Here is a 72,089-nt window from a genome sequence, read left to right as displayed (position 1 = left end):
TAGTCTTGATGCTCTATGCTTACTCCTCACTGTGTCCTCTTCTTGACACTTCACACTAGCCTTCTCTTGGCTTCTTCACATGACCACACTTTTGACCAACTCACTCACTCTCTTGATCTCTGACCTGCAACTCCTTATAAATAAGTTTTATTCTTCATTTTCAGCTCAAGTCTTCCCACTTATCAATTTGAATTGATTTTTGAAATTGTTTTCCCTCCAAACCGTTTCTTCTAAAAAATTCATCAGTATTCGCCTTGAATTGGTCTGCATGGTTTACATAAAATTTTGTGACATCTACTCATCATCCTTATCATCCAATTGATTCACAAAATTCAATGTAACAAACTTATCATTACTGATCTGGCAATTCGTTTGACTTAACAAATAATGCAACAACTTGGCATCATTGGTTTACTAATGCTCAGCATTAACTAGGTCTAGATTGCTCGGCATCCTCTGTAGTTTATGCTTTACTCAGCACCTAAAGCTTTCCTGTATTTCTCAGCTTCTACTATTTTCTTGAATCACTTAGCTTCTATTTACTCCATAGTGCTCGGCTCCTGTTGGATCCTGAGTTACTCGACACATGTTGAATTTTGTATAGCTCGGCATATGAACATCTCTGTTATTCGACATATACAATTTTTTGGATCACTCGGTACCTTAATGATTCTTGATTTTCTCAGCATCCACTACCTTTTTTTGATGCTTGGCACCTAAAGGATTGCTTGACACCTGAAGAAATTTTCTCAACATCCACTACCTTTTTCTAATGCTCGACACCTGAAGGATTGCTTGACACTCACAGATGAACTTAGTCAGACTTTGTAAATGGTTTAGTCAAACCTTGCATTTTGTAGTGTCCATTCCCTATATCTTAAAGTATGTCATTAATACATGATTTCATCATTGTCTTAGCTGATCCTTATACTTCATTACAACATCATAACTTCAACCTTTCTCTAGGTGTTCTAGTTGCATCTTGTTGATTAACTCCTCCTTGTCAATCAACTAAGTGATAGTATTTGGACCACTTAAGCAATTGTCATTCCTTTAGTTAGCAAGTTTGACATCAATGAAAAAACAATGATTGAAAGCATTCTTTACCAATTCCATAATTCTTCATTCAAAGATCTTTTCAATCATTTCCACCACATTATTAATAGGATGTGTTCTCAAAAGGAACAAATTTTACCTCTTAACCGGGCAACCTTTTATTTGTAATAAAAGGCTAGTGGATATATTATCCCCACCATGGTTTTCATCCTCTCATTGAGGGTTTCCATGTATAAATATTTGTGTCCATCAATGAATTCTTTTGTGTGTAATTTTATATGTTTTTTTTTTTTTTACTACATTTATAGTTATATTGGTGTTTGAGTGGTTGTTGTTCAGTGTGTTTGAAATTATTAAGAGAATAACTAGTTCTAGGATTGGTACTAATTCACTCCCCCTCTCAGTACTGGTTGGGACTGAAATTAATGATATAAAAAATTTGTACACATTATTTATAAGTACTTTGAATAAGGGTGTGAAAATATTTGCAATACGAAAGGTCGAGTTTCATGACTATCATGACTAGAAAAGTGTATTGATATGAAAAACACAATAAAGGGACCCAAATTATTCTAAAGAAGCATTAATCACATTGCTTTCAACAAGTATCAAGGAAAAAATAGTTTCATGGAGATGATTGATCAAAATCAAAAGGTAGATACTCAGTCAAATTGGGTGCCAGTGACTATTGAAATCAATGAACATAGTGACAAAGCATGAGACAATTTGAGTCAATATCAACGAGAAGACAAAAGTAAAGGAATGAAAATTAATACTAGTAATAAGAAATAGTCAACATACTGGCATTTAAAGATGAATGAAGTAGATCATTCAATAAACATAGATAAGAAAGCCACTACCAAGAGTAAAGATCAATAAAACTAGTGCATAGTCCCTTCAAAGGCATCCATGAACAACATTGTGTTTATGCTTGAATTAGACTAAAAGGATATGGTACAAGTCACAAAAATTCTTAACAAAATATGTTCTTAGAAGGAACAAGTTGTAGCTCTTAATTGGACAACCTTTTATCTATAGTAAAAGGCTAGTGGGTATATTATCCCCACCATGGTTTTCATCCTTCCATTAAGGGTTTCCACATATAAATCTATGTGCCCATTAATGAATTCTTTTATGTGTGATTTTTCATACTTTTCCTTTATTGTATTTATAGTTGTATTGGTGTTTAAGTGGTTTTTTTTTTCAGTGTGTTTGACATTGTTAAGAGATTAACTAGATTTGCAGTCGGTATTGATTCACCCTCTCCCCCCTCTTAGTACTAGTTGGGACCAATTTTGTTTTTTTCTTAAGTAAAATAGGTTTTTTATAGGGTTTCCTAAAACCCAACAATTAACAAAAAAACCTACTAAAAGGAAAAATCGAACAACAAAGCAACATAAAAACTCATACCTGGCCACAAAAACTAAACAAAATTAAAAATAACCAATAGCCAAGGTACAAATAAAAAAACTAGGAGCACCAATTAGGGTACCATTTCTTTGACCAAATCTGTATTCTTAAGCTCTAGCTCTCCCATGGTCTCTACCTCATCATTCTTCATATGACTATCACCCAAAGAAACCTCCTCTTCCCTCTTCCTCTTTTCTGTTCTCCTTCTTTTACTCGAGCTTTCAACCTACAAGAAGTCATTTTCATCAATAGCCCTAGTTTCCTCTTTGTCCTTTTCCTCCTTCCCCTTTTTGCTTTCCTCCATCATCAAGTACAGCTGGATGACATTGTCATTTAGTCCTTTGATTATGTTAAGGATCTAGTTAGCCAAGCTATGGAGAGAGCCATCCATCCTTTCCACTTTTTTTTTAATCTCAGTGACCCTCACATCTAGCTTGATAATTTTGACATCCCCATTCACCCCTTCTATCCTTTCCTACCCCTACATCATGAACTTAATCTCTTTTCAATTTCATGGAAATTCCATTTAATGGATTAGAAATTATCCACCATACTATTACGGGCATTGTTTAGGAGGTTCATCCCCATTTCCCTCGCATTATCACTTAGAATCACCAAAGTCAAGTCAATGAGTTCCTCCAACTAAATTTTTCCATCCCTTCCCTCCATAACCTCCGAGTGGATCTACTCTCTAACCAAACCCATTTTCATAGTGCTAGAATGAAAATTCCTCCATGAGGTTTTCCTTCCCTTAGTGCCTAGAGTAATAGTGATTTTTGTCCATCCAACTTTCTCTTTACTCTCTTCCTAAGCTTTGAGATTGATCTCCTTACCCTTACCATGTGCCTTCTCTACTTCTTTCTCTCCATCCCTCCTCCTTTTGGCCTAGTTGTCATCCTTCCTACTTTCTTGAGCCTTACTAGTGCCCATCTCATTTACATTGCCCTCCTCCTTCATTTCCATCCCCTCTTCCTCATCATTATAATCTTCCTCTAAGTTGAACTCTTGCTTAATCCTTCTCTCTATTCCTTTCCTAGATTTCTTTTTCTTCTTCCTGCCCATGTCCTTCATAATTTTTTCCACCTCATCTTCATCTTCCAAATGTAGACCTACACTATACTTTGTATTTGAAGGGAGGTAAGAGCTCTCTATTTCCTCTGAGGATTCTTCCTTATGGGAAACAACCCTTCTGTGGGCTCGAGCTTTAAAATACTCATATAAAAGTACTAATAGACCCTCATAGAAGGCAGGGTTAGTGTACACTTTCTTCTTAAAACCCATGATACTATTATTTGTAGAGAAGAAAAGGTAAAAGGGGATGGAAATTTTGTTCCATATTGGAAGTGGTTTAGGATAACGAAATGGTGGGTATGGATCCTATCAAACCTAGTGTCCAGCGTTATGTAGGAGATAATCACCCTTAGGACCAACATTATTGAGATACAAAATTTGTAGAAATTATTTATAAGTAATGTGAATGAGGGTGTGACAATATTTGTAATGAGAAAGGCCAAATTTCATGATTTTTATGACTTGAAAAGTATATTGATAGACAAAACACAATAAAGGGACACAAATTATAGTGAATAAACATTAACCACATTGCTATTAAATAATATCAAGGAAACAATAGTTGCATGGATATGATTGGTCAAAATCAAATGGTAGATAGTCATAGTCAAATTAGGAGCATAGTGACAAAGCATGAGATAATTTGTGTCAATATCAGTGAGAAGGCAATAATCAAGGAATGAAAATTAAAACTAGTAATAAGAAATCATCAACACAATGGAATTTATAGATGAATGGTGGTAGTTCAATCAATGAACATAGATGACAAAGTGACTACCAAGAATGAAGATCAATAAAACTAGTACATAGTCCCTTCAAAGGAATTGTTGCAATGTTAAGATCTTGTGAACAACATTGTGTTTATGCTCAGATTAGACCAAAAGGGTTGTCCCCATTATATAGAAATTGAATGCACTTCGTACAAATATTTCATTGCATTGTTTTGGTCAATTAAAGTGAGTTGTATCTATATTTTAGGCCATATAACAAGGTTTTTCATGATATTTTTTAGTTTGTAAAGGATGATATTAGAAGACCCCTAAGTATGCCAATATAAATGGTTTAAGGAAGAGTAAATAGGCTACACCTATTTTGGGATTATTGAAAACTTCTATAAGATTTGAGTACTTTTTGTGTTAAAGGTCCTCCCTCTATATCATATATGTGGATACACAATGCATAAAGATGAAGCAAATAGTTGAATTCACTTAATAAGTTTATATGAGAATACATCACATGTGAAGAATATGTATGAATTTACTTAACAAATATATATGTCCATATAACACAATGTAAGGCATGTGGCATGCACATGAATATGAGATGGACACATATACATTTACTTATGTTGCAAATAAAGCATGTATGGTATGAGTGATACTCATACCATAATTATAGCCAAGGAATGAAACATACATGTCATAAAACATGAATCATACTATAACAATATACATAGATACATGAAAGGCATAAGTAATCTATAGATCATAAGACATCTACACAAGCATGAAGTAGTATACAAAAATGCATGTGAGATATGAATAATATACATAAAATAGGAACTATATATACTCATAGGTCATGTAGCCACATACATATATCCAATACTTTCATACATGGAAACTATTCAATAAAAAAAGTTAGGTTGCTTGAAAGTCAAATAGTTGTAGATCGTCACGTGTTTTATACAATATACCAAAAAAAAAAGTGTCATATAGCCATACACAATGTCTCTGATGTTTATTTCCTGCCAAGGAAACGAAAAAAAAAATCATAAGTTACCTTTGAATATCAAGTGGATGGAGATGTAGAGGATGTTGGAGTCCTCAAGTGTGCTTACTCATCTACCTCTTTAAACTCTTTTGTACTTTCATTTAATAAAATCAAAATTATAAACATCAATAAATAATATGCATTGAAATTGAATTATAGGATGATATACAATAGAATATTCATTTTCCACTAACAAATAGTTGTTGAGCTCATCTATTGGAGGGGCATAGTAATAGTCTAGAGTTACAAGACCCTACAACAACATTTGAAATAATAATTAAAATAAATGCATGAATATCATTTAAAACTTATTATAAACCATTAAAATAACAACTAACTTTTCTATTATCTTGCATACCTTGGTCAATGCTTCAGAACTTGCTATAGCTACAACAATCCCACAATCCAATGAGTCACAAGTAGCAAGAGGAGTCTCTAGTGTCAATAGTTATCAATTAGACAAAAAGAGTAATATGTAGTTATCAATAATACTTTTTTATACAACACCAATAATGAATAAATGATACCTTTGTTAAAGTGTCACGACATCCTTGATTGTATAGTGTCAACGGTAAGTCCACTAGTAAACTAATGCACATGCACAGTGAGTTATGTGACAACCATTCATATAATTAAATAATACTCAAGTGTAATAATGATAATGCTTTATTAGATATATATGCATGTGGGCTTAGCAATGTCATGAAAAAGAGTGAGGTAGGAACACTATGATCACCATGAACACTTTGACCTTGGATTTTGATCATAATCATTCTACTATTCTAGTTAGTCATTCATTTATAAATAAAAATTTAATGAATAAATTAAATTAACTTTTAAATAATTCTATATATATCTTTATTACATATATGCATATGGACCTGACCATGTCATGAAAAGGGGAGCTACAACAACAATATCACTATCCCAAACACTTTGATCATAAATTTTGATCATAATCATTCTACTAATTTTTCCATTCATTTATTTATATATTAAAAATAATCAAATTAATTAAATTAATTATAAATAATTACCTTTGTATCAATGTCGAATGTTGCATTGAGTAATTGATCAATCGTCAACCCATCATCTCTAGCTACTTTTCCACCATCATTGTCACCATATCATGTGCATAGGACTCCACATGATTGACAAAAATAGGGTTATACTTGAGCCCTCAAAGACTCATTCCTCTTAATCTATACTAAAGGATTGACACACAATATGATGGTCTATGTGAGTACACTAATGATGCCTAGTGCATCCACCAACAATGTCTTTCACAATGGAAGGAATAGTAACAAGCTCTACATGACATCTGACAATGGGTCTCCAAACTATGTTACAGTCAAGTTGCCCCCTAGTCTATCATGTGAGGACCCCCCACCTCTACCCTAAAATTCTAAATAATTTGAGACCTCATTAAAGAAAAAGTCACAGTAAAAATTCCTCAAAAAGTATAATAAAACATCATGATTATTACAAGGAGGGTATCAAAAACCATCCACCATCAATCCCAAAAGATAATTTTAATTCCTTTATGGTCTCACGAATGGGTGAGAAACCTCCTCCAATTAGGACTAAGAGATGCATTCATTCTAAGATCTATAATTAGGGCACAAATGTCATTTTTATTTTTATTTTACATCATCATATCTACAAACTATTATTTTTTCTCATCTCTTTTGTTTGACCATAAATTTAGTTTCCCACTAACTATACATGTGTGAGTTAAGATAAATCATAGTGAATTTGTAAGTGATGCCCTATGAGCATTTCTTTCAATAGATTATTTTGTTTTGTGAATCAAAACCTCTAATCAATTTTTATTATTATCTATTTTATTTTTAAATGAATTGGTGTACTCCTAGATTATGTCTCTCAATTGATGGAGAAGGTTGAGGTTGTTGGAAATGAAGAGAGTAACTTAGAGGGGAGGGGTGAATCAGTAACCACAAGATAATTCCAACCCCTAGATGTCAAAATAAACCTTTCACTAATAATACAATATTGTCCAACTCGGTTATAACTAAGTTAAAGATGTAACTCGATTAACAAAGAAGTCTTATGAATATTAATCTATTTTAACCTTTTGTAACTTAGTTGAAGAAACATAAAACATAAAGAAAATAACATGAACACAGATGACACCAAGATTTGACATGGAAACCCAATTTGGAAAAACCACCATGTATCTAGTAACAATATTTTTCACTCTTTTGAAGTGAAACCTATTAGGAGTTAACCCTATTAAAGGTTACAATACAAACTATTAAGTATGACCTTGTTAAAGGATTTAGATCACCTTGTTAGGAGTGGTCCGGTTAGAGGTCTTAAAAACACTTCAATCTTGAAATATCACTTTTTTGAAAAAGCTACACTTCTTCAAATTTATCAACAATTTCATTTCTCTCAACCTTTCAAGAACACTACAAATGTGTAACAAATGTTCATCCAAAGACTTACTGAAAATTCAAAATATTATCCAAATAGACAATAGTAATTTTTCTCAAAAATTTCTTTCGTACCTCATTCATAAGTTGTATGAAGGTGCTCGACACATTGGTTAGTCAAAAGGGCATGACTAACCACTCATATAGACCCTCCTTGGTTTTGAATGCAGTCTTCCACTCATCTCTCTCTCTTATCTATATTTGGTGATAACCACTCTTAAGATCTATCTTTGTGAAGTATTGAGCTCCACTCAAGTAGCCCATAAGATCATCCATCCTTGGCAAAGGAAACTGATAGTTGATGGTTATCTTGTTTATATCCCAAGCGTATGTACACATCCTCCTCTCTCCATCCTTCTTTGATGCCAATACTGTAGGCACTGCATTAGTGAGTTGTAAATATTCTTGTTAATTTAAATAATAATTGTGCCTTTAAAAGTTCTTTACACAAATAAATAAAGTGAAAAGAGAAAAGAAAATAATATTTAATTAATAAAGGGTTTTAAGTGTGCATGAAAGAATTAATAAATTAACTATTTCATATTAAATTAAGTTGAGATATTTTTTATAGAAATTACAATTAGTAACCTTAGGTAGGGTTAAGTCTCTTTATTAGAAATTTTTGGGTCATTTGAGTAAAGATATGTTTTGGGAGAGTAATTGGGTGGTTTAGGTGTAGTTTTGAATGCATGAATGATCCTTTTTTGTTTCAAAATTCAAAGGGTGAACCTAAAGTAGGGATTTGAGAAGCCTTGTGAAATTTTCTCTTCTAAAAGACTATTTTCCTCATGTCCATCAGGTTGTTTGGATTGGTTGTGAATCATGAATCACTTTTGTCTATGAGTTTAATAGAGAAATTTGGTTTTGGTTTTTATTGCATTTGAGGGGTTGAGAAAAGATGAATTATTCAATGATTAGATGGAAACTTTTGCGAAGTCATTAGATCTAGTAATCTTTACTTGAAAGAGAGACCATGTCTCATTGATTGTAATTAAAATCCTATGTTGATTAGATGGGATTGTACAATAGAAAATTTATCAAATAGAAAGCAAGAAAAACTAGGGTTGGGTCAAATGTTCTATCATTTAAAGAAGAAAACTATCTTTTATTCTCTAAATGAAAATAATAAAATTTACTTTTATTTCAAATAAGCTTAAGAGTCAAAAGGAATCTAGTTTTAAATGATATATATATTATATATATGGAGGCGGTGCAAATTCCCAAGTACCACCCCCTAGAAACTAAGCTACTATCATAGTTGCTATTGTGGGCAGCAAGTTGTCACGATAATTGTTGCCATAGCAGCAGACTACCGTAGGAAGCCTTAAGTTGTTTCAGTGACCAAGGCATGCATGTATAAGCTAATGATGAAAAATGATGATACCTAGTGAGAGGTATTGTTGACAATTTAACTTAGCTAATCATTTGATGTTGTCATTTATGGCAACATATCAATTATGTAAAAAAGGTAGATCATGGAGATCTAGTTATGGAAGTTATACTTAGAGATTTGTCTAAGTATCACTCAATTTATCTAGCATAAAAAATAAAGTTTTGGTTAGTGAGGTTTACTAAAGTACATTGGATATGTGCAGAGTTAGGTATAGCTATCTAACATCATGGTGATGATGTATCCGAGTCCGCGGGTCAATACTGACAATACTAAATAAGCTATGGATAAAATACCAATTACAGTGGTATATAAGCATAACATAGCATAACAAGAAATTGAATATTATGGGTTAAGAAATTATTTTATTTTCCAAAATAAGTACTTAACTAATTAGGGATGGCATCCTAAATGTTAACCTTAAGACGACAAGAGTTAAGTATATATTTTGTGAAGTGTGTAAGAGGTTGAAAGCCAACTGAAAAGGGATATTATAATTGTAAAAGTATATAAGAAGACTAAAATATGTGAAGTTTAGTGTGAGACATTGTGAAGTTGTGTGAATTCTAATGTATGATCAGAGGCATGCAAGTTTTGTGAAGAGCAATTAGAGCTACATCAGATATTGAAGATATCAGCAGCAAGTAAAGAGGTTTCTATATCTATCTCTCTGTATCAAGAAACTATATTGTATATTGCATGTTTGGGCAGTGGACTCATCTTGCATACATTTTGCATTTGTATTTGTATATATCAACTCCTAACAAAGTTCAAACAACTCCTAACAAGGTTTAAGCTTCTAACAAGGCTTAGGTCCTCCAACAAGGACTGAGACACTATATGAATGTAATAGACTCCTAACAAAGTCAATACCTTTAACCTGATACTTTTGTTTAGTGGATAATTTTGTGGGTACCATTCCCATCAGGTTTTCCCTTGGTTGGGATCTCCCTAGTTAAAAAAATATGGTGTTATGAGTTTTATTATTGCATGGTTATGTTTATTGTTCAACATAATTAGTTTACTTTCATATGCAAATATACAATCAACTTCATCAATAATTTTTATTTTATTTTTTATATGATTATTAATAGAAATATTCTCAAACATTTAAAAATAAATTTTAAATTTTAAAAATGAAAAAAAAATTAACTTTTAAAAGAATAAATAACTAGTTTATTGAAATTGATAACAACCTCCAATAAAATTTTAAATAAAAATTTAATTTAATTTAATATATTAATGATTTAAGGTGACTTATTTAGAAAAACATTTGAAATATTTAATTGCTTAAGTCTATGTTTGGAAAAATATAAAACAATGTTATTATAAAAGTTCATAATAAATACTATTAACCAACATAAAAGTTCACTCTTCTTACTTTATAAGAAAGAATAAATATTATATAATAAAAATGTTTTTGAGAATTGGAAAATTAATTTTAACTTAAAAATTTATAAACAGAAAAAGATAAAAGGAATTGAATAATATAGTTATATTCATAATGATCAAATAAATAAATATGTGTCATTTAAAACATGTTCTATTGAAAAAATATTGAACAATATAGTTACAAGAATTACCAAACTCAATGGCGGTTCTAACTTTCTAGTTGGTTGAGGGTAAGGTAGGATCCCTTGTAAGTTTTTTGGTGTTGCCCCATCATGTGCCTATCTCAACATGCCAACAAGATCAATTGAAGGCCTCTGAGGTCATAGAGACAAACATTATGCAAGTTATTAGCACACCATTTACTTATTTATCTTCTGTTATTTTTATTATAATCAATGATTTGGAATCACACTTGGTAATTCATCATATGATGAAACATTTTTAAAAGTAACCCCAAACTTTGAATGTTTTCACACTAAAGATGAATCATGAAATATATTTCCAAATATTGCTAATAAAATTATTTTATACAATCATATTCGTATAACTTAATCAATATTATTAAAATGGAAAATATTACTAATAAATTCATTTTACACAATCAAATTCATAACTTAATCAAGAAAGTTATAATGGGCTTTACACCACTTCAAAAACATGTCAAAAACTCACCTAAAATGCAATAGTTAATCAAATCAACAATACATGGTTTGTGAAAATGATAACATGGGAAGTTGAAAATATAAGTGTTGTGAAAATCTCATAAGTAGAGATAAGTTGAGGAGTTAAAAAATACCTTTTTTGTGAAGCACTTTCAGACATTCATGCCCATCATTGTTTCATGACCAAAAATCTCATAAATCATAAGAAAAATATGTTCAACCCTTTCATGATTTGTGCAATTTCAGACAATGGTAATATTCATAAAATATTCTACCAACTTATCCCTTGAACCTACAAGTGCTAGTAATTAGTTAAAGTGAGCTATTGAAAAGATGATCGGATGGAACATTAGGAGTAAATATGATTTGTCTAAGATTGTTGAGGATAATAGTATAGGATAGTCTATGGCCTATTGAATCACCTGTTAATTGATGTTTCCTATTACTGTATGGTTAATCTAACTCAATAATTTTTATCTATTTTTTAAACCAAGTGCTAGGCCTATAGGTAGCAACACTAAGCCAAGTGGCATGCCAAATTCTTAACTAGATACACTTGTAACATTGAATAGGTTGATTGAGTAAGTTTGTAAACCATGTTTGCAGATTATTTTAACTATTGCAAATGCTTCAAGAAAACATCGTCTTGGGGAACACAATGCGGAAGGGATTTGTTGAGGAATACACCCAAATTGGATTTGTTGATTTTTCTTTAGAAACTTTCAATCCATTACAATTGGCCAATTTAAGTTTGAAAGTCGAAGAAGCAAGGCTTATAAGTGTTAACAAAATTCCTCAATAATGCTATCTCACATTTTTCCATTGTTCTAGCAAATCTTGAAAATTAATTTGTTGAAAGATTTTAATCTTTCAAGTAGACGTGTATGACAGGTCTAAAGCTAGATTCAACAAGATTTCCTAATGTGTAACCTATGTATGTCTATATGGGGGTTGTTTTGGAAGACACTTGATTTATTGTTTCCCAACAAGCCCTATTCTACTATAGGAGAACACATTGCTTTGCTTACAACTACAAGTACTTGGGCCTGTCTTCTTATGGGTTTTGTTGGAGACACAAGAGATAGATATGTGTCATGGAGTTGTTGAGTGCAAACAGAATTAAGTCTTTTAGGTTTATAAGAGAAGAGGAGGTTTATATGGTTGCTAGGTCTATTTGGAAGTTTAGCATGTTGTTTATATTTTTAAGGTCAATGTTACTATGGGCCAAACTACCCTTTATTATGCTTACATTTGTGTATATGTAACAACACTCTATAATAATAAAATTTGTTTCTACCAAATTAGAGTGTTTGTTTCTAGTTAGGTTTAATTCCACCATTCTTATCCACAATTGTACAGACCTTGTAAGCAATTAGAGATTTTCCTAAAATATATTATATTATCGTAACTAAATACATTAAAACATAGGAAGCTAATTACAATGATGACAATTGTCAGAGAGAATAGTGAATATTTGAAATTTCACATTTATATTTAAAAAAAAGGTTGAGATGAAAGATATTATTAAGTAATAGGAGGTTATAGTAAATTGGAATTGTAAGGAAATTGGAAATGATATAAGTGGTATAGGAGAGAGTGTGGAGGAAGAGATAGGGAATCAAGAGTTGGAAAATAATAATCTAGATTCAGACTTGGATGATAGTAATGAGGAGCTTTAGGCTAGTATTTTAGAGGAGAGAGGTACAGAGAGGAGATCTACTTAGACCTAAAGACCTCAAAAATCAAATCTATAAAGGTAGGATAACTAACAATGTAAGACTAATAATAGATGGAAGTGCCAAAGGACGGGAAAAGTTAAGCCAAACCATTTTGAGGAACAAAAGGGAGGGAGTTACCCCTTCTCAAGGAGCCACAAGGATTATTTACACAAAAATGATTTTTCATAATTCATTTATCTACAAGCATTCCTCTAAGGAAAAGAAGTATATCGAGAGGGAAAATTTTTAATATAATTGATCTTCATAAAAATATTACAAATGTAGAAGAAGATGATTTGTGAACTATTATGTAAAGCTTCCCATCCTCCCCCAAAATAATGCATCTACCTACAGATTCTCTCTAAAAGAGACTATGTGAGAATCCACCCTTAGAGAAAAGATTTTAGCAGCATATTCAAGGAACTTCTCCATTAAATATTCTTTGGATCTTCTGTACTCAAACAATACCATCATGATGGTATACTAAATAGCATTGTGCAAAACCACCACATGCTCCATTAAACTCCCAAAGAAATCCCCATACATTACCTTGAGCAAAGGAATCCCTATTGTTAAAGTATTAGGTAAAGTAGACAAGGAAAATAATGGAATCATCCACTCCAACTTCTATTCTTCCCAAACTGAGTCCACATTCCCAACACCACCAAAACAATCCTCGTTGCAAGAAATTTACAACAATGAATCTGTAATTCATGGCATATATGATATAGGTCAAAATATAATGAAATGACAATAGTGCAACTAAGAAGTGGCCACAAAACAATTTATTCCTTAGAACTAATCAACATTAATAATCTTCCACCATTTGATAGAGCCATATGCAAGAATCATGACCACATATGATAGGGAGATTGACTCATGCTCCTAGTCTTCTTACAAGACTTCTGGGGTGTCTCTTCCACACCACTTGCCACCTATAGGACCTTAACTTGGGATTGTTATGGATTGGTATGAACCTCTCTCATTCATGGGATGATGGTAAGACCTTCTCCTTCAGTTTCCAAAAGGAATTTGAACTCTATCGTTTATCTTCTGCGAGCATTGCACACTTCAATGTGGTCTTCCCTAGCTGAACTCACCAAAGGCTCACCTAAGGAAAGACCTTAAAAATGGTTTCTCTACATTTGAGGGCCCTTCCTTCTATACACATGATGTACATGGAATCTACTCACTATCCCCAAGAGGTCATATAGAGTGAACATTGGGGAAGTGAGTTAGAGCTCCATCTTCAAGAACTACCTGGACAAAACCAATTACAGTGTGAAATCAAAGTAATTTCACACAAGGTAGTAAAATTATTCAAAACACCTATCTAATAGCACATAGATTCAAGAAAACATGCAAGCTAAAAGATCTTCAAGTGACAGTACAGATCTCTATCATCAAAAGCTAAGAAAAATGCTCACAAAATGCTTTAGAATGTTGTTTGCAAAAATACACCATCCATACAATGGACTTCCAACCCTACTCATAGGTTTCCTCTAGCCTTATGTAGGGCGGTTGGGTGGTTATAGACTACTTAGAATGCATTTCCAACGATTTGCAACTAAAAGTTGCACAATGTAACTTTTGTTAGGATTAACCTCAGATAGAAATAATAGTTACATGCAAATATAACCAATACCAGAAAATAGTAGACCACATTAAAGAGAACACAAGACACCAAGATTTAATGTGGTTCACCCAATCCATAGGCTACATCCACAAACAGCAAGTCCAATATTATTTATACAGTGATTACAACCTAATTACAATCCGTAATCCCTTACAGATCAATACCACCACAAGAAGCTATAATATCACCACTCATCATGAATCCCTAACCCCAAGTCTTTTTATACAAGCTTTTGTTCTTTACAAAATTAGGGCTAGAATAATAGAAAAATAGTAGCTGATGCCTTTTATAATATAAGAAAATTTTTGGCTTCGAAAACCCCCACGAGGGCATTGCCCCTCAACACCACTCTATACTATGAAAGGGAGTGCACCTAGGGTGAAGCTCAAGGATCCCGTAGGGGCGCTACCCCTTGACCCCGCCTTGGGGGTGCTTCCCCCAAACCCCCATAGAAGTAATCTGGAGGGAAATAATGTTGAATAAACCTCTAAGGGTCAAGGGGAAACTCCCCCACAAGGGTTTTTGGGGGAAATGCCCCCAAAGCCAAAAATACCCTTATATTATACAAGGTGTCAACTACTATTTTTCTATTATTTTAGCCCTAACTTTGTAAGCAGCAAAAGCTTGTATAAAAAGGCTTATGGTAGGGATTTCATGATGAATGGTGATATTTTAGCTTCTTGCAATGGTATTGAGTTGTAAGGGATTACAGATTGTTATTAGGTTATAATCACTGGATAATAATAACATTCGACTTGTTGTTGGTGGACATAGCCCAAGGATTGGGTCAACCACATTAAATCTTGGTGTCTTGTGTTCTCTTTTATGCGATCTACTATTTTCTAGTATTGGTTATATTTGCATGAAACTATTATTTTTGTTTGAGGTCAATCCTAACAAGTGGTATCAGAGCTAGACGGTCGTCATTTTTTTCTTTTTCTTTTTTTAACCAAATCATCATTATTATTATTTTAGCGATCTTCTGCAAAAAAGTCTCACAGTTGAGTGGGAGCAATGGCAGATGAGGGTAAGCTGAGGGTTGACAAGTTTAATGGGTAGAAGTTTTAGTTATGGAAAATGTAAATGGAGGACTATCCTTATTAGAAGGATTTATGGAAGTGGTTCAAAGGAAAAATCAAGAATCGGGGATCTATGACAAATGACGACTGGGATCTTTTGGACAGAAAGGCACTTGGAAGCATTTGATTAAGCCTAGCACCATCAGTGGCATTTAATATTATAAAAGAAAAGACAACAAAAGAGTTGATGCAAACCCTAGCAAAACTGTATGAAAAGCCCTATGCTTCAAACAAGGTATTTCTCATGAAGAATTTATTTAATATGAAAATGACAGAAATTGGATCTGTTGTGGATCATTTGAATGAGTTTAATACTATTACTAGTTAGTTATCTTCTGTGGGTATCAATTTTGATGAAGAAATTAGGGCTCTCTCGATTTTGTGTTCTTTACCTAAAAGTTGGAATGGCTTGGTAATGGCTGTGAGTAATTTTGTCTCTTGATCTAGTACCCCAAAATATGATGATGTGATTGGTGTTATTTTGAGTGAGGAAACTCATAAAACCTCAAGTGGATCTACATCAAGAAGTGCTTTGAACACACAAAGCAGAGGTAGAATGACTGAGAGAAGCAATAATTTTGGAAATTGTGGGAAATCAAGAGGAAAGTCAAAGGGGAAGAGGTCTCAATCTAAAGGACCAAGAGATTGCTCGTACTATGGGAAATCAGGGCATAAGAAGAAAGATTGTTGGACTTGAACAAACAATGAGGGAAATAAACTAGAAGGGAACAAGGAGGCAAATGTGGTAACAAATCTAAAGAGGATGCTTTACTTCTGTCTTTAGAAAGTGTTGATGATTCATGAGTTTTAGATGATGGTGCTTTAATTCACACTAAACCTCATAGAGTTTATTTCATTGATTATGTCCAAGGGGATTTTGGGCTTGTTTATTTTGGGGATAATGAACCCTATCAGATTGTTGAAAGGGAAAAGTTAAGATTAAGTTGCAAAATGGGAATCATTGGCTACTACATGAGGTAAGACATGTTTCAAGGCTGAGTAGGAATTTAATTTTAACAGGGCAACGCAGTGATAAGGGTTGTGTAGTTACTTTTAATGATAAAAATTGGAAGGTTTCAAAAGGTTCCCTTGTAGTAGCAAAAGGTGTGAAAGTAGGAACCATATATTTTTGTGCAGGTCATATTGTTCCTTTTACTTTGATTGTTTCAAAGAAAAATTAATATTCAGGAATAACTGTTGCAGTTGAGTAGGGAGAACAAATAGTTGTTGTAGATTATGATACAATGTTGTGGCACAATAGACTTGGGCACATGAGTGAAAAAGGTATGAAAGTATTGCATTCAAAGAATGTTTTACCAGGTCCAAAAAGTGTTAATATGGATTTCTATGAAAGTTGTGTATGGAAAATAAAAGAGAGTGAGCTTTGTGATGACTAGAAAGGAAAATAAAAGTGATAAATTAGAGCTTGTGCATACAAATGTATGAGGACCAACTCAGGTATCTTCTCTTGGTGGCTCTCATTATTATGTTATATTTATTGATGATGCAACTAGAAAAGTATGGATTTATTTCCTTAGATAGAAATCTGATGTATTTCAAACTTTTAAGAAATGGAAATGCTTGGTTGAAAATGAGACCGGAAAGAAATTAAAATATTTCAGATCTGATAATGGTGGGGAGTATTATAGTCATGAATTTGAAAACTATTGCTCCACTAATGGTATTCATAGATAGAAAACTGATCCAAGGACTCCATAGAAAAATGGAGTGGTTGAATGCATGAACAGGACTATAGTGGAGCATGCAAGAAGCATGAGGTTGCATGTAGGGTTGCCCTTAAACATGTGGGTGTAGACTGTTAATACTGATATATATTTGATTAATAAAGGTCTCTCTACTGCTTTGGGTTGTGGTATTCTAGAGGAAGCATGGACTAGTAAGAAGGTGAGTTATTTTTTCTCAGAACCTTTGGTTGTGAAGCATTTGCCCATATAGATTCTGAAAATAGAACCAAGCTAGAAGCTAAGTCAAAGAAATGTGTATTTTTTGGATATGGCATTAATGAATTTGGTTATAGGCTTTGAGATTTTGAAAATCGTAAAATTATAAGAAGTAGGGATGTCATATTCAATGAGAAAGTGGTGTACAAAGATCTGTTGTAGCAACATGAGAAGAAAGAAAATGATTATGTAGTGTTGGATGATACTCTAAAAGTTGATGTTCCAAAAATTCCTCATGATGTGAAACAATGGCAACAACAAATACCACACACCCCAGTGAATGTTAGATGGTCAACAAGGATGAGTAGATCTCTAGAAAGATTTTCTCCTTCCTTGTATTCTATTTTACTAACTAATGTTGGTGAACCTAAATGTTATGATGAAGCTATACAGGTGGATACAAAGATTCAATAGGAGTCTGCAATGAAAGAAGAAATGGACTCTTTGCTAAAAAATAAGACATGGGACTTATGCAAGTTACCTATAAGTAAAAGGTTTTATAGAATAAGTGGGTTTATAGGTTGAAAGAAGAGCATGGACATAAGAAAAGATTTAAAGCCAGGTTAGTTGTAAAAGGATTTGCACAGAAAAAAGGCAGGGATTTTGATGAGATATTTTCTCATGTTGTTAAAATGACTTCTATTCGCATTGTTTTAAGTATTGTGGCTACTGAAGATTTGCATTTGGAGCAGCATGATGTTAAAAAATCCTCCCTTCATGGTGATTTGGATGAAGAGATATATACGGCTCAGCCACAGGGATTTGAGGTTAAAGCTAAGGAGAACTTAGTGTACAATTTAAAGAAAAGTTTATATGGCTTGAAGCAAGCACCTTAGCAATGGTATCTGAAATTTGACAATTTTATGCATGAGCATGGATATAGTAGGTGTCATTTAGATCATTGTGTTTATTTTAAGAGTTTGGATGATGACAGCTACATTATTTTATGTTTATATGTTGATGATATGCTTGTAGTTGGATCTAACATGAATCATATTAAGGGGTTGAAATCCTTGTTAGCACATGCATTTGCTATGAAGGATTTGGGGGCAGCAAAACAAATCCTTGGTACAAATATTTATAGAGACAGGAAGAACAAGAAATTGACATTATCTCGGGCTAATTATATTGAGAAGGTGTTGCAACATTTCTAGATGGAGAATGTTGAAGTTGTCAGCACAACTTTCCCTGGTCATTTGAAGTTGACTAAGGAGATGTGTCCCAAGACATGAGAAGAGGAGGACAAGATGTCTAAGGTACCTTATTCTTCAGCTACAGGAAGCTTAATGTATGCTATGGTATGTACTTAGCCAAATATTGCACATATAGTAGGAGTTGTTAGCAGGTATATGAGTCATCCAAGAATTGAGCATTGGAATGCAGTTAAATGGATTCTCAAATATTTGAGAGGAACATCTAGCAAGTGTTTACACTTTGGGAGCTCTACTATTGATTTACAGTGCTATGTTGACTCAAATTTGGTAGGAGGTATTAATACCAGGTGGAGTACTACAAGTTATGTATTTACTGTTGGTGTGGCAGCCATGAGCTAGGTTTCTAGGTTATAGAAGGTTAATGCTTTATCCACTACAGAGGTAGAGTATGTTGTTGCCACAGAGGTAGCTAAGGAGATGATGTGGCTTCAGTTCTTCTTGGAAGAATTGGGACACCCTCGGAAGAATAATTATTTTTTTATAAATAGTCAAAGTGTCATTCATCTTGTAAAGAATCCAACTCTGCATGCAAAGACAAAACACATATAGTTGCAGTACCATTTCATTTGGTTAGTTTTGGATGATGAATAGTTAAAGCTAGAGAAGATACATACAAATGATAATCCATCCAATATGTTTACAAAGGTTGTGACAAGGGATAAGCTAAATTCCTCTTTAGCTTCGATTGGTCTTCTCAACAGAACAAAATAAAAGCACAGCAGAGTCCAAGGTGGTTTGATATATTCTAGTGGGAGCTACAGGTTTAGCAGTGTTATGATTAGTTTCCAAATGGGAGGTTATTATTGTGGAGTCTAATCAGTCTCCAAGTGGGAGATTGTTGTGATGTGGAGCCTAATTAGACTTAGAGATTTATTTAGCATGATTTCTCTCTAGATTATTTCTATGGGGGTTTGGGGGCAGCTCCCCCAAGACAGGGTCAAGGGGCAGCGCACTTGCGAGGTCCTGGGAGCCAAAAATACCCTTATATTGTTAAAGGGATTGACTATTATTTTTCTATTATGCTAGCCCTAATTTTGTAAGTGGAAATAGCTTGTATAAAAAGGGTTAGGGTTATGGATTTCATGATGAATGGTGATATTATAGCTTCTTGCAGCGGTATTGAATTGTAAGGGATTACAAATTGTAATCAGATTGTAATCACTAGATAATAATAATATTGGACTTGTTGTTGGTGGGTGTAGCCCAGGGATTGGGTGAACCATGTTAAATCTTGGTGTCTTGTGTTCTCTTTTATGCAATCTACTAGCTTTTGGTATTGGTTATATTTGTATGTAATTGTTATTTCTGTCTGAGGTTAATTCTAACAACTTTTACAACTTTTTGCAGTTTTCACCAATTTGGTCAAATGACCTTCCTATCTTCTCAAACTTCACCACAAACCTTAACTATGGTAAAAACCTCACCCTTTGACCTCATGATGACATCATCATCATGCCTTGTGCTAATCAAAGGGGTTTACATCTTCCTAGCCCCTAATTACACCTACTAAGAGGCCCTAAGAACCTATGAATAAAACTCTCCAGTGAACAAAATCTTCCATATCCAAAATGCCCTAAGGCTCACATTTTCACAAAAAAATATGGAACTTTGAGATTGCCTAAGTAATCCTTAAGTTCTCTTGCACCAACATACAAGGGAGCCACTGAACTTAGCACATTGTGAAAATCCTTTGAACTAATCCAAATGAAGCTTAGACAAATCCAAGTTTAAGAGTGATGTGATCATAGGGTTAACTAAAAATATGAGTAGCAATAATTTTGTGTCAATGTACCATATAAAGAACTATCAATGTTTTGCATATTCTATTGTGTCAAAATGTGAATCTATTGCTGCTATGTCTCACTATAGTTTCCACCATGTGCAAATCAACTTCTTCTATTCATATTCAAGTGTATCTTTTCTTTGACTTTTTTTAGTGAAGAATTGAAATTAAAAAAAAGTTGTGAAGTTAAATGCAAGGGCCAAAAAAGGGGATGGAAATACAAGGAGGAAACCATACTACTATTCAGCAAGGGATATTGATTAAATATTTTTTATAAAATGTTTATTCTAGGAATATACAATGTGTATCTCTATACAATTCATTTTTTGATAGTTTGTAGGGCGAACAATAACAATTGTGTACTGGTGTTAGATTTCCAATAGATAAAAGCTAAACAAAATTCAATGCCTCTAATTCGTATCGGCTAAAACCTTGCACCTAATGGTGCAAGTGTTGGTAATAAATTACATGGTAAGAGGAATACTCAAGAGGGCTCAATTCACTATACAAGAAAGGATCTGCTTTATACTAATGGCAAAACCATTTCCCTCTTGTCAAATTAGCTAGACTATCAACCACAAAAACATCTAACCTGTAAATATTGCATCACAATTAAGAATTAAAAATGTGGGCATGTTTTCATTCTGTGTTTAACACTTCTCATTTTCAATTTTTCCCTCTTTCTAATATTGGCTCATTTCTTGCACACATCCCATCAAGTAGGTAAATAATTGGAAGTCAAATTATAATGTGCTAAGTCAAAGAAAATTGTTCATTTTGTAACTAACATTACATTATTTTTGTTACTTAGATTTTACATCACCTAAACAATTCCTACCACCACCAAAGATCTTTGTGCACCACAAGACTCTGCACCAATGACTTCATACCCTATTCTTTTTTCTGGTCATTTTATCTTTTATTTTTGAGTACCCTATTCTTTCTTTCTAATCATTTTATATTTGAGTAGCTTAGTTAGCAGTTTGTCGCCAGGGTATTCTTTGTAGATTTTTCAAGCTTATCTACTTTGCTGACTACTGGTGGGTTTTATAGATTTACAACCTTGTAAGCATTATTAAAATAAATCATTGTGTTACCCTGATAATCTACCCAAGAAGTTAAAAGAAAATTTTAGTTCGGGAATGAGAGTAAAATTAAGATGCAAAAACCTTCTCTCTCCCTATACTAAAAGCTTCTCTCCTCATACTAAAAGTTTTCTCTCCTCACGTACTAAAAGCAGCTCTCTCTCTATTTACTAAAAACTTTTAGAAACAAGTTTGGGTTTGAATTGTGTCTTTTCTCAAAATATGTATGTTAGAGACGGTTACTAATCTTTTACCCAATTAATAAAAATTGTGTGTGTCACCGGCTTACCTTTGATAAATTCCTCCATTAGCCTTCCTACACAAGAAACCCAAAGTACACATGCTGGGAAAACTTTGAAAGTTGTAGTCAAAGATTAAGACCAGACCATCATCTCAATATCCTCACACATTGCTGCTTCCTTCACACAATGCATTTTGGAATGAGCGCAAGGCCAGGTGCTCAATGATTGAAAGAATAAGCCCAAGAATAGTCTGATGGAATGTTGTGAAATATTTAATGCAAGATTTGGCATCGGAAAGCATGTGAACTGTTTGACGGAATACCCCAAACTCCAGCCAAAACTCTCATTGTCCAGAGAATCTTAACAGGGAACAAAGGTGAAAATATCTCTATATGCAAGGGATAGTTGATGATCATGAAGAAAAATAGTTACAGAATATGCACAATTAAAACCTTTAAATGAAGAGATGATGCAAGTGAGTGAGGCTTAAAACAATCATCCAAATTAAAGATGTTGTTGACGAAGATATGTGCATGATTAAAGGGAACCTGAGTTAAGAATAATGCCACATTCAAGAAGCCTCCCCAACATGTTGTCATTGACAGAGTGCCTCAGAGAGAGACATAGTTTCTCATCCATTCCAAGTCTGATCTAAATACATTGAACCGAGCATATGGCAGACTTCCTCCAATGAGAGGCTAACAATATCAGAATGCTTGTGAACCATTTGACATAATGTCTTTTATGTCAAACATACCCCAATCACATCATGTTGATTCTCCATGGCTTGGACGATTCGCATTGATAAAAATGATTTAAATGAAATGAGAGGTTTCTATTATCTAACGTCAAGCACATATTTAATCTCACCAACCAGCGGCATCTGCCTCAAAACAATTGTAATGCATTCCAGACTCGTGCTTTAATTTGATTTGAAATATAAAGCTTATGTGTCTTCAATGACATGAGTGTATGCAATGCAGTAATAAGATACATAGATTGTTCAGCAAAATGGTGTCTACTTCTTACCAACCTGTGAATCCAGAACCATAGAAGTTGTGACGCATGCTCCTTGATCAACACTTTAAGCTTCTCTCCTTCCAAGACCAACCATCACTTTCTCTTAGTCCAAGAGTCTAACGGGATTTAAATTATTCATGTGACTCATCATCCATCACTTTGATAAATAGAGATTGTAGCTATGGTTATGCTCAACAAGTAAATATCCCTACCACTAAAGAATCATCACTCCATGTAATGGCTATTTTCAGACAGAGACACAATGAAAAAATTTGGGATCGTGAAGCTTATTGTGAGACGAACATAAAATCTGAAGCTTGTGGAAATTTTTCATCACTTCACACTAATGAAAGATCTCAAGAAGGGAATTTGAGTGTCTAAGATATAATGGTCGACTTACAAGATACGTCGCAAGAGGCAAGGAAAGCTAGGAGGGAAGCGCACTTGGAGCTTGGAAACAAGGTATCAGTATTGGTCAATAATAATAATGAATCAGATCTTGATGTTGTCTTTGCATTAGTAAATGGAGATGTACAAGTATAAGTTGAGCAATAATCATTTGGAATAAATCCTGAGTGAACATGCATAGCATAACATGGAAGCATACACTCAAGCTATGACATGTAATGTGATGTGAATGAAATGTTGTGTAGTATCTATGATGGAACGCCCCAACTCTCATATTGCGGCATGCCATTCATCCAAGGCTTAAGAGTGCACGCACGAAAGGAGACTATTTTGATATAATGAGGAGCAATGTGCATGATTTTTCCTATTCACACCACCCAACATGTGATATACCATTTCCTTGCAACCGCTAAGTGGTAAAGGGATGCTTATTTTGCTCACTCAATAAGAATGAAGAAATGGCAATGTATGGTGTACTTCCTCTGATGCCTTTGCACAGATAGGGTCTTCAATAAATTCATGAAACTATGAATCTTCCTATATCTACTTCGAGCTCAGCATTTTGGCATATGATAATTGCTTTGAACATTGACAAAGCATTGACAAGGTCTATGAGCTGTTTGACAAAATGCCTCAAGGAATATCACCATGGAAATGAATTGGAGAGGTTATGCAATATATACGTGGTATGAGGAAGGATACAAATGATGAACATAGAGGTACAAAGTACTCTATTATTTGTTTGGAAGGCACATATTACCACCTTGGCCATGAGGATATGTTATGGTACCAACAAGGCACATGAGTTGGTAAGCCCATAATCTGAATCTCAAAATCCTAAGAATGAAAGACTACACATCTAGGAAGATTTGTCAAAGGAAAATGTTGATGTTCATATTATAAAAGTAATTAAACCTGAATGTACTTGTTCAATCCCAATTTGACCTAGAGGAGTTTATTGACAGCATTCATATCCACTCTGGTCTATGTATGAGCATGCCAAACACAATCACAAGACATCCACTACAAGAACTTTTCATGAAATTTATAATGGAGTGAAACTTTTCATGGAATTTATAATGGAGTGATGAAGGTATATAGAACTAGCATCTTGAGAGAATAGTGCTTGTGTAATACAGTGGTTGTCATTGAGTCAGTCATGATAGTTTTTAAGGACTGATGTGATATGTGTTTTTGTTGGGAAGAGAGCTGAGTAGTTAACTTTTATAATCCCTAAGGACTTCTCATAAATGGAAGTGAGTTGGTGGACAAAATGCTCAATAAAGAAATGAACATATTTTGGTTTTGTGTGTAAGAGGAATTGTTAAAGTACAGATGGAGACTTATGGATTCATGAAGACATGACAACTATATAATTTTGATGAAACATCTATCCTCACATGCATGTGAGTCACACAATGTTTTGCAAACATATATGCCAATTTTAGCATACAAACAAGGCATGTGAACTGTATGATATAATACTTCGAGAGGGGAGCGTACCTTGAATAGCTCAATGGGGTGTAGTAATTTTGGTGCAAGGTGTTTTATGAACATAAAATTGACATGTGTTGCTTATTGTAACAAAAGTTAGGATTTTGTACTTTGACTTCATAAAAAGTTGAAGTTGGTTATGAAATGCATTCCCAATGTCCAAATCCTAACTTTCTAGGTAGTTGTGAACCTAAAAAGTTGGTTATTCTAGAATGGCTATAAATTCACAAATCTAAATGTAATACAAGACTTTTTGGAATTTGAAATAGGGGAAGGCTTATGTTGCTTATGATAAGATAATTTTTAGAAAGTGTGTACAGAGGTTGTCTCTGTAATCAATTTCTTCTTATGTTCTTGGTGCAAGGAAATAAAGGAACGCACATTTTGTATTCTCTTTTCTTCAAAGTCTAAACTGTTTGGGTGTTGATTCTTGTTGTAATTAATTTTTTCACAGTATGGTGTAGATTCCAATGAATAATTGAATCATCACTGAGCTAATGCTAACCTTCAAGCATAGTTCTTGATAGTTCTCATTGGCGGTTTAAGTTATTCAAGAAAGCTATGAAGTCATGTGGTGCATTTGTCATCAATAACTTTCTCTCTATCTTTTAAAGTTTTAATTTATTTATGTTGAAAAATAAAATACAACCATCATATAAGGGAGTTTCCCCTCTCAAATGTAGAGGAAGATTGTAATACGGTAATGATCGATTTCAATCTCTCCAACTATTGGCACAATTGTCACTATTCACAAGGCAAACAAGGTCAATTTTAGAAGTAACTATCATAGTGACAAATCTATTTACCAATAGATTTTTGGCAACTTCAATGGAGATTAAAACAAGAAAAATTATTTAGTCGCTTGTAATGAAGCAAGATGATATTGCCACTTAAGAATGTGTTTCCAGTTCTAGAACTGAATCTTGGCTTCTAAGACACACAAGAAGATATTATTTCAGATTTGAACACTCTAACCTAGAGGTGTAGATGAACTGCTCAACAATACCATCAAGTGAATCAAGTTATAGAAGAAGAGGAAGAATTCGGGAAAATCTTGCAAAGAGCTCCTATTAGTCAAAACGTTGTGGTTGTTGAAAGAATAATTGCTATTTCAAGAAGAAACAAGCAAAGTCTTGGTCACATCCATGATCAAGTGAACAATAACTCGTAACATGGTTGATAAAAGGTACCTTCCTTGGAATGAAGGTTGGTGACTCTATTTAGAAGATTGAATATTGGTGACTCTATCTAAGGTTTGAACTCAAAACATGGTTTGGTACAAAGGGAAAGTTGAAAGTGATAGTGATAGTTGAAAGAGTTGATGAAATCCAACTCCACAGCTCACCAAGATCACTTGCATGCAAATAACCTGTCGAAGGGAAACCAAGAAGGAAGAGGTGGAGCTTGAAAAAACCCTAAACGGACATGAGAGAGAACATATTGCAAAATAATGAAATTGTATTTACAATGAGAATGGAATATGAGTTTACAATGTGAGAGAGACCACTTATAAAGGCCTCAAGGAAGCTTGTAGAACAAGCTGGAAAGTGGTAGATGATAAGGTTGACAACCAAGCACTCTTCCACAAAAAGGTGGAACATGCTCAAAGGGAAGAAACTCTCGTGTTGTCAACAACTCATCACTACATGCATTAAATACTAAATATTAAATAAATGCATTAACCTAAGTAAGCTTAAATAAATAGAATAAATAATTAATAATTAATTAATTAATTACTCTAACACCCCCCCTTAAGTGCAACTTAGGGGAATACCTTAAGCTCGCAAAACTAAGATGAAATGCAAAATGGGTCCCAGCAACGAGGCCATGTTAGGTACCTATGTACAATGTAAAGAGATGCAACCTCTAAAAATGGGGAAAGAGAGAAAACCACGTGGGAAAAACCCTCCCCCAAAAAGAGGTAAGAACCTAGTGAAGAACTGAAGAAGCCTCCAACTAGGGGAATGTCCCCATAAAATAGGAACAAGAAGTGATCATAAAGAGCATCACTGAAGCATGAAGAAGCCATAAAGTCTACCATCTAAAAGAAACTGCTAATCTGAAGAACCTCCATGGAAGAAGAAGGCACGAACTGAGCATGTCTATATGGTAGATGATCCATCTCACTGAAATGCATAGTGGCCCACTGAATACATAGCTCACACTATCAAACCATCAAACAAGAACAACAGCATAACCCCCTCCCCCCTAATGTAGATGGGGTGAGATGACAGGCAACTGAGAAGGTGGACCAAAATCCCCTCCAAACAAAATCAAGAACAACGAGAGAAGAAGAGGTACAAACACCTATAAAGACACAGTCACACTAACACTGCATGGGAAAACAAAAGGAAGAAGGCCTAAAATAGCAAACAACTATCCCCCCCATGGTGCTTTTTAAAAATAGTGCAAGTAAAACTATCTCAAAAAATAACATTCACGAACTCGAAATGCAAATGTGGCACTTTATCTTAGGGCATATACAAAAGTGCTTACAAATGATGTCTACAATGATCATAAAGGGAAAAAAGCTAACACAAAAGATAGTACAACTCAAAACAAAAGAAACCATGCCAGGAAAACGATCCTCGGACGTGAAACACCCAAGATATCCACCATAGAGAAAAAAATGCCAAAAAAATGATAGAAAGATCATGGGCCAGAATCTTAAGGAAAAAGACCACATTTATGAAAAAAAGACAAAACCAGCTTTCCAAAAATATAATGTTTTCAAAAAACTGACATGGGACGCAAAAGATATGCATGTTGGAGTCAAAAATAGAACTTTGGACTTCAATTAAAAAAAGGGCAACTAAACTGCATCAAAACCTGAAAATACCTGCACCAATGTCTCCATCTCAAAACCAGCTTTTTGGTACTTCTTTCGGATCGAAAAAATACCTCTGTATGCTCAAGTTATGGCCAAAAAACCACAAGTAGGTCAAAAATGACCCTATAGAGGTGCAAGAAGGATGATGATGTAGGATGATGTCATGCTGATGTCAGCAGATAGCGAGCTTAAAATTGACAACTTGAAGGCCATCACCACAAAAAAAGAAAGCCCGTGGACGCCATGTGGAAGGTACAGCTAATGTGGCAGGGGCCACATGGCACCCCTACCATGTGTCAATCACACACTGGTGCTAACTGTGTAGAAAGGTGCAAACGTATGCAAAAAAACCCTGATGCAACAAAATATGCCACGTGGCTACTGTACACTGTGCCAAATGTCAAAATAGACTACCATGCGTGTTGTTGAGTGGACAGAAGTAGAGGAACAGTGGCACTGTCAGGCGTAGCGGTGATCTAAAGGCTGAGCGGAGGGAATGCCGACTAAGGAGGCAGGTTAGCTATGGTGAGGTGGTCCGTCGACGATTGCCAGGCTGCCCTACGACAGCTTAGCCAGTGGTCAGTGAAGTGCGGGTGGCTACCCGATGGCGCACTGGTGGCGCTCACAATTTTTTTAATTTTTTTTTTTCACTGCATGTCGATACGATCCGTACGAAAAAGCCCTCCATATAAAAAAATTTGCCTCCCAAAGCCCTGTCTCTAAAATCAAAAAGTTTTATGTGAATCCTGACTGCAAATGGCCTTCTAGATCCAATGGTAGTATCTGTTTGGACCCAAAGTGCTCTAAAAAATGCTCTTCCCCAAATTGAAGAAAAATGCATAAACAAGCTAAGGTTTGTGTCTCCAAATCACGGTTTCAAAAAACATTCAACAAAGCAGCAATAGGGAGGCTATGATACCATGTAGGAGTTGATGAAATCCAACTCCACAGCTCACCAAGATCACCTGCATGCAAATAACCTATTGAAGGAAAACCAAGAAGGAAGAGATGGAGCTTGGAAAAACCCTAAACGAACATGAGAGAGAACATATTGTAAAATAATGAAATTGTATTTACAATGAAAATGGAATATGAGTTTACAATGAGAGAGAGACCACTTATAAAGGCCTCAAGGAAGCTTGTAGAACAAGTTGGAAAGTGGTAGAAGGTAAGGTTGACAACCAAGCACTCTTCCACAAAAAGGTGGAACATGCTAGAAGGGAACAAACTCCCATGTTGTCAACAACTCATCACTACATGCATTAAATACTAAATATTAAATAAATGCATTAACTTAAGTAAGATTAAGTAAATAGAATAAATAATTATTAATTATTAATTTATTTACTCTAACAATAGCGACATTGATAATGAATGCTTTTCATATTCCAAGAAATATATTCCTAATGAATGTCTACAAGTTGAATTCTTGAAGAATTTCTATGGCAACGGGAGGCTAGATCCTAGAATGGTTCATCCCCACTCACTTTAGGTTTTGTGAAAGATCGAAGAAGAAGATGGAAAGGATTATGGTTTTACTTTTCATGATCAAGAATCCTTCTTAGAAAAAGGTTCAACATATAAGTATAAAGAAGGCCTTGCTGAGAAATGTGCTTCATCTAAATCAGCAATGAAGAACATTAAAAAAGTCTCGCATGCACCTGTGTCTCAACAAAATCAAATTTTCATTAATCCTAAACAAGCTAGCTTCTTGAAGAGTTTCTATGGTGGACAGAAACTAGATCTAGAAAAGATGCATCCATCTTTGCTCTTAACTTTGCAAAAGATAGAAGAAGATGGTAAAGATTATCAGTTTTCTCTCACAAGCCAAAATTATCTTTAGAAATAAGTTCCACATGCCATTATAAGGAAGCATTTGATCAGAAAAATGATTCATGTGAATTGATAATGGATAATGGTAGTCAAACATGTGTCCCAACACTTGCACCTATTTCTCATCAAAAACATACTTCCATTGATCCCAATCAAGTTAAGCTTCTAAAAAGCTTTTACAGCAATGCACACCTAGATCCTGACAAAGTACATCCTTCTTTACTTCAAACACTACAAGAACTTGAGAAAGCAGACCCTTGTAAGAGTTATTTTCTCAATAATAGAACATCTCCCGATCCAAATATTAAAAAAGAAATCATTTAAATTTTCATGTGTGAAAGAAGATGAGGATTATATGTCTAATCAAGGAGATGGTTGAGAGATGGTGTCTATAGAAGAAGAAGGGTCTAGTAATGTATCAAGGCATCATTGTGAAAAATTCCAAACACAAGAGAAAGTATTCAATCATCTCAATCCTAATGAGAAAGAAAAACAAATATCTGAATCTCAAGAAACTACACAACATATGGTTCAAGATGAGCGAAATGTGGATCAAGGTGAATTTCATACTATTTTTATTCCTACTTGGTGCCTCAATGTTTCAGAAGATGACTTCCTATGTGGAGAAGATCTTCTTGGTCATCCTTCCATGATCATTCAAGGTGATGAATTTATTGACAACATCAATACTTCAGATGTTATGGCACTAACTGAAACCACTACAATTCATGGAGATAAAGACACCAATGAATCACTACAAACATCTAATTTCCCTGCGGAAATAGAGACCTTTACATTTGATGACATCAATGAACTTTTGATTAAAAGATCGATTCATGAAAAAACTAAAAATCAGCTTCAAGAAGAAGAAGATGAATCATATAGCCTTCATTATTTATCATGCATGCAACAAGAATATCAACTTTTTGCATTTCATGAAAGATACCTTGGAGAAGAATCAATGATTCAAAAAGACATAGATATCCTTAAACATACTCAAAATCAAAGCTATATGGATATGGCAATGAGTTCCTCTAATCCAATGGAAGTGAAATTAAAATCCTATGGATCATTAAAAGGTCAAAGAAATCCTCTTTTTGAGCCTTCTCATCAAATAGGAGATCCTATGTCAAACGGATTCTATGAGAAGAATAACCATCATAAAAGAAGTAATGAGATAGCAGGGAATCTTATGGAGGAATTTGATTAAGGAAGCTCTTATGATGTATTTACTGCAAGCTTCTACTTAAAATCCTTGAATGGTAATTTCCTCTATGAAGAAAATGTTTACTTTAATCTTTTATTCTTGGAGGGAGGCATTTCTATTGATGATTCTCGAATTGGTATTCAAAGACAAAGCTCAATGGTTATAACTCCACAAGTTGCTTCACATCACAGATTATATTTAGGCAATCCAATACAATGTTTGATATCTTTTAGTCTTAACCATCATAAGGCCCTTCAGATAGAAAATTTTGATATTAATGGGATGAAAATTTAATTTATGGCCTTCAATGCTAAAGGTGGTATCAATGTAACTCAAAACTGTCTAAAAATTCAAGATGGTCTTTTGAAAGATGAGGAAGAAGAAATGGGTCATAGGAAGATTCAATCTAACACGGATATGCATCTAGGTTGGAATAATTTATATATTAGATTCAACCATAATTGTGCCCATGGAAAAGAAAGAGTGTCTAGTGTCAGAAACGAGTTCAAGACTTCATGATGACAAATCACTAGGAATTCAAGTAGAGGACTTGCCAAGTAGAGGAGAAGATCATAGATGCATTCAAAAACTTGAGAATCTAATCCTACAATTCTTTCAAAATGAATTTATTCATGACATGCATCATGAGGGAGAATTGAATCCAAAGTCTGAGGTTTTTGATGAGTCATGGTTATTTGGATACATTCCCTTGTCCAAAGAAATGGATCTTGTTAGGAATCTAAGGAGCAAGCCTACATTTGAGTTCACAAGTAATGGGAAGTTGTCACCTATTAAGTCACCATGGAATATACTTTTCCCAGCCAATCAATAGGTTTGCATGGTTCATCTAGAGCTAGAGCTATTGGAGGTAGGGGTTTCCTACCATGTACATATGTTAGTTAGGAGTTTTTGTTGTGTCTGTAACAAATGAATTTTCATGACCAGTTTAAAATTCCTAATCATCTTATTTAATAAGTAACTAATTCCATTTCACATGACAATGACTTCTACTAATTATATTAAAAGTAATTATTTGTAATCTAACTATATTTCATGTTCGGCTGATGTAACGAGATCAAAATAAATAAATAAATTTATATACATTGCTAACAATTTAACCATTTCCAACTAATAACATATTCAACTGAAAATAAAATGATGACTAACTTTCTTAAATGAATTATATCAATTGAAATATGTATTCAATGTATATGTCAATCCTACAAAACTAGACTTTCTAATTATTCTTCTAAAAATAAAAGTGTAAAAGAAACATACAGTAATAATGAAAGAATCCCTTTGTCTTGTTGTTCAAGCTTTGGCATTGGTGAGAGGAGAAGCATTGACATAGGCTTAACCTCCCAACCTCAAACCATACTTATCCCCACACATCCTAACTTATTAGAACGGCCCTCCCTACCTCAAGATTGGGCTTGGAATGTTCTTTAGTTCAGCCATCTGAGCTACCGGGTGGTTTGAGTGCCCAATCAATTATACCTATATAACTAACATCTTCGAAAAAAAAAATGATCTTAAGATTGGCACATATGCCTAAAACTACCTTGGCCAAGGATTTTAGTTAGGTTCATGAACCCAATCTCCATCACTCAACTTGACAAAAGATTCCATTTCTGGGACATGCATGAGCGATTAATTATTCATTATTTAAATCTGATTTCATTATTGATTTTTTTTGCAAGCTAATTCCACATGATCTTCACCCTTCTATGGCTTCTACACCCAGGTGAATCCTAGGTGTCTGAAAGATTATGATCACTTTGTTATTATATACATCTCGTCACCATTCCATGGCTTCTGTACCAGTGAATTCCTCAGTGTTCATAAGATTATGAGCATTCTGATATTATTTACACCTCTTCACCAATTATATGGCATCTTGTTAATGAATTCCTCGGTGTTACAAGTATTTTGAATTTGTTCAGAAAATTGTGATAGCACGTGCATTGATGTTGATTCATACAATCAATCAAGTTTTCTACAGCTACCATTTGAATTCATAAATGTTGTAATACTTGATAAAGATCTTAAAGGGTCTCAATGTAATGCAGGGAACCAACAACAAAGTACCATAAGTCTATATGTATAGCTGACTATGGATGGATACTCAAATCAAATTAGAGGGGAGTTATGCTCTTGAAACCACATTTAATCTCAGCCTATAATATTTATACTGACTGTCAATAGACATATATTCAGTGGAAATCAATCTACGAATTACATTGCTTCTATGGTATTTCGTTCAGCATTGGAAAAGGTAGCTAACTACAGTCGGGCTTAGACTTAGCAGAGAAAAAGGTAGAAGTAAGACACGTGACCTGTGATTAAAATATGGCTTTTCTTGCCTCAGTCGAAACTCATGTTCACCCGCTAAATGACACTTTTCTTAGACTTCCATCACTAGTAGAATTGAGGAAAGGATGGGAAGTCAGGGGTGTGAAATACTGGAAGGTTGCTTGGTTGCGAATGTCCAAACTCAGCCTAGTATGATTCACGGTAGATAGAGAAAAGAGAGGAAAGAAAGATTAGAGGAAGGAATGATCCACTAAATCAATTCATGGTTTCTTTTAAAGGTTAGCTAAGACTTCTCAACTTCTATCAGTTTTCAAGATGACCATTCAAATACCAACATAAATTTGAGTTAAAAGGAAGAGAAATAAAGAGGGAAAAGAAATAAGTTGATGCAAGGAACTTCCCTTAATATCGTAAACTCGTAACAAAAACAAAGAAACAACAACAAATACAAGAAACAAAATATGGACTTCTTATTATCGCTACAAATGTGGAATTACGGAATTCTTAATTACAATATGCTAACTCAAATGGGCACCTTCATTACAGTAATCTGCAAGACAATGCTGCCAACTATCACCTAGAGTTGTCCTAGGCAATGTTCGGGCCTTTCTTAAATAGGTAGATTTATGCCGCCCAAGAAGGTTTTAGATGCTCAAACTTAATACCTAGGGCCAACAGACCCTAACAATACACATAGAGTCGACCAAATACATCTTTGATAAATTATTTTAGAAATTTTGGTAGTCCAACTTCCAAAGGCTATAACTCACGAACCATTGCTCTGATTGGCTATTATAACCACTTTTCGAAAATGTCAATTCTTGATCTACGGGCTTGGAATAGTGCTAGTGCCCTTTTGTCAAGTTTTCAGACCTCATCCAGGCACTCTAAGGCCTCCAATGGTGAGCCTAAAGATTTTTTTGCAAATTTTTCCACCGAAAATCCGCATTAACTTCTCTAATACTAAAGCAAGAGCAATGAGATTTTTATAGTACGCTCAATATATCTAAAATGAACCTTCCTAAAGAAAATGAGAACATTCCAAGCTCGTATGACAAACTTACTAAAAATAGCAATTTCTCATAAATAGTAACCACCCTGTTTACTTGTCCTTATTAAAATAGAAAATGTTGAAACTAAAATATTTTTGGGTGATGCAAGATTTCCCTTACACCCAGGATGCTCTTGCATCATAAGGAGGAGTTGAAGAGTTATAAACTTTATTTTATTATTATAATATGTTGTTATGTATGTTCACATAAGTATATTGATGAGGTGACATCATTAAAATATATTATTATTATAATTTATTGGTGTCATTTCATTTTTATATTTATGTGTTCGTATTTAAGTGTTAATTATAATGATAAGATAAAAATTTAATAATCAATCTATAAAGGTATGTATTATATTTTAATTTAGATTATTTTATGTTTTTATTATATTGTTTTTCTTAATAATTCATGCAGTCTCATAATGTAACCTATGGACAAGTCTTCATATCCTTTCCAAGAGAGTCTTAGGTCATACCTACCAATCCTTATGACTAAACCAAATGACCATCACATTTTGATGATTCTGTTTGGCAATGCTTTCCCTCTCTTCAATCTTCTTTTATAATCACCCAATTGAAACATTCTCGCCAAAATATTAATTCCAACAAAATATATTTATCATTAATTCAAATCAAACATTCGCTAATCATCTAATAGCAATTATAGATTACTGATCATTTCATCAATGTCTATAAATAACTAACTCATTTCACATGATCATGAAAAGAAATGATTTGTTAATAGTTAGTACAAAGTATATAAATAACTAACTCACTTCACATGATCAATGAAAGAAATAATTCGTAAACAGTTATATTTAAATAATATTTTTTTAAAATAGGGCAAAACTTGGGATGTAACATACCCTGCCCCTTAGATTTTTCATCGTCCTCGATGAACATAACAACAAAATTTAAACAATACTTAATCAGTTTATACAAGAAGAAAAGAAATGTTCAATTTCTAGTTCCAAAGAAAAGATGGGGATATTTTTGGAAAATTTCATGACAATACTCCCAAGTGGTATTATCCTCAACATACTAGTCCCATTGGACCTTGCACTAAGTCACCTCCCGATTTCATAAGTGCAGCTTATGCACCTTGAGTATTCTGAGTAGGCTAACCTCTACCACCCCTAGTTCTCGCACCTGCAATAGTTTCCAATATATCATATGGTCATGGTGGGTAATGCACTTTTTAGGATATGACACATGGAAGATGTCATGCATCCTGGCAAGGGCTGGTGGTAAAGAAATTTTGTAAGCTACTAGGTTTACAACTTCCGATACTTCAGAGGGTCCCACATATCTCAAGGCTAATTTAGCATTCTTACCAAACTTGATGTTACTCATTTGAGGTTTAATTCTTAATAATACCTTTTCCCCCATTGAGAATTCTCTAGGTGTTCTTTTGGCATCAACATAACTTTTTTGTCTATCATTAGCTTCCTTTAATCTTTGACGAATCTAGATTATATGTTCTTCCATTTCTTTAAGCACTTCAAGTCTAACAATAATTCTATCTTCCAACTAATTCCAACTCATAGGAGTTCTACATTTACGACCACACAAGGCCTCAAAGGGAGCCATTCTAATGGTGGATTGATAGGAGTTGTTAAATGCAAATTCTACCAAGGGTACGTATGTTTCCCACTGGTACTATTGGTCCATACAGTATACTCTTAGAAGATCTTCTAATACCTAATTCACCCTTTCTGTTTGACTATCTATCTTAGGATGATAGTTTGAACTAGTGTTTAATTTAGTACCCAAAGCTAAAAATAATGTTTTCCAGAATTTGGAAGTTATCCTAGCATACCTATCTGAAATAATTTTCTCTAAAATTCCATGCAATCTAAAAATTTCTTTCATCAATTTATGGGCAATCTATGGTGCTCCATTAGTTAAATTCCCTAGTATAAAATGAGCAACATTTGTCAATCTATCAACCACGACCAAAATGGTATTGTGTCAATTTCATGTCATAGGTAATCCTTGTACGAAATCCATGGATATTATCTATTATTATCACTTGGGTACCTCATTAGGGTGTAACAGACCTGCTAGGTATTAATGTTCTAATTTTACTCTCTGGCATTCCAAACGACCTACAACAAAATCTATTATCTCCCTTTTCATCCCTTTCTAGAAATATAGGGGTTTTATATCTGATAGCATTTTTGTTACTCTCGATTGTCTTGAATATGGGGATGAATGGAATTCTCCTAAAATCAATCTTCTGAGTTTAGGGTTGTCGGGTGCATAGATCCTGTTGTGATATCTTAGTAATCCATCCTCTTCTAAACTAAACTCTGAATACTTGAAATCTTGTGAGTCTCTGATAAGAACTAGGCTAATTTCTGCATAAAAGTCATTATGTTCCAACTGTTGTAAAATCTAATCCCTTAACCTGAGGTTTATAGTAGCTATTGCAGAGATGTGCCTTCTTTGACTTAGGGCATTTGCCACTTTATTTTCCTTGCCTTTAATGTAACTTATGTCAAACTTGTAATCTACTAAAAATTCCAGCCACCTCCTTTGTCTAGCATCTAGATTCGGTTGGGTGAAGATATATTTCAAACTGTGATGATCGGATCTAAGTTCAAAAGGTTTTCTAATTAAGTAATGTCTTCACATTTGCAAGGCATGCACAATAGCTACTAGTTCAAGATCATGGGGTGCATAATTATGTTCATAGTTTTTTAGTTTCCTAGATTCATAAGCAATAACGTGTTCCTCTTGCATTAACACACTTCCTAATCCTTCTCCACATGCATATGTTATGACTACGAACTGCTTTTGTGGATTGGGTACCTTTAATATGGGTGTTGTAGTTAGTTTTTTTTCAAAAACTCGAAGGTTGATTGACATTTTCCAGTCCAAATAAATTTTTTCCCCTTCCTCTGAAGTGAGATGATTGGATGGGCTATCCTTGAGAAATTTCTGACAAATTTTCTATAGAATCCTGGTAACCACATAAAGCTTCTAACCTCTATTACATTTCTAAGTATAGGCCATTCCTTCATTGCTTTTATTTTTGATGGATCTATGGCTATGCCTTGAGCTGATATAATGTGCCGCAAATACTAAATTTCTTTATGATAAAAAGCGCTATTAGATAATTTTCCATATAGTTTATGTTCTCTTAATATTTGCAAAACGATTTCTAAATGCCTTTTATCTTCTTCCTCATTCCTAGAATAGATTAAAATATCATCTATAAAGACCAACACAAACTTATCCAAGCAGTCTTGAAATATGTTGTTCATTAAGTTCATAAAGGTTGCTAGGGCATTGGTTAACCCAAATGGTAATATTGTAAACTCATAATGTCCATACCTACTTCTGAATGTGGTTTTATGTATAGCTTCGTCCTTTATACGAAACTAGTGGTAACCTTCTCAAATCAATTTTTGAAAACATTGTCACGCCCTTCGTTTGATCAAAGAGATCATCTATCCTAGGTAATGGGTACTGATTTTCTATGGTAACTTTATTGAGCATTCTGTAATCTATGCATAATCTCATGTTCCATCCTTTTTCCTCACAAACAATATTGGGGCTCCCCATGGTGAGACACATGGCCAGATCAGTTTCTTATCTAACATGTCCTGAAGTTGGATCTGTAATTTCATTAATTATTTAGTTGTCATCCTATATGGTACCCGAGATATGGGTTCTGCTACTAGTATGAAATCTATGGTGAAATCAAATGCTGAGGAAGTGGGCAGTCTAGAAAGTTCTTCAAGAAACACATCTTCATAATTCTTTAAATAGGGGTATTTTTCCTCAAAAGATTCTTTTAACTTTTTTTCGATTTCCTCATCTTCATAAATATAGTCATCTCCATAAGTGTTGGTTTTAGGTTCCCTTGTGTCCTCAATCCTGACTACAAAAATCTCACAACCCTTTCTTCCATATCTTTTAAGTTGCATTGCAGAAATCTGTTTTGATCTAATTTCATGTTTAATCCATGTAATGCTTGTTGGCCTACGTTGATCATCCACACGGTTTACAGTTTTGGCAAGGCAATCTACCTTGGCCTTATGTTCACTGAGCTAATTGATTCCTATGATAATGTCATAAGACCCCAGACGTACTACATACAAATTCAATTCCATTGAAAAATTTGGAAAGTCAACCTAAGCTTCAAACAAGCACTACTCTACCTTAGCCCTTGACTAGTATGCATATTCGACTATCCATGGCTTTGCCATAAAGCTAGATCTTTTTGGAAACCTACTTAATAGTCTAGGTGATATAAAACATTCAGAGGCTCCAGTATCAATTAAAATGGACACATGGTTTTCGTAGATCTTACCTAGAGTTTCAATGGAACCTATATGTTGTTCTGCATGCCTATTATCTAGGGTTGCATGAATCCTCTATTGAAATACTTGTTGTTGCAGTAGAGGTGGTCATTGTAGCTGGTTGGTGTTAAATTTACTAGGGCAGTTACTAGCATAATGATTCCCTCCACAAGTGAAGCATCCTAGAAGTGGTCCCTTCTTTTCATTATTCATGTCATTATTATTTGCATCGAAATTACCTTTAACATCCTTAACCTCATTTCCCTTTGGCTCTAGTTTTTTGTACTTGAAGTCCTTAAATTGTCTTTTCAGGGTCCAAAGTTACCGCCTTTTAAATTCTAGGTTGTTTTCATTTTATCGTCTCAAATGGAATCATCTTTCCTGATTTTGTGTTCTTGTCGAACAACCTTCTCTAAAGCTTCCTCTATGGTTTGGGGGGTGAGAACATCTACAGCTCCACCTATTCTATTGTTCAAACCCATAATAAATTTCTTCACTTTTAGATCGGTATCATGTTGATACATTGGTACATATTTTAACAGTCGAGTGAACTTCTCCTATAACTTATGTACTGACATGTCTCCTTTCTTTAAGTTTTGGAAGTCTAAAAGTTTTTAATCATAAAAGGTTTGAGGTAGTCAGCAATTTTTGAAAATGGTTACGAATTTTTCCCAAGTGATCTTAGTGGTTTTTATGTTCCACTCAACTTTGGTGTTTCCCCACCAGGTTGCAGCCTCTCTGGTAAAATGATATATTCCCCAAACTAATTTTGAGTTTCAAAGAAATTCCTAATTTTAAAATATTGTTCCATCTCAGTTCAAAGCTTCTGCTTCCTCTCTAGACTCAGAATCGAAAAACTTGGGAGGTTTGATTTTCTTAATATCAGTTGATAGATCAGCTACTATTTCTTATTTCTTTTGTTTTTCTGATTATTTGGGTGAGGAGGTTTTCTTGTTATGCTCGGAGACTTCTATCTCTGCTCTAGGAGGAGGTGAGGATTGAGTTTCCTCGTGATTCTACCTCATTTGGCTCTTACAAGATCTGAAGCAACAAGTCATTAGAAGATTGAGTGTTTTCATGAATTATGCCTTGTTGTGCAAGGTTCTGGTTGCTGTTCATTTTATGTGTATTATTTTCACCTGTTAATTTACAAATTTGTGTCAATTAAGTGGGAGAAGAAAAAATAAATTTTCACAAAAGAAAAGAAGTCTTGCAAATACATGTATCGCATGAATTAATAACTTAATTAACTTAATACTTTGTTGCTTCACTTAGAACAACCTTATATACAAAATTTCCTCTATTAAGAATGTTTACATCAAAAATATATTATTCTTGCTTTACAGCACTTAATTTTGGTACATATCTCACACCATCCAGGACCCATGGAACTTTGCTCTGCCGAGCATTCCAGTTTTGGATCAACTTGTTCCTATATGTTGCCTTACTGGCAGGAATCCATTTGACTCTTTCTTTCTTCATTCATTGTATTTTCTAGTTCAAAGTTTCATTGTCTTGAGGCATGGAATAACAGTTGAAGTCATATTTTGGCATGTTTTTTAATTAAATAAGGAAAGATGGGGTGTCGAGTCTTCTTGTGGGGTGTTTTATGTACTTGCATCCAGTGCAATCAGTCCAGAACTTTCAGGTTTCATAAAAAGTAGTGTGCCCTAGGTTTAGTGTCGAACCCAATGCTCTAATACCATTTGTAACAAATGAATTTTCATTACCAATTTAAAACTCCTAATCATCTAATTTAATAAGTAACTGATTCCATTTCATATGAGAATGACTTCTACTAACTATATTAAAAGTAATTGTTTCCAATCTAACTGTATTTCATGTTCAGTCGATGTAATGAGATCAAAAGGAATAAATAAATTTATATACATTGCTAACAATTTAACCATTTCTAACTGATAACATATTCCGCTGAAAATAAAATAATGACTAACTTTCTTAAATGAATTATATCAACTGAAACATTTATTCACTGTAAATGTCAATCCTAGAAAACTAAACTGTCTAATTATTCTTCTAAAAGTAGAAGTGTAAAAGAAACATACAATAATAATGGAAGAATTCATTTATCTTGTTGTTCAAGCTTTGGCATTGGCAAGAGGAGAAGCATTGACATAGGCTTAACCTCCCAACCTCAGACCATACTTATCCCCACACATCCTAACTTATTAGAACGGCCCTCCTTACCTTGAGATGAGGCTTGGGATGTTCTTCAATCTAGCCATTTGAGCTACTGGGTGGTTTGAGTGCCCAATCAGTTATACCTATATAACTGACGTCTGTGGACAAACAAATGATCTTAAGATTGGTACATATGCTTAAAACTACCTTGGCCAAAGATTTCAGTTGGGTTCGTGAACCCTATCTCCACCACTCGACAAAAAATTTCATTTTAGAGACATGCATGAGCCATTAATTATTCATTATTCAAATCTGATTCCATTATTGATTTTTTTGTAGGTTAATTCCACCTCTTCACCCTTCTATGGCTTCTACACCCAGGTGAATCCTAGGTGTCCAAAAGATTATGATCACCTTGTTATTATATACACCTCTTCACCATTCCATGGCTTCTTTGTCGATGAATTCCTTGGTGTTCATAAGATTATGAGCATTCTGATATTATTTACACCTCCACCAATTCTATGGCATCTTTCTGGTGAATTCCTCGGTATTACAAATATTCTAAATTTGTTCAGAAAATTGTGATAGCATGTACATTGATGTTGATTCGTAGAATCAATCAAGTTTTCTACAACTACCATTTGAATTCATAAATGTTGTAATACTCGATAAAGATCTTAAAGGGTCTCAATGTACTGTAGGGAACCAACAACAAAGTACCATAAGTCTATATGTATAGTCGACTATGGATGGATACTCAAATCATATTAGAAAGGAGTTATGCTCTTGAAACCACATTTAATCTCAGCCTATTTATTTATACTGACTATCAACAGACATATATTCAGTGGAAATCAAACTATGAATTACATTGCTTCTATGGTATTTCTTTCAACATTGAAAAAGGTAGTTGACTACAATCGGGCTTAGACTTAGCAGAGAAAAAGGTAGAAGTAAGATTCGTGACCTGTGATTAAAATATGGCTTTTCTTGCCTCGGCCGAAACTCCTGTTTACCCGCTAAATGATACTTTTCTCAAACTTATGTCGATGGTAGAATTGAGGAAAGGATGGGAAGTCGAGGGTGTGAAATACTGGAAGGTTGCCCAGCTGTGAACGTCCAAACTCGGCTTGGTATGATTCGCAGCAAATAGAGAAAAGAGAGGAAAGAAAGATTGGAAGAAGGAATGATCTGTTAAATCGATTCTTGACTTCTTTTAAGGTTAGCCGAGACTTCTCAGCTTCTATCAGTTTTCAAGATGACCATTTGAATACCAACATAAATTTGATTTGAAAGGAAGAGAAATAAAGAGGGAAAAGATATAAGGAGTTGAAGAGTTATAAACTTTATTTTATTATTATAATATGCTCTTATATATGTTCACATAAGTATATTGATGAGGTGACATCATTAGATTATATTATTATTATAATTTATTGGTGTCATTTCATTTTTATATTTATGTATTCGTATTTAAGTGTTTATTATAATGATAAGATAAAAATTTAATAATCAATCTCTAAAAGTATGTATTATATTTTAATTTAGATTATTTTATGTTTTTATTATATTGTTTTTCTTAATTGCTCATGTGGTCTCATAATGTAACCTATGGACAAGTCTTTGTATCCTTTTCAAGGGAGTCTTGGTTATACCTACCAATCCTAATGACTGAACCAAACAACCATCCCATTTCGATGATCCCGTTTAGCAATGCTTCCCCTCTCTTTAGTCTTCTCCTGCAATCACCCAATCAAAACATTTTCGCCAAAACATTAATTCCAACAAAATATATTGATCGCTAATTCAAATCAAACATCTGCTAATCATCTAATAACAGTTATAGATTACTGGTCATTTCATCAATGTCTATAAATAACTAACTCATTTCACATGATCATGAAAAGAAATAATTCGTTAACAGTTGGTACAACGTGTATAAATAACTCACTAAACATGATCATGAAAAGAAATAATTTGTTAATAGTTGGTACAACGTATATAAATAAATCACTTCACATGATCGTAAAAAGAAATAATTCATTAACAATTATGTTCAAATAATATTTTAAAAAATTAAGGCAAATTTTGGGATGTAACAATGTCTTTCCCTCCCTTTTGTTTGGTTTGTGCACCCAATTTTGGCATGCCTAGTCCTCTTTCATGTATTTATCTCCTTTTTTGGATGACTCTATGGCCCTTGTGATAAAGCATTGCTCTTGTTCAAGTCTCGATTCATTCAGTGTCTTACACAGTCCTTGTCCCCAATTAGAGCCAGCTATTACCCTGATAATTTACCCAAGTTAAAAGAAAATTTTAGTTCAAGAATGAGAGTAAATTTAAAATGCAAAAACCTTCTCTCCTCGTACCAAACCTTCTCTCTCCCCATACAAAAAAATTTCTCTCACCACTTACTCAAACCATCTCTCTACATACTTTTCTCTCCACGTACTAAAAGTCACTCTCTACATAATAAAACTTTTAGAAAGAAATTCGGGTTTGGATTGTGTCTTTTCTCAAACATGTATGTCAGAGACAATTACTAATCTCTTGCCCAGTTAATAAAAAGTGTGTCAATGGCTTACCTTTGATAAATTCCTCCATTAACCTGCCTACGTAAGAAACCCAAAGTACACATGCTAGGAAAGCTTTAAAAGTTGTAGTCAAAGATCAAGACCAGACCGTCATCTCAATATCCTCACACGTTGTTGATTCCTTCACACAATGCATTTTGGAATGAGCGCAAGGCCAAGCGCTCGATGGTTTGAAAGAATGACTCCAAGAATAGTCCGATGGAATGTTGTGAAATATTTAATGCAAGACTTGGCATTGGAAAGAATGTGAACTGTATGGTGGAATACCCCAAACTCCATCCAAAACTCTCATTGTCCAAAGAATCTTGACAAGGAACAAAGGTGACAATATCTCTGTATGCAAAGGGTAGTTGATGATCATGAAGAACAATAGTTACAAAACATGCACGATTAAAACCTTTAAATGAAGAGATGTGGATGCGAGAGAGTGAGGCATAAAATAATCATCCAAATTGAAGATGTTGATGATGAAGATATGTTCATGATTAAAGGGAAATTGAGTTATGAATAATGCCACATTCAAGAAGCCTCCCAAACGTGTTGTCGTTGACAGAGTGCCTCAGAGAGACGCAACTGCTCATCCATTCCAAGTCTGATCCAAATACATTGAACTGAGCATATAACAGACTTTCTCCAATGAGAGGGTAGCAATATCAGAATGCTTGTGAACCATTTGACATAATATCTTCTATGTCAAACATTTCCCAATCGCATCGTGTTAATTCTCCATGGCTTGGACAATTCGCATGGATAAAAATGATTTAAATGAAATGAGAGGTTTCTATTATCTAAAGCCAAGCAGATGCTTAATCTCACCAACCAACGACATCTGCCTCAAAACAGTTGTAATGCATTCTAGATTCATGCTTCAGTTTGATTTGAAATATAAAGCTTGTGTCTTCAATAACATGAGTGTATGCAAGGTAGTAATAAGATACGTAGATTGTTCAACGAAATGTCTTAATACTTCTTACCAACCTGTGAATCCATAACCGTAGAAGTTGTGACGCATGCTCCTTGACCAACACTTTGAGCTCCTCTCCCTTCCAAGACGAACCATCACTTTCTCTCAGTCCAAGAGTCCAACGGGATTTAAATTCTTCCAACGACTCATCATCCATCGCTTTGATAAATAGAGATTGCAGCTATGGTTATATTCAAGAAGTAAATATCCCTACCACTAAAGAATCATCACTCCATGTAACGGTTGTTTTTAGACAAAGACAAAATGAACAAATTCGAGGTTTATTCTAACATAGCTATAAAATCACAAATCTCATTGTAATACATGACTTTTTGGAATTTGGAATAGAGAAACTCTTATGTTTTTGGTGATTGAGACAATTTTTGGAAAGCATGTACAAAGGTTGTCTTTGTAATCAATTTCTTTTTATTTTCTTGGTGCAAGGAAATAAAGGAACACATTTTGTATTCTCTTTTTTTCTAAGTCTAAATTGTTTGGGTTTAAATTATGATTGTAATTAATGTTTTCATGGTATGGCGTAGATGTTAGTGAATGATCAAATCATCACTAAGCTAATGCTAACCTTCAAGCATAGCTCTTCATCGTTCTCATTGGCAGTTTAAGTTATTCAAAAAAGTTGTGAAGTTGTACAGTGCATTTGTCGTCAATAGCCTTATCTATGTTTTAAAGTTTTAATTCATTTATGTTGAAAAATCATATACACCCATCATACAAGGATGTTGTCTCTCAAACGCAGAGGAAGATTGTACAGTTTCAATCTCTCCAACTATTGGCACAATTGTCACTATTCACAGGGCAAACAAGGTCAGTTTCAGAAGTAAGAAATAACGATCGCAGTGACAAATCTATTCACCAACACTTTATAATTATATCTTATTTTATTTATTAAGCCTCATGTATTTGTAAGGTGGTGGGTTACATGGACTTGTGGGCCGGCCCAACAGTTGGGTACATTAACTTTAATTTCATTTATTAACCCTTCTATTTATCCTTGACATGTTCCTCTCATAAACTACAAAATAATTATATCGTAACAATATAACTCTTAAGATTTTTACTTTTACAATTTCTTGGTTGATCGAGGAGAATGGCTTTGATTCGAGTTGATAAAGTTGTTCAATTACAATGTTGCTTCAGGGGACTCTTAAAACTGTGTGCACAACCTTAAGAATGGTTTTCTACTACTTCGGAATCACAAGCATCCATTGTTTTTCTTGGATGCACAAGGTGGAAGAATTTTATTCTGAAGGATCGTAACAGCGCTAAGGACCAACTTGGACAGAATTTAATAAGCAAACTAAACAGTATTTACCACTAGCATATTTCTCCGTTGTAATTTATAGCTTTCAATAATGAGCGCAGATGTAATAATTACATATGATCACTTGTGAAGAATAATAAAGGGATGCGCCCAACAACAAATTGCAATTGAAATGAATATAAAATGGGTTCGAAATACAGAGCAAAATATAAATCCATAAGAAAAAACTTCATTAGATTCATAAACAATTTTATTATACATTAGCATTTTTCATTTCTAACACAAAAATAGTTGTCTTTGTTTGGAGATTTCTCCTAATCAAGTGATTGCAGAAATCCAGATGGGGTTGCAAGCAGAGTGGGCTTAACCACGGAGGAAAACTTTGTACTTAAGCACACTCGAGCTGGACTATTATTAGTATGGGTGACCTTCCGGAAAGGCCTGGCGCTTCATCTCTGTAAGCATCACCTAGGTGCATTGACTGCTATGTGTTCCAGTCATTCTCATGGAAGATGGGTTCTTGTGAACCACTACTCTTGTCAAACAACTAAAAACAAAACAGTTGAATCCTGATAGCAATATCACAACGAAATCCAACACATCAAAATTGTAAATATCAAATCCAAATTCCCACAGATTCTTGAAGCCAACTACAAGATCTATTTGTAACACATACTATAAGCCAGCTACTAGTTGCAATTTCGATTTGGGAAAGCACGATTGTGCCTTCATAACTTTTCCCAATCAGTTTTGAAGTAAGCATGCATTTTTGCTTTTGATCATATGATAACAGAAATGAAGTTTGACTCACAAAACTGAACAGTTGAATTCTGATAGCAATACCACAACGAAATCCAACACTTCGAAATTGTAAATATCAAATTCAAATTCCACCAGATTCTTGAAGCCAGCTACAAGGTCTATTTGTAACACATACTACAAGCCAGTTACAAGTTGCAATCATTCATCATGGGTAAGCACGATTGTGCCTTCGGAACTTTTCCCAATCAGTTTTGAAGTAAGCACACATTTTTACTTTTGATTGTATGAAAACAGAAATAAGTGTCCTACAATTTTCACTGGATCACTTCTAGCTTAATTACAATAGTGAAGCACAACATAGATCATAAAGCGAGCATTTCTAAAACTACTGTTGACTCTATCTTAAAATGAAAGTATATTCTTCAATTGCTATCTTCAGTGAGTGCAGTAGATGTTTCAGTCAGCACACGCCTATAAAAATGGTAGTATGCATACTACTAATCATTACCAACCCCGGCCTAGAAAGAGACTCCTGTGCATTACCATGAATCATGATGATAAACCATGGTTGATTAACTATACATATTGGCATGTTTCCACTTGACTTGTTACCATACAAGTTTTTTTTAAAAGTTCCAAATAGAACATTTAATACTTCATAAAACAAACAATGCCCATTTGCAAAGCATTTACAATGTAAATACCCAAGTTACATTGTCTGAACCAAAAAGTAGAACATAATTACAGACAGCATAAAGCTTCTCACAAACCCCTTACATCAAAACAAATCAGGTGTTTTATGTCTCAACTATAAATTCGCTTTCAGACAAGTGCCATTCAAGCTTTTTCCTCGTCTTAAACACCATCTTTACCTGCCTACATAATTACTTGCATTTGCATAAGATCCGTCCAGAAGCCACTGCAATTTGAGAATCCATAACTTAGATACTAATATTTATGTCCACGAAATCATAATCAAAATGAACAGACTCTAAAAAATGTGAACAGAACAAAAAAACCTAAACAAAAATTTCGTTCAAGGCACACAAAGATTTTAATATATAACATGTATGAATCACGGGAATTTATAATTCTCATTCTTAACCTTAAATTCCAAAAAGTAAAGAAAAACATCTGAGAACCTACCCAAATCGACCCAAGAACCAGATCTAAATGTCAGGCCCAGTCTTTAAATGCTCAGATACCGATTCGTGCCAGTAGGGCCTGGCTTCCGCATCCGATGCGGACGGATGCGGAAAGCCTCCGGATGCGCTGCAGGTGCTGCCCGGAAGCCACCTGCAGGCATCCGGATGTGGTTGGAAGCTGACACCCGCAGGCATCCAGATGCCTGCGGGTGTCAGCTTCCAACCACATCCGGATGCTTGCGGGTGGCTTCCGGGCAGCACCCGCAGGGAATCTGGGAGCATCCGGATGCATCCGCGGGAGTTAGGCAGGAAAACAATAAAATATAGTATATTTTAACTTAACTTTCATAACAACATGTGGCTAAAAGCATTTTTTAAAGTGTTTTTTCACAATAAAAACCTAAAACGACCCTAGAAGACAACATAGAAGCATTCACAAGAGTCATTTTAGAATTTTGTTTGCCACTCCTTCATTGTGAAGCTAAGTTCAGCATTTTCGAAGAGGATCGATTGAAGAGGGAGAGATAGCTTTCTCAAAGAAGTTTAAAGCTTTCTCAAAGAAGTTTAAACCATTCAAGGTAAGTGATCAATTCTTTTCTTGAGTATTTAGATGAATTTTTTTGAGTTTTTGATGATTTTTTTCAAGTTCTTGAAAAAAATTTTAAAGTTTTTTTCCAATTTTTTTTTTTTGAAAGATATGTAGAAGCAACTTTTTTAAAGATATGTAGAAGCAACTTTGGGTATCTATTTTAGTAGTTTTTCTCACTTCTTTCCAATTGTATGCATGATCATTGATATTCATAGTTGTTAGGAACTAATTAAAATTTATTTATTTTCTTATAAAAGAGGCCCATTGGACACCGCATTTAAAATGGGGGCAAGAGACTGTGCTGAAGAAGCTATTGCACGTTGCCTCTATGCGAATGGGCTTTCTTTCAACTTGGTGAGATCACCATATTGGAAGGAAATGGTGGCAGCAATCAAAGAATCACCAGCTGACTACAAAAGCCCGGGCTATGTTAGTGTGGCACGTGGTGCATCTAGCATAAGTGGAACCATGCTTGGTTCAAATGATCTTTCAGCAGTTGGAGATGACAATGAGAATGTGGATTTTCTTGTGAATCCCTATGATTCAAAGTCAGACTCTGATTGATTGAATCTTCAGACTTCAATCATTTACCATGTTTTTAAATTTTATTTTGTTCGAATCTTGAACATGACCTATTTGAACTTATCGTTTAAGAGTCAAGACTAAACGCTAATGTTGGACAAGCACATATTGATGTTGATATATGAATATCATATGAATTTTGAAATATCTTGAATTTTGTTTAAGGGTTCCAGTTAACTGTTTAGTATCATAGATTCATAGTCATATTATGATTTATCAAATGATTTGTTTTTGTGTATTTCTTGCATTTCTTTGCATATGTTAATATTATAATATATATATATATATATATATATATATATATATATATATATATATATATATATATATATATATATATATATATATATATATATATATATACGTTTCCTCTCGCATCCGCATCCTTAAAAAACAAAAATCCCCGCATCCCATATTCGCTTCTGGAATCCGCATCCGAATCGGTAACTTAGTTTAAATGTAACAAATACACAAACCTCAATGAAACGGATTGAACACTACAAGGAAATCCAGAACCTTGATAATGGAAAATATGCAGTCACCACCAATCCTATAGAATATAATGAAAGGGTGAGTGAAGCACTGTAAATTACAGGCCCCAAAGTTTAAAAAGGACAAAAATTAAAAAGGAAGATACCACTCTCATTTGGCTGTAAATCAACACCTTTAAGATCCAGTGGAGAATAAAAAACATCAATTGCTCCCCCGTTAAACTGTATGCACAGCATGAGGAAATGCAAAAATGATGTGATAGTGAGATACTTCGGAGTTCCTTGTAACTGCCAAATTCAACAAATAAATCATATGAAATTCTTATATTCCACAAGTCAGGAGCCTGAATAGATGGACACGTAGAGATATAATTCAAAGAAATGAAAAAGTACAGGAAAAAAATAAGAAAGAAATAAAAGATTGAACAGGACAAACCAAGGAGCATTATTCTAGATTTGATTTCATATAAAATGAAATAAAATTCAAATCAGACTGCAGGAATTAATTTTAACCTAGATGATAACTGTAAGTTCACTGCAGATGCCATGTCCTTGACTGTTTACTGTGGGAAGCCCAATCAACACACAAAAACTTCTTTCCTTTCACTATTTATGAGACTCGCTAGAATCTTTCTGAAATCAATTTTGAGTCACCATGTGACCCCCAGAATTGCCCAAGTATGCCTTGCACTATTACCACACGATTCCAACAACACAATTCCAAACCAGTCTGACTCCACAGGCAATTCAGACCAGTAACTGATTCTGGCACAACTCTTACCTGGGTGATCAACCCGAACTCCATAAGGAAATCTTGTCCACAGACAAAAAATACGACTCTAACCTTAAAAATAAAAATACACAATAAAGCTTCATTTTTTCTCATTCTCCTATCTCTAATTATTGTGTTCTTCCACTGTAAATGTTATTCAGTCATTTTTAAGAGGCCTCTGAATGACCTTCAGTGGATTTGAAAATAATGTGACCAGATTTCAATTCCTTGCTCTCCTGCATCCTAATGATGGATCATGTAGTATGATCTGAAATGTTGATGCTAAAAACTATCACACCATCAATCGCAGAAGAGAAATTAAGCATCTAATATAAATTGTGGAAATCTGATAAACTTAGTTTGAGACCTTTGTTTATCTTTGTATTTTGACTGTTCTTCTGAGTTCAACATTTTCTGAGTTCAATTCTGACGACAACTATTATTGAGGAAAAGTTGTTTTTTCTTGCTTTCTCATAACTTTCTTTTTGGCACTGATAGGCCAATCAGGAAACTTGCTATTTATATTTTCACGATTTTCATATATTTTCAATTTCTCATTTCATTGTGAAATTGGAAAAGCAACCTGAAACTGTTCTTCAACTTGAGGGAAGCATAAAGATTTTTCAAATTTAATCTTTGATTCAAGAAAAGCACATGAATCCCCCCCCACTCAATCCCTCATGGAGATTGTGAAAATTATTGTAAAATCCTTGTAACAGTATCAAATTATTAGAAACCTTAGAAGAGTGAAAATTAACGTAACATCCACCCAAGGAAAAACAAGGAAAATTCCCAGTGCATGATGAAGTCTGCCCTAGAACAATACAAGGAAATCTGCCCAAGTCTAGGCACCTTGAAAATCGTTTAAGCATTGATATATTACACAAACACAAGAAAACTCTACCCACATAGAAAAGTTTAGCAGAAAGTGAGACTGTCCTGAGTTCTAGAAGAAAGCAAGATAAAGCTTGACACACAAGGAAAATTAGAGAAGAAAGCCATAAGATTGCCATAATAAAGAAGAAAGGAAAAAATGCATTCTTTTATCCAAGGATAAGCCGACCAAGTATACATAAAGAGCAACCAAGCTCATTGAAACTCAAAGAAAGGAAACGTAAAAAAGATAAGAATAAAACAAGGAGATTGACCTCACTATCGCTATATATATATATATGAACTTGGACCTTCATTCATGGACAAGTTGAAAACTGCAGCTCTGGAGCTCAATTCTTAACAATATTTTTTTTCTGATTTCTAAGCATGGTGAAGCTGAGCACTTCAAAAATACCGTACGCTGCTGATTTTATATTTATGATCTATCTGTTGCGTTTAAACCTTCCAAGGTTTCAAATTGCTATTCTGTGCACACTGCATATCATCTATATGGTGTTTTGGTGCGTCTTCAAATGTCCAAAATTTTCTTTTAGGGTACTCAAACTTGGGGGTACTTGGGTACTCAAACTTGAACAGAACAAAAAACTTGAACACGAATTTAGTTTAAGGGACTTGAAATCTTGAATTTGGATATAATGAACCTACTCAAATCTGACCTCAAAATGCTGATTTCAAATAGCCAAGACTCTTGGCAAAATTACAATGACATACAATTATGGTGTTTTGCTGAAATAAAAATGCAAACCTACAGTTGCAAATTTTAAATTAAAAAAACTATGCAATGACCATGATCTCCTAATGCACTCTTATGAAACACTAATGACTGAAATTTCACTACCTCACTAACATTTTTTTAACAATGCAAAATAGGTAGATTACAGATTACTATACTGAGATGCAAATGTCTGCAGTAAAACTGGGAATGAAGAATGCTGCAAATCAAACCCTAATATTGCCAGTAGATGAAAACTTTGATCACACAAATATCCCCAACAATTCATCCAATTGATACCACCACAATGTTTTGCTTTACAGTACAAGTAGAAAGTCTGAAGCAACTTAGTCTGAAGCAACTTCCTCAACTTTGCAATAATTCAAGCGATCTTTCACACCATCACAATTGCATACCAATTGAGAGTTTTCGTTCTCAATAGCCAATCAATGGTGACTACTTGCAGAAACCCTAGGCTCCACAATGCACATCAACAAATATCAACAATAAATTTGGATGATATACAATGAGCCCTCAATGCCTATTTATTCTTTTTTCCTTGATAGGTCAGCCTCCTTTTTAGTTTTTTCTCCGCTTCTTCCAACAACCTCTAGAACATTATTTTATTAAGTGACTTTATAAAATATATCACTTTATTAAATTAGTTAAATATAAAGTTACCTTGTAATATATATATATATATATATATATATATATATATATATATATATATATATATATAGACTGCAAGAATCGGGTGCAGCACGCACCCCCTATAAACTGCAGTGCGCCGGGTAAACTTTTTAACGTGACTGGTAGCGCTGGCCCAACACGCCCACCGGTACCACGGGGACAGGGGAGACTAGAACCCGTGACCAACCCTCTGCAACAAGAAAGATTTAGCCAACCGAGCTAGGGTCCCCGCCTTGAAATATATATTTTTAATTTGATAACTTTATAAATAATTAACTCGTCCAAAATGGGAACATTATAGGTCCGCCCCTCCTAAAATTGCTTGGCCTCAAGCAATCTTAATGTTGGATGCTGCAAAATCACTTCTCCCTCCCAAGTAGCATCTTCAACAAGTAAATCTTTCCACTTAACCAAATACTCTCTAATTACTCTCCTGTGAAGCTGCTTCTCTCTACTATCCAAAATGGATTCTAGCACTAAGATCAATTTCCCCTCATCATCCAAGGGATGTAATACTGCAAAAGGCAGCACATTCTGACCCAACGCTTTTTTGAGGCGTGATACATGAAACACATTATGCACTCTACGGTCTATGGGAAGCTCCAACTCATAAGCCACCTCACCAACTCGCCTGACGATCTTGAATGGTCCATAATAGCGTGGCTTGAGTTTCTTTGCACCACTCTTCTTGAGAGTAGTCTGCCTATATGGCTGCAACATGAGGTAAACCATATCATTTACCTCAAAACTACACTCAGCCCTCTTCTTGTCTACATACTGCTTTTGGTTCTGAGCTCTAGCAATGTTGTCCCTGAGAGTAGCAACCATATCCTTACTCTCCTGTAATAGTTCACTTGCACGAGGTACCCAACTGTCTCCCAACAACAAATCTAAGAAACTAGGTGCCTCATAGCCATAAAGTGCCATGAAGGGTGCCATTTGTATAGTCATATGGTATGTAGTATTGTAACAATACTCATAGAGATATATCCCTCTGACCCAAGCTCGTTGTTGATCTGCCACATAATTCCTCAAATACCTTTCCACCCATTTGTTTACAATCTATGTTTCACCATCAATCTGTGGGTGATAACTGGTGCTAGGTGTAAGCTCAGTGCCACAACATCGAAATACCTACTGCCAAAACTGACTCGTGAAGCGGCTGTCCCTGTCACTCACAATACTCCGAGGCAAACCATGTAATCTGAAAACCTCCTTGAAGAAGACCTCTACCACCTGAGTTGTTGAGTATGTAGTAGCGATAGGGAAGAAGTGAGCATATTTTGTCAACCTATCCACCACCACATAGATACAATCGTGCCCCTAGGCCCTGGGCAAGCCCCTGATAAAATCCATAGAGATGCACTCCCACTTCCTGTCAGGAATAAGAAGTGGCTGTAGGAGACCTACTGGATAAGTGCTCTCTTGTTTGTTTTGCTGGCAAACAAGACACTCACGCACATATTGCAAGACATCAGCCTTAAGCCCCTTCCAAGTGAATCGCTCCCGTACTAACCTGTAAGTCTTGAAATACCCAGGATGGCCTGCTGTAGGTGAATTATGGAGTGCTCTCAAAATCAACTGCTTCACTTTCGATCCTAGGACTAAGTAAATCCTGTTCTTGTAAATGATCAAATCATCTACGAGAGTGTACCTAGTGTCGATCGCTTTTCCCTCTACTATATCAGAGGCCCATGTGTCTCTAGCATATTCTGCTACAATCAAGTGTCGCCAATCCTCTAATATCTTAATCATAGAAGTGAGGTGTGGCCTACGGGATAAAGCATCTGCAACAATATTTTGTGTCCCCTTAACATATGTGATATCAAAATCATAGGCCTATAACTTACTCACCCACTTTTGTTGACGATCATTCAAGTCCCGCTATCCCAAAAAGTGCCTCAAACTATTATGATCAGTTTTAATACAAAATTTGTTGCCCACAAGATACTGTCGAAATTTGGCCAAGGCATGCATGATGGCCAACATCTCCTTATCATATATGCTGAATGATCTCTCAAGCCCTCTGAGTTTCCTGCTCTCATAAGCTATAGGATGCTTGTCCTGCATGAGTATAGCACGAACTCCCTCTCCAGAAGCATCACATTGAAGCTCAAATGGCTTCGTGAACTCAAGCAATGCTAATACTGAGCATGTAGTCATAATTTCCTTGAACCGCATAAAACAGTCTTGTGCCTCCCGAGTCCACACAAATGCCCCTTTCTTCAGCAAATCTGTCATGGGTGTTGCATGTCGTGAGTAGCCACTGACAAACCTACGATAGAATCCACATAGACCAAGAACCCCCTTAACTGTGTAAGGTTCTCCAATGGTGGCCAATCAACAATAGTGCGGATCTTTTCAGGATCCATTCGCACTCCTACACTAATGATGTGTCCAAGATTCAACAGTTCTGTCATCCCCAAATCACATTTGGACTCCTTGGCATACAAGGACTCCCTTTGTAAAATGCTCAATACTGTCTCCAAGTGCTCTAAATGTTCCTGCAATGTCCTTCTATAGATCAAAATATCATCAAAGAACACCAGCACAAATTTCCTCAACTGATGGTGGAAGACCTTGTTCATAGTGGATTGAAAAGTGGCAAGTGCATTAGTCAAACCAAAAGGCATGACTACAAACTCAAAATGCCCACAATGACATTTGAAAGCAGTTTTTTCAATATCTTGCTCTCGAACTCTGATCTGGTGATAGCCTATTCTCAAATCATTTTTTGTGAAATAGCAAGCCACATGCAATTCATCTATCAGCTCATTGATGCGTGGGATGGGATACCTGTTCTTTATAATTCTCTTATTCAACACCCTGTAATCAATACACATCCATAGAGTACCATCCTTCTTTTTTACCAAAACAACAGAAGATGCAAAAGGTGACTTACTTAGTCGGATGTGTCCCATTGCTAGCAACTCCTTGATGGTCCTCTCGATCTCATCCTTGAGTCGTTTTGGGTGTCGGTATGGTGTGATTATGATAGGCTTAGCACCTTCCTCCAGCTCGATAATGTGCTCAATACCTCTGTCCGGTGGCCTACCTGGTGGAAACTCAATGAATACCTTCTCATACTTGATTCTCAATTTCTAAATATCTGGATGATATTCAGTCTTATGTTGCTCCTCCTGGGTAGGCATCAAGGCGCATATTGTCGCCGACTCTATATTATTATGCCTGGCTAATCTCTCCAACCGCCTAAATGAGATAGTCCTGACATCACCATTACGAATAGCCTTCAGCACATGAGTCCTGCCATCCACCTCGAATCATATCTCCATATCCTCCAATCTCAGGTTAACCTCCTTCAAAGAATGTAGCCAATGCATCAAAGAATGTAGCCAATGCATCCCAAGTACTATGTCCATGTCACCCATGTTTACCACATGATAGTCCGCCTTAAACTCATAGTTGTTCAGGCGCAAAGGTAGATCTCACACCATCCTATCACAACGAAGAGTATATCCATCAGCTACCTTGACTCTTAGTCCCTCGAACTCCTCAGTAATGAGTCCACGCCTCTCCACAAATCGTGCATCAATGAAATTATGCGTGGCACCTGTATCCAACAAAGTAATAACCTTTTGTACTGCCATGACTACCCGAAGTCTGAAAGATCCCTCTCTTTGAATACTAGACAGACATGCCTCCTGTAAATGTAGCTCTGGAGCCTCTTTTTTCTCAGCACTATCTACCTCCTGTTCACCCTCTACCTCATCAGGATCCTCATCATGGTGCTCTGAGCTATCTGAATCTGAACCCTCGTAATAAGCCCGCATCACCCGGTTAGCCTTCCCCTTAGGCCTCATAGGACAATCATGACAAAACTCATAGGGACCTTTGCAAAAGAAGCATAGCTTCTTCCTAGGCAGGTCATTAAGCATTTCCTTCTCCCAAGGTGCAACTGACTTGCCTTTTGAGTCACTAACCTTCTCTTTACCCTTGCTGAATTGTAATGTCCCTATTTTTGGAGGAGTTAATTATTAACTTAATAAAGTGATATATTTTATAAAGTCATTAAATAAAACAATCTTCTAGAGGTTGCTGGAAGAAGCGGAGAAAAAATTAAAAAGGAGGCCGACCTATCGCAAAAAAAAGAATAAATAGGCATTGAGGGCTCATTGCCTATCATCGAGATTTATTATTGATTTTTGCTTGTGCGTTGTGGAGCCTAGGGTTTCTGCAAGTAATCACACAATTGGCCATTGAGAATGAAAACTCTCAATTGGTACGCAATTTTGAGGGTGTGAAAGATCACCTGAATTATTGCAGCTGTGGGAAGGATATTTCAGTCCTTTCACTTGTGCTTAATTGCTGGTTTGGAGTTTCAATTGGAGTTGCACTTTCATTATATCATCTTCAGCATTCAATCTCCACCATTTGATCAATCCAGGTTCTTCATTTCAATCTGTAGTTGCAACAAGTTCTCAATTGTATACAGCCAGTTAGGGTTTCTTTGTAATGTGCCAGGTCATAATGTTTTGGTGCTGAAAATTGCCATATCATTTGTAAAAACATTTGGTTTTCATTGAATGAATACATTGGCACTATTATTTCTTTTATTCAGCAATATACTTTCAGCAATGTATTAAATTTAGGATTTTTTTTTAGTGGCCTATTGGAAAGGGACATTACAGTGGTATCAGAGCGGTTTCCTGCCAGCCTGATAGGGTTTATGCAACGAATTTAGTTTACAAAAGAACCAACATAACTGAGAATATGGCTGAGAGACATTCTCAAAGCCCACCCAGAACTATGCATGATGATGAGACTTTACAGCATCAGGAGAGGCTTCTACAGTCAATAGAGGCAAGTACACAAGCAATGATGGTTATGATGCAACATTTGATTGGGGAAAATAGGAGAAATAATCATAATAATGACTAGGATGACAGGAGCATAGCAGGATCACAACATAGGACACGGTCTGGAACAGCTGACAGACCCACACGTCCTACATTCAAAGGAGAAACTGTAGCATGCACATCTGATGCTATGGTAACAGATATTGTAGATGAACTTCGACAAGCAAGGAATGAGTGGGATTCATTATCAAAATATGTACAAGATGGATGGACATTTGACAGGTACCTGAACTATAGAGCTGCCAGGCAGAAGCAAGTAGATAAACAAAGTGAGTTGCAACAAGTCACCAACAAGTTGGTATTACCCACATTTGATGGCAGTGGAAAAATGACTGCTCGTGCTTGGATTCATGCGATGGACACTTTCCTATCTCTGAAGACTATGATAGAATTTGAAGCACTCAAGTATGCCACTTTACACTTAGATGGAGCAGCACATGATTGGTGAACACATGGCATGATCACATTGCAACACAATCAGGTAACCACTTATCAGGAGTTTGTGGATAGATTGATAGAAAGGTTTGATAAAAAAAATCCTGAAGTTTATTTCCGAGAGTTAGCCCAGTTGAGACAATCAGGTGGCTTAGAACAATTTATCAATGACTTCCAGAAGCTTGCAGTGATGGTGCCTGACATTTCAAAAAGGAGGCTAGTCATTTTATTCACAGAGGGATTAACTGAACCACTCAAGGGGTGGGTAAAGGCCTTTGATCCTCCTACATTACAAAAAGTCATGAAGAAAGCCCGCAGTATGAAACTTGCAGCTCCAGCAAACCGGTTTAGTTCAAAGGGTTTTCCATCATTTAGAGATAACAAAAGGGAATTCAGCAAGGGTAAAGAGAAGGTTAGTGACTCAAAAGGCAAGCCAGCTGCACCTTGGGATAAGGAAACGCTTAATGACCTACGTAGGAAGAAGCTATGCTTCTTTTGCAAAGGTCCCTATGAGTTTGGTCATGATTGTCCTATGAGGCCTAAGGGGAAGGCTAACCGAGTGATGTGGGCTTATTACGAAGGTTCAGATTCAGACATCTCTAAGCACCATGACGAGGATCCTGATGAGGCAGAGGCAAAGGGTGAATAAGAGGTAGATAGTGCTGAGAAAAAAGAGACTCCAGAGCTACATTTACAGGAGGCACGTCTGTCTAGTATTCAAAGAGAGGGATCTTTCAGATTTCAGGGAGTCTTGGCAGGACTGAAGATTATTACTCTGTTGGATACAGGTGCCACGCATAATTTCATTGATGCACGATTTGTGGAGAGGCATGGACTCATTATTGAGGAGTTTGAGGGACTGAGAGTCAAGGTAGCTGATGGATATACTCTTCGTTGTGACAGGATGGTGCGAGATCTGCCTTTACGCCTAAACAACTATGAGTTTAAGGCAGACTATCATGTGGTCAACATGGGTGATATGGACATAGTACTTGGGATGCAGTGGCTACATTCTTTGAAGGAGGTTACCTTGAGATTGGAGGATATGGAGATATGATTCGTGGTGGATGGCAGGACTCATGCGCTGAAGGCTATCCATAATGGTGATGTTAGGACTATCTCATTTAGGCGGTTGGAGAGATTAGCCAGGCATAATAATATAGAATGGGCGGCAATATGCGCCTTGATGCCTACCCAAGAGGAGCAACATAAGACTAAATATCATCCAGATATTCAAAAATTGAGAATCAAGTATGAGAAGGTATTCAGTGAGATTCCACCAGACAGAGGTATAGAGCACATTATCGGGCTAGAGGAAGGCACTAAGCCTGTCATGATTACACCATACCGGCACCCAAAACGACTCAAAGATGAGATCAAGAGGACCATCAAGGAGTTGCTAGCAATGAGACACATCAAACCAAGTAAGTCACCTTTTGCATCTTCTGTTGTTTTGGTAAAAAAGAAGGATGGAACTCTACGAATGTGTATTGATTATAGGGGGTTGAATAAGAGAACTATAAAGAACAAGTATCCCATCCCACGCATCGATGAGCTGATAGACGAATTGCATGGGGCTTGTTATTTCACAAAAATTGATTTGAGATCAGGCTATCACCAGATCAGAGTTCGAAAACAGGATATTGAAAAAACTGCTTTCAGATGTCATTGTGGGCATTTTGAGTTTGTAGTCATGCCTTTTGGTTTGACTAATGCACCTGCCACTTTTCAGTGCACTATGAACAAGGTCTTCCACCATCAGTTGAGGAAATTTGTGCTTGTGTTCTTTGATGATATTTTGATCTATAGCAGGACATAGGAGGAACATTTAGAGCACTTGGAGACAGTATTGAGCATTTTACAGAGCAAGTCCTTGTATGCCAAGGAGTCCAAATGTGATTTGGGGATGACAGAATTGTTGTATCTTGGACACATCATTAGTGCAAAGGAGTATGAATGGATCCTGAAAAGATCCGTGCTATTGTTGATTGGCCACCACCAAAGAACCTTACATAGTTAAGAGGGTTCCTTGGTCCATGTGGATTCTATCGTAGGTTTGTTAGTGGTTACTCACGACATGCAGCGCCCATGATAGATTTGCTGAAAAAAGGGGCATTTGTGTAGACTCGGGAGGCACAGAAGTGTTTTATGCGGTTCAAGGAAATAATGACTACATGCCCAATATTAGCATTGGTTGATTTCATGAAGCCATTTGAGCTTTAATGTGATGCTTCTGGAGAGGGAGTTGGTGTTGTACTCATGCAGGACAAGCATCCTATAGCTTATGAGAGTAGGAAACTCAGAGGGGCTGAGAGATCATTCGGTATATCTGATAAGGAGATGTTGGCCATCATGCATGCCTTGGCCAAATTCAGACAGTATCTTGTGGGCAGCAAATTTTGTATTAGCACTGATCATAATAGTTTGAGGCACTTTTTGGGATAGCGGGACCTGAATGATCGTCAACAGAAGTGGGTAAGTTACAAGCATATGATTTTGATATCACATATGTTAAGGGGACACAGAATATTGTTTCAGATGCTTTATCCCATAGGCCACACCTCACTTCTATGATTCACATATCAGAGGATTGGCGACACTTGATTGTAGCTGAATATGCATGGGCCTCTGCTATAGTGGAGGGAACAACAATCGACACCAAATACACTCTCATAGATAATTTGATCATTTACAAGAACAGGATTTACTTAGTCCCAGGATCGAAAGTGAAGCAATTGATTTTGAGAGCATTCCATAGTTCACCTACAACAGGCCATCCTAGGTATTTCAAGACTTACAAGTTAGTACGGGAACAGTTCACTTGGAAGGGACTTAAGGCTGATGTTTTGCAGTATGTGCGAGACTGTCATGTTTGCCAGCAAAACAAACAAGAGCACACTTATCCAGCAGGGCTCCTACAACCACTTCCTATTCCTGACAGGAAGTGGGAGTGCATCTCTATGGATTTTATTACGGGCTTGCCCAAGGCCCAGGGGCACGATTGTATCTATGTGGTGGTGGATAGGCTGACAAAATATGCTCACTTCTTCCCTATCGCTACTACATACTCAGCAACTCAGGTGGCAGAGGTCTTCTTCAGGGAGATTTTTAGATTACATGGTTTGCCTCAAAGCATTGTGAGTGACAGGGACAGCCGCTTCATGAGTCACTTTTGGCAGGAGATATTTCGGTTGTGTGGCACTGAGCTTACACCTAGCACCAGTTATAACCCACAGACCGATGGTCAAACAGAGATTGTAAACAAATGGGTGGAAGGGTATTTGAGGAATTATGTAGCAGATCAACAGCGAGCTTGGGTCAGATGGATATATCTCTATGAGTATTGTTACAATACTACATATCATATGACTATACAAATGACACCCTTGATGGCACTTTATGGTTATGAGGCACCTAGTTTCTTAGATTTGTTGTTGGGAGACAGTCAAGTACCTCGTGCAGGTGAACTATTACAAGAAAGTAAGGATATAGTTGCTACTCTCAGAGACAACATTGCTAGAGCTCAGAACCAGCAAAAGCAATATGCAGACAAGAAGAGGACTGAGGGTAGTTTTGAGGTAAATGATATGGTTTACCTCATGTTGCAGCCATATAAGCAATCCACTCTCAAGAAGAGCAGTGCAGAGAAACTCAAGCCACGCTATTACGGACCATTCAAGATCATCAAACGAGTTGGTGAGGTGGCTTATGAATTGGAGCTTCCGACAGAGAGTAAAGTGCACAATGTGTTTCATGTATCACGCCTCAAAAAGGCGTTGGGTCAAAATGTGATGCCTTCTGCAGTATTACCTCCCTTGGATGATGAGGGGGAAATTGATCTTAGTGCTAGAATCCATTCTGGATAGTAGAGAGAAGCAGCTTCGCAGGAGAGTAATCAGAGAGTATCTAGTTAAGTGGAAAGATTTACCTGTTGAATATGCTACTTGGAAAGGAGAAGTGATTTTGCAGCATCCAGCATTAAGATTGCTTGAGGCCAAGCAATTTTAGGAGGGGCGGACCTGTAATGTCCCTATTTTTGGAGTTAATTATTAACTTAATAAAGTGATGTATTTTATAAAGTCATTAAATAAAACAATCTTCTAGAGGTTGTTGGAAGAAGCAGAGAAAAAATTAAAAAGGAGGCCGACCTATCGCAAAAAAATGAATAAATAGGCATTGAGGGCTCATTGCCTATCATCGAGATTTATTATTGATTTTTGCTTATGTGCGTTGTGGAGCCTAGGGTTTCTGCAAGTAGTCACAATTGGCCATTGAGAACGAAAACTCTCAATTGGTACACAATTTTGAGGGTGTGAAAGATCACCTGAATTATTGCAGCTGTAGGAAGGATATTTCAGTCAATTCACTTGTGCTTAATTGTTGGTTTGGAGTTTCAGTTGGAGTTGCACTTTCATCATATCATCTTCAGCATTCAGTCTCCACCATTTGATCAATCCAGGTTCTTCATTTCAATTTGTAGTTGCAACAAGTTCTCAATTGTATACAGCCAGTTAGGGTTTCTCTGTAATGTGCCAGGTCATAATGTTTTGGTGATGAAAATTGCCATATCATTTGTAAAAACATTTGGTTTTCATTGAATGAATACATTGGCACTATTATTTCTTTTATTCAGCAATATACTTTCAGCAGTGTATTAAATTTAGGGTGTTTTTTTAGTGGCCTATTGGAAAGGGTCATTACATGAATTCCCCTTTGTTATCTCTAAATGATGAAGAACCCTTCGAACTAAACTGGTTTGCTAAAGCTGCAAGTTCCATACTACGGGCTTTCTTCATGGCTTCTTGTAATGTAGGAGGATCAAAGGCCTTTACCCACCCCTTGAGCGGTTCAGTTAATCCCTCTATGAATAAAATGACTAGCCTCCGTTCTAAAATGTCAAGCACCATCACTACAAGCTTCTGGAAGTCATTGATAAATTGTTCTAAGCCTCCTAACTGTCTCAATTGGGCTAACTCCCGAAAATAAACTTCAGGATTTATTTTATCAAACCTTTCTATCAATCTATCCAAGATCTCCTGATAAGTTGTTACCTGATTGTGTTGCAATGTGATCATGCCATGTGTCCACCAATCATGTGCTGCCCCATCTAAGTGTAAAGTGGCAATACTTGAGTGCTTCCAATTCTGTCATAGTCTTCAGAGATAGGAAAGTATCCACCTTATGAATCCAAACACAAGCAGTCATTTTTCCACTGCCATCAAATGTGGATAATACCAACTTGTTGGTGACCTGTTGCAACTCATTGTGTTTATCTACCCGCTTCTGCCTGGCAGCTCTGTAGTTCAAGTACCTGTCAAATGTCCATCTATCCTATGCATATGCTGGTAATGAATCCCACTCATTCCTCACTTGAGGGAGTTCATCTACAATATCTATTACCATAGCATCAAGTGTGTGTGTTGGAGTTTCTTCCCTGAATGTAGGACGTGTGGGTCTGTCAGCTGTTTCGGACCGTGTCCTATGTTGTGATCCCGCTATGCTCTTGTCATCCTGGTTATTATTATGATTATTTCTCCTATTTTCCCCAATCAAATGTTGCCTCATAACCATCATTGCCTGTGTACTTGCCTCTATTGACTGTAGAAGCCTCTCCTAATGCTATAAAGTCTCATCATCTCGCATAATTCTGGGTGGGCTTTGAGAATGTCTTTTAGCCATGTTCTCAGTTATGCTAGTTCCCTATGTAAATAGAACCCTTTTGATTTTTTCTTTTGAAAACTAAATTAAATGGTGGCTAGTAAACCCTGTCAGGCTGGCAGGAAACCGCTCTGATACCACTATAATGAACCTACTCAAATCTGACCTCAAAATGCTGATTTCAAATAGCCAAGACTCTTGGCAAAATTACAATGACATACAATTATGGAGTTTTGCTGAAATAAAAATGCAAACCTACAGTTGCAAATTTTTAAAAATAAAAATAAAACTATGCAATGACCATGATCTCCTAATGCACTCTTATGAAACACTAATGACTGAAATTTCACTGCCTCACTAACATTTTTTAACAATGCAAAATAGGTAGATTAAAGAATGCTGCAAATCAAACCCTAATATTGCTAGTAGATGAAAACTTTGATCATACAAATATCCCCAACAATTCATCCAATTGATACCACCACAATGTTTTGCTTTACAGTACAAGTAGAAAGTCTAAAGCAACTTCCTCAACTTTGCAATAATTCAAGTGATCTTTCACACCCTCAAAATTGCGTACCAATTGAGAGTTTTCGTTCTCAATGGCCAATGGTGACTACTTGCAGAAATCCTAGGATCCACAATGCACATCAACAAATATCAACAATGAATTTGGATGATGATATACAAGGAGCCCTAAATGCCTATTTATTCTTTTTTCCTCGATAGGTCGACCTCCTTTTTAGTTTTTTCTCCGCTTCTTCCAGTAACCTCTAGAACATTATTTTATTAAATGACTTTATAAAATATATCACTTTATTAAATTAATTAAATATAATGTTACCTTGTAATATATATTTTTTATTTGGTAACTTTATAAATAATTAACTCGTCCAAAATGGGAACATTACATTGGATTGAAAATCTCTTTCATGCCTGCAATTAATTGTTTTGATCCTGTTAATCAGATTAGAAAACTTCCAGAAGTTTTAAGAAAATTCCCTCTGAACTCGAAAGAATTTTGAAAATTGAATGTAAAACTCCCTGAAAATATTGAAAATTCTTCTGAAATGTTTGATCTGTGCCAAGAAATTATCATGAAATTTTCTTCTTGACAGTCTGAAAACCATCCAACACATCCATTGACCCTGACCACAAAGACATTAATGAAACCTAGAAAAAAAAAAGAGTCACAATATTCAAACAAACCTTTACTACATTGTGCATCATCAGATATTAATTATAAATTTAGAGGTGTATTATAGAATAGATAGCCTTTATAAAATCCATTGATCCTACTCAACATAAAACACAGAACCACTATTTACAAAATAAAACGCATACAATATCAAAAAAGACCTGAAAAACACATAAAATGAATGCAGGAAACACCCAGCACTCAAAACAAGCATGCACAAAATTGGCAGAATCCCACAAACCATGTGGAAGAGAGATTACAACAATGTCACCCGATAATCCCAAATTAGATAAAAACTCCCCTAAAATTATAAAACGTCATAAAAATCTTCACTACAAAATCAGCAGCTTAAAATACTGCAAAAGCCTTCAAAAGATACTATATTTCAGCAAAACAAATAATTGAAAAACATTCAGATTGGAAAATATTCAGACCATGTGACGATAATATCCTAGCACGTATCAAAAGCATCACAACTTCAAAGCCAATATACAATATACACTTGATGCCAGAATAAGAATCCACCCACAAAGCCAATATACAATATACACTTGATACCAGAACAAGAATCCACCCACAAAGCCATACAGGATAATAAAAATCCTTAAACTTTATACTGAAAAATAGGAAAAATATCCTTAAGGTCTTATAAACCCTCACAACAAAGTCAGCAGTGCACAAAATTCAGAAAGAATTGCAAACCCTTATCTCAAGTAAAAGCATCAGATTTTTACAGTTCAATTATAAAAATGCCAAAACAAAAACCGAATTTACACTGTTATATGATGACAATAAAATAAACAATTGTAGTTACACCACTCATTAAGGAAAATCATGACAAAACACCCAAACAAAAATTAGATAATCTCGCTGTACCTACCCCAAAAATCAAGTTTGCAAGTTTTCCAAAAAATTGTATCCATTGCACAAACTGTACACCAGGTTTTTCATGATTCAGATGGAAAAAATTATACCCATTGTACTTCACCTGATCCAAACTGATTTTATATCTAACCAATCCTATTTACAGCGTACATGATAGCATGGCACTCATCCAAACCTGTAAAGCAGAAAACCCTATACCAAAAACAATCACCATAAACCCTACCACAAAACCAACCTCCCAAAACCCCTAACTGAAACCAAAACATCTCCAAGAGCCCTAAAATCCATAATAATCAACCTAAACCCCAATTACACAACCAACAACACTAAAACCCTAACTTGAACCAAAAGCACCAGAATTTATAAATAATTATGGAAAAAACAACAAAATAAAAAGCCCACTCTTTAACATATCCAATACAAAACCTTACACACAAAATCAACTCCACACAAATCGTACAAAACAGCGAAGTCAATCAAAAGCACAAAATTTCAAAGCTGAAAAGCTAGAAACCTACCTATGAATGAACTTCATCCGCCTCGTCCTCCTCGGGCACAGCCTCCATCTCCAACTCAGACTCCTTCAGTGGCTCAGCGGGCTGCACATCAGAAAGATTACACTCCTCCTCATCAGGATACCTGATAACTACAACAGGACAGACGCAGTGGTGAACACGGTAGTCGCTGACGCTACCAAGCCTGCCCTTTGAGTTCCTCCTGGAAGCCCCAAATCCTTGACTCCCCATTATAACTGCGCTGAGGCCAAGCCTCTCGACCTGAAGAGTTCTAGAAGAAAGCAAGATAGAGGTTGACACACAAGGAAAAATTGGAGAAGAAAGCCAAGAGATTGCCATAATAAAATAGAAAGGAAAAAATGCATTTGTCTTATCCAAGGATAAGTCGACCAAGTATACATAAAAAGCGACCAAGCTCATTGAAATTCAAAGAAAGAAAAAGTAAACAAGATAAGAATAAAACAAGGAGATCAACCTCGCTATTGCTATATATACATGAACTTGAACCTTCATTCATTCACAAGTTGAAAATTGCAGCTATGGAGCTCAATTCTTAACAATGTTTTTTTCTGCTTTCTAAGCATGGTGAAGGTATTGGATGATTTTCAGACTGTCAAGAAGAAAATTTCATGATAATTTCTTGGCACAGATCGCACATTTCAGAAGGATTTTCATTTTTTTCAAGAGTTTTCCATTCAATTTTCCAAATTCTATCAAGTTCAGAAGTGATTTTCATGCAATTTTCTTAAAACTTCTGGAAGTTTTCTAATCTAATTAACAGGATCAAAACAATTAATTGCAGGCTTGAAAGAGGTTTTCAATCCAAATTCAAGATTTCAAGTCCCTTAAACTAAATTTGTGTTCGGGTTTTTTATCCTGTTCAAGTTTGACTACCCAAGTACCCCCCGAGTTTGAGTACCCTAACAGCAAATTTTGGGCATTTGAAGATACACCAAAACACCATATAGATGATATGCAGAAAATTGCAATTTCAAACCTTGGCAGATATAAACACAATGGAGAGATCATTAATATAAAATCGGCAGCATACAGTATTTTAGAAGTGCTCAGAAATCCATTGATCCTAACCGCAAAGACATTTATAAAACCTAGATTAAAAAAATGAGACACTAAATTCAAACAAACCTGTACTACATTCTGCATCATCAGATAATAGATATTAATTATAAATTTAAAACAAAATAAAATGCATACAATACCAAAAAAACCTGAAAAACACATAACATGAACGCAGGAAACACCCAGCACTCAAAACAAGCGTGCACAAAATTGCACGATCCCACAAACCATGTAGAAGAGTTGTTACAATAATGTCAACTGATAACCCAAAATACATATATACTCCCCAAAAAATATAAGACTTCATACAAATCTTCACTACAAAATCACCAGCTTAAAATACTGCAAAATCCTTCAAAAGACAACCATATTTCAGCAACACAAATAATTGAAAAATATTCAGACCACATAACGATAATATCCTAACATGTATCAAAAGAATCACACCTTCAAAGCCAATATGCACTTGATACCAGAATTAGAATCCACCCACAAAGCCATACAGGATAATAAAAATTCCTAATTACAGAATCAACAGGAACCAAGGTAGCGAAATTCCCCAAATTTCCATAAGCCCTAGATGCAAAGACACGAAATAAAAAGACTCACAATAAAATAAGAAGCACACAGCATTCCAAACCCCCAATAACTATGCAATTCCTAACCTCTAACAAAAGTATAAAACTGTCAAAACCTCTAAACATCGTAACCTGCAAAGGAAAGTTGTTGTTGCAGGCACAAACTGCCATAAATCTTCTAATTTTGAAAGCAACAACAGTACAAATGCCAACATCATGAAAACTCCTTAAAATTTATACTGAAAAATAGGAAACATATCCTTAAGGCCTTATAAACCCTTGCAACAAAATCAGCAGTGCAAAAAGTTCAGAAACAATTGCAAACCCTAATCTCGAGCAAAAGCATCAGATTTTTACAATTCAATTATAAAAATGCCAAAAAAAAAACCGAATTTACACTGTTCAAACCAGGAATATACAATGCCATCGGAGCTGTGACTGTACCAATCTCATATGTTGACACTTAAAAAAAATATTTATAGTTACACCACTTATTATGGAAAAACACGATAAAACACCCAAACAAAAATTAGATAATCCCACTATACCCTACCCCAAAAATCAACTTTGCAAGTTTTCCAAAAAATTGTATCCATTGCACAAACAGTATACCAGATTTTTCACGATTCAGACAGAAAACATTATACCCATTGTACTACACCTGACCCAAACTGATTTTATATCTAAACAATCCTATTTACAGCGTACATGATAGCGTGGCACTCATCCAAACCTGTAAAGCAGAAAACCCTATACCAAGAACAATCACCATAAACCCTAACACAAAACCAACCTCCCAAAACCCCTAACTTAAACCAAAACATCTCCGAGAGCCCTAAAATCCATAACAAACGACCTAAACCCCAATCACGCAACCAACAACACTAAAACCCTAACTTGGACCAAAAGCACCAGAATTTATAAATAATTATTGAAAAAACAACAAAATAAAATGACCACTCTTTAACTTATCCAATACAAAACCTTACACACAAAATCAACTCCACACGAATCGCAAGTACAAAACAGCAAAGTCAATCAAAAGCACAAAATTTCAAAGCTGAAAAGCTAGAAACCTACCTATGAATGAACTTCATCCGCCTCGTCCTCCTCAGGCACAGCCTCCATCTCCAACTCGGACTCCTTCAGCGGCTCGGCGGGCTGCACCTCAGAAAGATTACACTCCTTCTCCTCATCAGGATACCTGATAACTACAACAGGACAGACGCAGTGGTGCACACAATAGTCGCTGACGCTACCAAGCCTGCCCTTTGAGTTCCTCCTGGAAGCCCCAAATCCTCGACTCCCCATTATAACTGCGCTGAGGCCAAGCCTCTCGACCTCCAAACAGAGACGCTCCTTCATGTCATGATCCTTGACGATGTGGATCTTAAACGGAATATGGGCATCCACAAGGGGCTGCGCCAGATCAGTGGCCTTAGTAGATGTGAAATTGTCGAAGTCATCTTCGAGCTTCTGCTGCGACTCCTCATCTGTATTGCTGTCCTCAACAGAGAGATCAATGGAACCCCAATCGGCACCGTAAAGGACACTTGTGGGGCGCACATGAACCAGAATCACGTTGTCCCCGGGCCGCAGATAATTCGCCACCGCCCATTTCACTGCAAACGCAGACTCATCACTCAGATCCACCGCTATACCGATCTTCCTGTGCCCACCCTGTGCTGCTACTGAAGTCGACGACAAAGGCATTTTCTCTTACCGACAGGAAAAATTTACAGAGAATGATGGAGAAAATTTCTCTGTTTGGGATGATTAAGAAAGGTAGAAATATTAGTGTCGTGCTTCTTGTTACGTGATCGTCGCCTCCTGCTGCATCATCTACATGACTCCAATTCGTTGCCTTTCTCTAAATAATATTTTCGCTTTTTTCTTACCCCAGTTTTTGGCCTTTTCAAAAACCCTGCGTGGATTTGGGGTTTATTTATTTATTTATTCCGCCGTGGAAACGCGGAATCGCCGTCAGTTTATTCCATTTTATTCGTTGCAATCATTTCGCGGATAGGTCTTTTTAATTTCTTGTTATTATTATTTATTATTTATTATTTGATTATGAACAAGACCGAGAGTTTTTTTTTGCTCTGTTGGGGTTTTCTTGCTTCATGCGAACTTTCAGTCTTTTTTACGTACGACCTTTCGCTTGCACTTTCCTTCTGTCGGCACTTGTCATACCGCATTTACTGCGGGAGCTTTAGGTTAGGTTATAATGGCTTCGGCCAGCGGTGAACCAGTTGTTTCTGGTGTTCACGTTGCTGCTTCGGACTGCCATGGGGCCGCCACCGAACAAACGCCCACGCAAGTTTGTCCCGAAAGTTTTCCACGAGGTAATCCTGATATTGTCCTTCCTTTGCAAGAATTTGATGTTGCATGTGACTAGTTAGAACAATATACCTTGATAGGGTATTTTGTTGATAGGACTCCCCCTGAAGCTATGCTCAGAGAATGGGTCAACAAAAGCTGGACCCCTCATGGCGTCCGCCTTGACGTTGTGCAAAACCTTACCAAAAGTTTTTTTTTATTTCGCTTTGCTAACCCGTCGCAAGCTAACGCGGTTTTTACCAACGGCCCTTGGTTTGTGCGTTCCTCTCTGCTTGTTTTTCAGAAATGGTCCCGAAACTTCTCTGTCTCGGACGATAAAAAGCTTAGGGTTCCTGTTTGGGTTGAATTCCCAGGTCTACCCTTGCCCTGCTGGCCTTTTATTGACTCTATTGCCCAAGCCCTTGGCAAAGTTGTTACCAAGGAGCTAGAGAATTTTTTTAATGCTCACCCTCAGCGGCGTGTTTGCATTGAAGTTGATCTTTCTAAAGATCTCAAGGATTTTGTGGAAATCCATATTGGCGCTCAAACCTTCGCACAGAAGGTGCTTTACTTGAACCTACCTAACACCTGTTATAGGTGCCAGTCTGCAGAACACAAGATCAGGGATTGCCCTTTGGCCACGCCTAGGGTCAAACCCCAGCCTAAAGCGACGCCTGTCAAGCAGGTCGAAGGAAAAAAAAGAATGGGTTACTGTTGGGCGCAAAGGCAAGCCTGCCTTGAATCCTTTGGCCCCCAAGCCATCCTATGCGACAATTACCGCGATTCCTCCTGCTTCCACCGAAGTGTCAGTGCCTGCTAGTGTGGAGACACCAGTGGCTTCTGTTGCACTTGTTTTGGTTTCGCAGTTTTCAGACCCTGCTGGCTCGCAGGGGATTAAGGCAGCCACCAGGACCTCGTCCTTGGCTAGGGCTCATTCTCCTCTTGCAGTCTCTTCTATAGTACCACCAGCAACAAGGCATTCTTGCAGTCCTCCTGGACGTGCGGAGATATCAAGGGTCAAACGGCAGGCTATAAGTCCAGAGGATTTCCCGTCTGACTTTCACCCGATTTCTACCTTTTTACAGAATAGTTACTCCTCTCTCGAGGACGAGAATGATATGGAAGATTTTTCATGAACTTCCTCTCTTGGAATGTTCGAGGTCTTACAGACCTCCCCAGAAAATTCTATGTTCGGGATACCCGTCATAGACTTGGGAATTTAGATTTTCTTTGCCTGCAAGAAGTTAAGATTTTTGGTTTCATGCTTTCTGTTGCTTGCCACGTCATTTGGCAGGATAGCGTCATGTTTTCTTCTCAGCATGAAGCTGGCCGAGGTGGTGTAGTTACTCTCCTGTCACCTCGCCTTCATTCTGCTATTATTTCGCACGGTTCTGACCCCACACACCGTATTATTTGGCTTTTGTTTTCCATCAACAATCATTCTTTTGGAGTCATTAATGTTTATGCCTCCAATAATGTTGTGGAAAGAGCGCAAATGTGGGTTTGGCTTGCTAACAACCTGCCGCCAGCTACTTGGATCCTGTGTGGGGACTTCAATATGGTTGAAGTGGCCTCTGACAAAGATGGCATTCTGCCTTTCCGTTGGACAGCTGGCGAAAGAGAAGTCTGGTTTTACATGCGTCATAAATTGGGCCTCTTTGATCCCAATACTAGCCGCTGTCATGATAATGGGGCTTGGCACACTTGGTCCAATTTTCGAGCCGGTCCTGACCGCATATTGAAACGTCTTGATCGTGCTATGATCTCGACGCAATCTTTTTTTTATTTTTCTAAAGATCGTGATCTACCTGTCACTCCCCTAATAGATGTGACGTTGTCAGACCACTATCCCATTTATTTTAGCATTTCTTGGCAAACAGCTGTCCCCAAAGTGGTTAAGTCTCAATTCTTCCTCAACACGTCTGTGCTATTGCATGCCTCCACCATCTCCCACATAAAACGTGTCTGGAATTTGGAACCACATCCACATTTCCATCGAGGTTGGATTCAATGGTGGAATGATGTCATTACCAGAACGGCTCATTTTTTGCGCATCTACGGGCGTCAACTGGCAATTTTCAGAAAATGATCTTATGAAGCCAACACCCTTGCCCTTAAAAAAGCCTCTGAAGCGCTCACCTTCAACCCCTTTGATGTGGATCTTCAACTTCAGCTTGCCAAGCTTTGCCATGAAAAGCAAATTGTTGATAACTATGCTGCCCGAGGAGCTCAAATCAAAGCCTATCTCCACTGGTTGGAAGTTGGCGACAAAGCCTCGAAGGAGTTCTTTCAGGCTCTCCGAGCCCGTCATACCAATATTGAGATTAAAAAGATAAAACAGGGAACTGATGTTCTTTCCAGTCTGCCAGACATCCTGCAAGCTTTTGTTCTTCACTATGAGAACATTTTTGCTTCGTAGGGCCATTCAGTTGCTCAGGAGGAGGCTCTCAGAAAGTGTATTACTGTTACTCCAAACTACCTCGCGGTTGAGCAACTCACTTTCTGTGAGCAACTTCTTTCCC

General features: G+C 35.9%; 1 protein-coding gene and 1 pseudogene across 1 annotated transcript; both read right to left on the bottom strand.

Annotated features, from left to right (window-relative positions):
* Positions 1 to 13,276: 13,276 nt before the first annotated feature.
* LOC149553940 (auxin efflux carrier component 4 pseudogene) lies at positions 13,277 to 44,257 on the bottom strand (annotated as a pseudogene).
* A 2,439-nt stretch (positions 44,258 to 46,696) lies between these two features.
* Positions 46,697 to 69,110, bottom strand: LOC149553939 (Adenine nucleotide alpha hydrolases-like superfamily protein). The gene is made up of 2 exons (XM_089789273.1): positions 68,329 to 69,110; positions 46,697 to 47,063 (listed from the first exon to the last, which is right to left on the bottom strand). The coding sequence occupies exon 1, from the start codon at positions 68,959 to 68,961 to the stop codon at positions 68,329 to 68,331; it is 633 nt and encodes a 210-aa protein (XP_089645399.1). The 5' UTR covers positions 68,962 to 69,110; the 3' UTR covers positions 46,697 to 47,063.
* Between the last annotated feature and the right edge of the window lie 2,979 nt (positions 69,111 to 72,089).

The sequence above is a fragment of the Cupressus sempervirens genome, chromosome 6 (assembly GCF_028749045.1).
Source record: "Cupressus sempervirens isolate cs-2001-9-10 chromosome 6, ASM2874904v1, whole genome shotgun sequence".
In the NCBI taxonomy this organism is placed as follows: Eukaryota; Viridiplantae; Streptophyta; class Pinopsida; order Cupressales; family Cupressaceae; genus Cupressus; species Cupressus sempervirens.
The sequence above is the reverse complement of the archived record's forward strand: the minus strand, read 5'-3'. Positions and strand labels throughout refer to the sequence as shown.

What these genes read in the sequence shown, in the direction of transcription:
- LOC149553939 (XM_089789273.1), bottom strand. Translation starts at nt 68,961, where the DNA reads ATGCCTTTGTCGTCGACTTCAGTAGCAGCACAGGGTGGGCACAGGAAG.